Below are 71,679 nucleotides of genomic sequence, written 5' to 3' on the forward strand. Positions count from 1 at the left end.
TTTTTAGTTCAGGTTTTTTTTTTTTTTAATTTTTTAATGTCTATTTATTTTTGAGAGAGACAGAGCGTGAGCAGGAGAGGGGCAGAGAGAGAGGGAGACACAGAATCCGAAGCAGGCTTCAGGCTCTGAGCTGTCAGCACAGAGCCTGACACGTGGCTCAAACTCCAACCATGAGATCATGACCTGGGCTGAAGTTGGACTCTTAACTGACTGAGCCACCCAGGTGCCCCTTTAGTGCAGTTTTTTAGTGGTACAGTAAGTAATTGCCCTCATAGAGTCTTATTTTTAAAGGGTTGCCACACACGCACACACACCTGGCTGAAGAAATTATGGGGAATTACTAATTCAGTCCTTCCTTAGCCACTCTTCTTGTTTTGTTTTAATATAAGCTCTACGCCCAAAATGGGGCTTGAACTCACAGCCCTGAGATCAAGGGTCGCATGCTGTATGTATCAACTAAGTCAGGCAGGTGCCCCAACCACTCTGAATTTTAATAACATGATAGCAATATAAAAACAAGGTTGAAAAGAGCAATTTCAGAAAGTTTCTCTTCTTGCTCTGAGTCTCTGAAGTACTTTCAATAGCAATTTGGGTCATTCCCTCTTGTTCTTTATTGTAAATGCAGGTAGGCCCTAAAGATGCTGAAATTTAGATATTCAGGCGTTGGGGATCGAGATCAGATACAAGTGTCTCTTGGTTTTTGAAAGTTTGCTACTCTGCTTCTACAAAAGACCTACATTAGTACCTGTTTTCACCAACTGAAAGAAATCCGAAGAGGAATTTTGTTTTTATAAGAAAAAAGGCAAAACACAGAAATAGCATTCAGTATTTGTGTTGCAGCAGACTGTTATAGAGGCAGCGTGCACCCCGAGCACAAGTTTCTTCCCCCGGAACTACACTCAGCATCTCAGCATCAAGCTGCCATAGCTTTGAGCTGTGTCTCTGAGCATCTGGCTTTCTCTCCATTTATTTCATGAATTTATCAGCAAGATGTATCCTTAAGGTGTCAGAGAAGCTTAAGAGAGGCTATTTTCTTGGGTCTGGGAATGCTCAACCTTTTTTCCATATAATTACTGGAGATTTCTTCTTATCTTTATTTCATAAAAATGCTCTACTTTTGGGTAGTAGGGGAAACCTGTATTTAGAAACTGATATTGACAGGGGTGCCTGGGTAGCTCAGTCAATTAAGTGTCTGACTTTGGTTCAGGTCACAGGTCGTGAGTTCAAGCCCCGCCTTGGGCTCTGTGCTAACAGCTCAGAACCCGGAGCCTGCTTTGGATTCTGTGTCCCCTTCTCTTTCTGCGCCTCCTCCACTCATGCTCTGTCTCTCACTCTCTCTCAAAAATAAATAAACATAAAAAAAGAAATTGACTTTGAGAAGCAGTCAGATGAGAAAAGGCTGAACAAGGACTAAATAGATCAGGCATCTGGAATCAGCCTGGTCACCTGATCAGTCATCACCTCTATGTCTCATATTTTTTCTTTTTACCTAAAAGTTAGAAGTTTTAGATCAAATGATAGCTGCCATGTATTGACTGCCATCTATATGGTAGTGTTAAAAGATGAACTGATATTAAAAGATATTAAATCGATGAAAGATATTAAAATATTTAAGTTTATAGTCATAAAAAGAGTGAAATCTTGCCATTTACAACAACACGGATGGACCTAGAGAGTATTATGCTAAGTAAAGCAAGTCAGACACAGAAAGGTAAATACTGTATGATGTCACTCATGTGTGGAAACTAAGAAACAAACGGACAAACAAAATAAAACAGAGACAGACTCATGTACAGAGAACAAACTGAAGGTTGCCAGAGGGGAGGAGGGCACTGCATGAAATAGGTGAAGGGGATTAAGAGGTCTAATCTTCCAGTTACAAAATAAATAAGACACGGGGATGTAATGTACAAGGTATGGAAGATAGTCAATAATAGTATAACAACTTTGTTTGGTGACAGATGGTAACTAGAGTTACTGTGGTAACCATTTCATAAATCTATAAATATTGAATAACTGTGTTATACGCTGGAAATGCAATGTTGTATGTCAATTAGTCTTTAATAAGCATAAATAAAATTTTAAAAATTAAGAGCTTATTTGAGCAAAAATTGATTTGAACCAGGAATCCTCCAATCCAGTAGATAGAGAGGAGCTCTGAGGGGTTGTAAAAATGAAAGACTTCTAGGCAGAGGGGAGTGGGAACAAGGAAGTTATTACCAGGCAAAAAAAGCAGACTGGTTATTGCAAAGTTACTTTCCTTTAGGGGATTACGGAGGGTCTGTTAGGCAGATTACCTAACTGGTGCTGATCAGTGATTCTTGATTGACTGGTTTAAGATTCCATTTCTGAGAGAGCCAAACCCGTAATTAAGTTTCCGTTTGGTGATGTAGGGCATAGCTAAGCAATTCCATTTGGGGCCTGTTGTCTTATTTTTTAACAGTAGGCAGATATTAGCTCTAATTCTCCTACCAGCCTGGTAAGACAGGCTTTATTAGTCCCATAATACAGATATAGAAATCAAAGCTCAAAGAAATGAAGTTATGTCAGGTTGCATTAGGTGAACTCCGTGGAGTCATTTTAGCTTTGAAATTCTAGGATTACTGGGGCACCTGGGTGTTGTAGTTGGTTGGGCATCCGGCTCTTGATTTGAGCTCAGGTCTTGCTCTCAGGATCGTGAGTTCAAGCCCCTCATTGAGCTCCATACTGGGCGTGGAGCTACTTAAAAACAAAAAGAAAAGAAAAAGAAATTCTAGGATTACTGAGAAAAATCTATCCCTTGGGTTTCATGTTTCCCTTTTAGAAATTCCGTTGTTTGGGATTCAGTAATGAAATGCTCTACCTTTCTAAGAAAAGGACCTTAGAAATCATTAGTGTCAGGTTTTTTCAAGTGTTAAGAAGGAATCTGAGGTCCAAAGAGGATGAATGACCAGCCATGGTTGTAATTTATTTTCTCTTTCAAGTTTACCTGTAATGCTCATTGTAACCCAATTCTACCTGGGTGGAAATATATATAGAAGGGTGTGTCAGGAAGTGGAGTTTTCATTTTTTAATATGAAATTCAAGATTTTTAAAAACGTTTATTTATTTAATTTGAGAGGAAGAGAGAGCCACGTGAGTGAGGGAGAGGCAGAGAAAGACAGAATCCTAAGCAGGCTCTGTGTTCTCAGCACAGAGCGCGACGTGGGGCTCCATCTCATGAATCATGAGATCATGACCTGAGCCAAAATCAAGAGTCAGATGCCTAACTGACTGAGCCACTCAGGCATCCCAGAAAGTGGAACTTGACCTGGGCTCCAAAAGCTTCTTAAAAAGACCTTGTTATTTGTATAAATATTGTCTGTCCCAAAATAAGCAGAATTTCCAAGACTCGAAGGTCACTCACTGGAGGGCAGTCCTTTTCTTTGGAGAGGTATAAATTGATGTAGTGAAAATTTTGCCTAGAATCACCAACCACTGAAAAGTCAAGAAAGAATCACACATAATTAAAAAGCAATCTAATTTAGCTCTTAATTTGTCATTAAAATAATTCTTAAAAAGTAAGCACAATTATCGGGATATTTTTACATTTTAAAATTATCCAAACACTAGGCGCGCCTGGGTGGCTCAGTCGGTTAAGTGTCCGACTTTGGCTCAGGTCATGATCAAGGTTAATGTGTTCCAGCCCCACATTGGGCTCTGTGTTGACAGCTTGGCTCCTGGAGCCTGCTTCGGATTCTGTGTCTCCCTCTCTCTCTGCCCCTCCCCCAGTCACGTGTGTGTGTGTGTGTGTGTGTGTGTGTGTGTGTGACATAAACATTAAAAAAATTAAAATGATCCAAACGCTGAAAGCAAGATAAATCTCTGTAAATACTAAACTTTCAATAAACATTATAAGTAATTATTATGGCTAATTGAGAGGTAGAATTCTGATGGAAGGAGGAGAGAAGAAAGAAGTGGGAGGCAATACTACATTAAAGGGAAAAAGGGAGAAGAAAAAGAAGGAGAGAAACATGGGAAGAAAAAGTCAGAGGTGGAGAGAAGGGAAAGAGAAAAATGACAAAGGAGGAGGATGAGTCAGGGAGGGAGAGAAACTGGGAGTGGAGGAAAGGAGAAAGCTGGTCTTAGAAAGGAGAGAAAGACTAAGAACAAAGATTCGCAGTGGAGGTCAGGGGAGAGGAGTTAGTAGTGCTTTTTTTTTTATCAACAAATGTTTTTTGCCTACTGTGTACACTCTGATAAATTCATGTCCTGGAAGAAACCTATTATGTATTAGTCTACTGCAAGAAGCAATGATTTCATTGCTTTAGCAACCTTTTCTTCTTCTGAAAATGAAATGCTCATTTAGAAAATTTGGAAAACAGAGAGTAGAATAAAGAGTCTCTAATTCTCTTCCTCTGGGAAAAAGAATCCCTAATTCTAGCCTATTGACATTTTACTGGCTTTGCTTTAACTTCGTTGAGGCGCTCAGTTTAAAGGGCAGCAGCTACCCAGGGCACACTCTTCTCCTGGAGATTGCAAGAGGTTCAAACGTGCAAGCAGAGACACCCTAGGTCCCTTCAGGTCTGGGGTTGGAACTACCACACTCTCATTACCGCCCCAGTCTCGTGGAGCCATTGAAGCAACATGGGGCCGATAACCGTATGGATCTATCTAATTTCATATCATATGAAAAGTATAACTTCCTAAGTATAACGTCAATTTACATGTGTACTTTTACCTCTTCTGGGACAATGCAAGGGCCATAGATCACTTTGAAAGTCATTTTTTAAAAAAATTTAAATGTTTTTATTTATTTCTAGGAGAGAGAGAGAGAGAGAGAGAGAGAGAGACAGTGTGAGCAGGGTAGGGTCAGAGAGAGAGAGGGAGTCACAGACTGAAACAGGCTCCAGGCTCTGAGCTGGCAGTCAGCACAGAGCCCGACGCGGGGCTCGAACCCACGAACCGCGAGATCATGACCTAAGCGAAAGTCGGACACTTAACCGACTAAGCCACCCAGGCGCCCCGAAAGTCACTTTTTAAAACAACTATGTTGTCACACCTCCTCTTCTCTCCTGGAATGACATATATGGTCAATAGGACCTATGTACAAAGCCAATTTTAAAAATCTATCTAATGCCCTTCTCATAGAGGAGAATGAAAGGAAAGTAATTTACAATAGCAGTTACCATAAAATAATACATATTTCAGTATGCTGACTCTCGGGCTTAATACAAGAGAAGACACAATTAAGTAGTCATCTGGTTGCACTTATACATAGAATCACTGGGAATGGGACGGCCACAATACTGTCTGATAAGGTATGTTAAATTAGGAGCTCAGTTACCACGTACGGCATCATAGTCTATGACCTGATTTTCTCCTATAGTAAACACATTTTGGTAAAGTTCAGAAAAACAATAACAGTGAAAGTATGTTTCTCTTGATTTCTCTGGATTTATGCTGTAGAAGAATTTTTAGAAAATCCAGTGTATATAAAACCCATGCAAAACATCTTTGGGTTTATATGTGAAACAGATTTAAGTTCTAAACGCAGATAATTATACATGGATTTTTTTGCCTATGTGAAATATACATGGATTTTTTTTGCCTATGTGAAATATACATGGATTTTTTTTTGCCTATGTGAAATATACATGGATTTTTCTTGCCTTTTAAAATATACATGGATTTTTTTTGCCTATTGGAAATATTTTTGTGGGCTGAATCTTGACAGGCATTGGAGTAGGTCTAGGGTACTTGATTGGCCCTGTTAAATCTGACTATAAACCTCTATTAATATCACTATACAAATACACAACAACGTTTTCAACAACACCCTATAGGGACTGGGAGTGCCCACAGTGGAGTCCGCTTAGATATTCTGTACCATAAAGTTTTTGCTCACTGTTGTAACCTAGCACTTAGCACAGTACTGGGCACATAGTAGGAGTTCAATAAATATCACTTAAGGTGATTGAACACATGGGTGTTCTTTTTACTTACACAGCACTTTTCATCTTCGCTAGGATAATGACTCATATTTAAATTTCCAGCTCTGATCTCTCTTCTGAGCTCCAAATTTGTTTTGGCAAATGCTCACTGTACATCTTCACTTGAATGATTTTCAGGGACTAGCATTGAATATATTTAGCTTACCATTTCCTGTCACCAAACCCCCTCCCAAATAAAGCCTACCATGAAACAAGGCAAGATATTAATTCTGCGCTGGAGTTCTCCTGTTTAGTAAATGCCCCCATAATCCACTTCTTTGCTTCAACAAAAGCCTGGGTATCTCCCTATCGTCCTGTTTTCTAATCAATCAGTTCTACTTCTTCAGTCTCCTTAAATGCATCCACTTCTCTCCATCTCCAGTGCTACCACACTAGTGGATTACTGAATTATAATAGTCTCTTGCCTGCTTCCAAACGCTCCCCATTCAGCAGCCAGAGCCATCTTTGAAAACAGTAATCTAATCCTGTCACTCTCTGTTTTAAATCCCTCAAATAGTTTCTTACTTCTTTTGGATAGATTCTAAAACCCTTAGTGGGGCATATAAGGCCCTGCATGACTTGGCCCCTGCCTATGTATCTTTTATTCATTTGGGGGCACTTACCCATTATTCTTCAATCATACTGGGTTTCTTTTGTTTTGCTTCTTTTTTTAAAGAATTAATTTTTATTTTTTTAAAACTAATTCAGGCATATAATCTAGAAACCAATCATGGCTAAATAATTTATGACAAAAATCTTTTTCCCTCCAGAATCCCTGCTTTTACCACCTTTGGTTTACTCCTTTCTTTTGGTGATCACTTCCCCTCTCTGTTTTTTCTCTCCCTCCACCCCTCATTCCAGAACTCCTATTATCCAGATATTATATTTTCTAGATCCTCTAGTCTTATCTTTTTCTTCTATTGTCAAGCAAGCAAGTTTTCAAAATATCTTCAAGGATGGTTTTCAACCACATAAAGGATTATTCAGAAATTAATCTCCCTAAGCTATTAAAAGAAGAATAATTACGACATTTCAGCTAATACATTTTATTACTTTAAAGTCTAACAAATATTAGCAATTGATTGAATTAGAGGCTTTTGCCACTTAAACTAAATATAAATCTTTTCAAATCTTATACATTTTAAAATATTTTTTTATGTACTTTATCTGACTGACAAGCCTTTTCTTTCTTTCTTTTTTTCTTAAATAGTTTATTGTCAAGTTGGCTTACATTTAACACCCAGTTCTCATCCCAACAAGTGCCGTCCTCCGTGCCCATCACCCCCCTTCCCCTCTCCCCCACCCCCATCAGCCCTTAGTTTGTTCTCAGCATTCAAGAGACTCTCATGGTTTGCCTCCCTCCCTCTCCCCAACTATTTTTCCCCTTCGTCCTCCGTTTACTTCCTCCTAATCCACCTATATGTGCAAACATATGGTATCTGTCCTTCTCTGCCCAACTTATTTCACTCAGCATAACACCTTCTAGTTCTATCCATGTTGCTACAAATGGCCAGATTTCATTCTTTCTCATTGCCATGACAAGCCTTTTCAAGTACTTGTGAGTTTATTGTAAGCCTAACAAACTTATAAATACGAGTTCTCGTATGCCAAATGCTCTTGATATCACACATATAGATTTGGTTTCACTTGGCCTTTATACGCCCAAACTGTTCCACCAAAACCAACGAGGATTTCAGTTATATCATGAGCTAATTTTCTAATCTAATTAGAACTCATCATTGGATTCAGCCAATTTATTTATTGCATCATTCTATTTTGAACTCTTTTCCAAAGAGCCCACAATTCTTACAGAATTAACACAAAGATCTATTAAATTTTAGATCTGTCTCATGACTTTTATCTTTAAGTTTTTATTCTGAAAAAATTTTAAACATAAAGAAAAATTGAGAGTGTGGTATAATCCACACAAGTATAACCACTATTTACGTTAAACAATTGTCAGCATTTCCTCATATTTGTTTTATTCATGTAACTATTTTGCTGACCTATTTGAAAGTGACAGACAACATGACATTTCACCCCCAAATATTTTAAAATGTAACTCCTGGGACGCCTGGGGGGACTCAGTCGGCAGAGTGTCCGACTTCGGCTCAGGTCATGATGTCACCGCTAGTGGGTTCAAGCCCCACATCAGACTCTGTGCTGACAGCTCAGAGCCTGGAGCCTGCTTCGGATGCTGTGTCTCTCCCACTCTCTGCCCCTCCCATGCTCATGCTCTGTCTCTCTGTTTCTCAATAATAAATGTTAACAAAAAACTTGTTTTTAACAAAAATAAAATAAAATAAAACATAACTTAAAAATAAGGGCAATAAAGAAATAAAAATAAGGGCAATCTCTATGCTTGTAATAGCTTTATCATGCCAGGAAAAGTAACAATAACTCCTCAACACCTTTTTTTTTAAAAATAGCAGTCTTTCTTTTTTTAAAAAAGCCAGAATCCAAAGTTCACACAATGCACTTGGTTGTTTTATTTCCTTAGCCTTTTAAAATTTAGAACAATGTTCCCCACCTGCCTACCATTTTAACTCCCTATAATACTATTTTTTTAAAAAGATCACCCGTTATTTTGTAGAATGCTCACATGACTTTTTCTGACTTGTAACAATTTCCAAGATCATTCAATTTCAGAGGATTTCTTTGTCTTTATCTTTTCAATATATGATTTTTACTGAATTTTAATTCATTTTAAAATTTATAATTTTCAATTATTCTTTCTTGCTCTTAGACTATTTCTTCTTTTAGTATCTTGTTCCTGTTTCCTGGATACAATATTTTTCTGATGACACTATAATATCTTGGAAGTATTTTTTAGGCTCCTAGTATTGTCTCTGTTTCTTGTGATTCCTTTTCCTGACTCTTACATATTGGAGGTTTTTTACTTTCTCATGTTGAACGTTTTTCTCTGGTATCTGGTGACTTTTGTCCATCCATAGAGTAAGGGTGAAGTCCTAAAAGCTGATTGGAGGCCCCAAGAGTGTGTTTGAGTCTTGTCAATTAAAGGCTTTTTCTTTGGGAACCCCCAAATGTCAGTATCTGTGGCTCTTTTTTCTGGTGTGGTTCATTTTTTGCATCCTTTATTCTTTGCTAGACATTAGAACTTGGCTATGAAGGTCTGTGAGCAGAAGAAGCAGACTGGGTGTCTCATTTTCAGTTTCAGACTTAATTTCTCTCTTTTCAGGAAGATATCTCCCTCTTACTCTGATCTATGTCTAGTGTTGCCACATCTCAGAACTCTTATATAGTAGCCTGATTATACCAGGTGGAGTGAAGATGTGGGGATCTGTCCACTTATTAAACAAATTTTCCAACAAATCTCCCTTTTCAGCACTACACTCCTCCCATCTCCACTTTTCCGACTTCCTTCTGCACTTTACCTACTTCTAACTCTTGAGTCTTTCCAGGGTTTTTCAGGGTGACCTGCCTTGCTTCTCCTTGGTTTCTTCTTCTCCAATCACTTAGGCTTGACCTTCTTGGTGTCTGCTAAGTCCCTCACTATCCTCAATCCATTTTCTATTTTCATGCATCGCGGTTTGGGGTGACTGCCAGTTCAATAAAAATGAAACCTATTTTTTCCTTTTCCTCTTTGTTATTTTTTTGAGAGACGTGGTACAGGGAAGCTCTCCTCTGTCTTGAATTGAGAAGTCTTTACTCTTTTTATTTTTAGTTCTTCAAGTGCCTTGAATTCTTTTTTTTTTTAATTTTTTTTTTTTAATTTATTATTTCTAGGAGAGAGAGAGAGAGACAGCATGAGCAGGGGAGGGTCAGAGAGAGAGGGAGTCACAGACTGACNAGTTCTGACTAAATTATCATTACAAATTAATAGCATAGTATGTCAAAATAATGAAACAATAATTAAAATTTACCAAATTAGATTTTTAAAATTTTTTTTTAAGGTTTTTATTTATTTCTAGAGAGAGAGAAAGACAGCGTGAGCAGGGGAAGGTCAGAGAGAGAGGGAGTCACAGACTGACACAGGCTCCAGGCTCTGAGCCGGCAGTCAGCACAGAGCCCGACGTGGGGCTCGAACCCACGAACGTGAGATCATGACCTAAGCGAAAGTCGGACGCTTAACCGACTAAGCCACCCAGGCGCCCCTCAAGTGCCTTGAATTCTTGACTGCCTTTGGGGCTTTGCATGTGGTGTTCTGGTTCTCTGACACATTCTTTTCCCCTCCCTCCTCTTCCCTCTTGGCCAGTTCCAAGTCATCTTTTATTTATTTATATTTATTTTTAATGTTTTATTATTTATTTTTGAGAGAGACAGACAGACTGCGAGCAGGGGAGGGGCAGAGAGAGACACACACACACATACAGAATCCAAAGCAGGCTCCAGGCTCTGAGCTGTCAGCACAGAGCCCAATGCAGTGCTTGAACCCACAAGCTGTGAGATCATGACCCAAGCCAAACTTGGAGGCCCAACCAACTGAGCCAACCCAGGAGCCCCCCAAGTCATTTTTTATATCTCAGCTTAAACATCATTCTTAGATGACTCCTGTATGACACCCAGACTGGGTTACGTCCATTCCCTATAGTATATTCTCATAACACCTACCATGATTCTAATTAAGTGTATATGTCTGCCTCCCCTGCTAGATGGTTACCTCTACAAGGGAAGGGACCACTCTGCCTTGCTGACTGCTATATCCCCTGTGTCTAGTGCAATACCAAGCCTTTAGCAGGGGATTAATATACATTTTTCATTGTTGGTCAACATACATTACTCATTGTAAAGATTTGTGACTAGGGGCACCTGGCTGGCTCAGTCGGTAGAGCATGTGACTCTTGATCTTGAGGTTGTGAGTTCAAGCCCCAAGTTGGGTGTGGAGATTACTAAAAAAAAAAAAAAAAGATTTGTAGCTGGATTTACAGTTACTACCACCAGTAAGTAGTTATTAAGAGTTTAATGATGTTAGTTCTTATGATTGTCCAGTTACTGTTATAGAAACACTGTAATATGGACTCTTGTCCATCTCCAAACTTATTTTACAATGAACACTTTTAAAATCATAATGTACTAGGGGTGCCTGAATGGCTTAGTTGGTTGAGCATCTGACTTCAGCTCAGGTCGTGATCTCACAGTTCATAAGTTCAAGCCCCACATCAGGCTCTCTACTGTCAACACAGAGCCTGCTTAGGATCTTCTGTCTCCCTTTCTCTCTGCTCCTTCCTCTCTCTCTCTCTCTCTCTCAAAATGTCAAAATAAATAGACATTAGAAAATTTAAAAAAATTAAATTATAATGTACTGATAGTAATATGTACTCAGATCAGCATAGTGTATGAGTTTCTGCTGTTATAAATGACCAGAGACTGAGTGACCAAAACAACATAAATTTATTATTATCTTATAGTTCTGGAGATCAGAAGTCTAAAATGGGTTGGCAAGGCTGCATTCCTTCTGGAGGTTCTAGGGGAGAATTATTTTTCTTGCCTTTTTTAGCTTTCAGAGTCTTCCTCTATTCCTAGGTTTATGGAATCTTTCTCATGTCATTCTGACCTCTGCCTCCATTGTTATACCTCCTTCTCTGACTCTGACTTTTCTGCTTCCCTCTTATAAGGACCCATATGATTAGGTTTTACCCAGATAAGCCATGATAATTAGATATTTCTCAACAGCTTTAATTTAACCACATCAGCAAAATCCATTTTGCCATACCAGGTGAAATATCTATAGGTTCTGGCGATTATGATGTGAACATCTTTGGGACCGTTATTCAGCCTACCACACGTAGACAGTGAAATGTAAGTCCAGGGGTGGCTGGGGGGAACATCTGACTCTTGATTTCAGCTCAGGTCATGATGTCAGGCATGATCATGATCCCACGATCTCATGGGATAGGGTCTAACTTTGGGCTCTGTGCTGAGCATGGAGCCTGCTTAAGATTCTCTCTCTCACCCTCTGCCCCTCTCTCCCCTGCTCATGCTCTCTCTCTCTCTCTCAAATAAAATAAACCCCATGTAATTCCATACATGAGTTAATTGCTGTAAGAAATGATAAAGACTTCACTCATACCTACTTTTAAAAATTATTTTATTTATTTATTTCAAATTTTTATTAAAAATTTTTAATGTTTATTATTTATTTAATTTTTTTAATGTTTATTTTTTTTCAAAGGAGAGACAGAGCGTGAGTGGGGGAGGGGAAGAGAGAGAGAGCGAGACACAGAATCCAAGTCAGGCTCTAGGCTCTGAGCTGTCAGCACAGAGCCCTATGTGGGGTTCCAACCCACAAACCACGATACACACACACACACACACACACACACACACACACACACACACACACAGCACTGGTCAGCAGCACGTGGTCACTGATCAAGAGAACAGGATCATGACCTGAGCTGAAGTCAGATGCTTAACCGACTGAGCCACCCAGGTGCCCCCAATTTTTTATTTAAATTTTAGTTTCATGTGTACTTTAAACTTAAAATCAGAACAATTTCCAAAGCAGATAAAATAATTTACTAAGTGAAAAATATGACAAATACATATTGAAATAATAAGACAAGCATAAAGCAATGATTTTTGAATAGACAACATACATCAGATCAGTAGCTGCCTCATTTCCATATGCAAATCCATTATCACGCTTTCATGAATCCTGGTGTTTCCAGGTAGGCACGCTATTTCCTAAAGGCAATTATCTAATTATACAAACAACTATATAAAGGAGCATTGTGCTTTTCTCACATACATTTAAAAGTATATTTTAGATGAAAAATATAATTAGCATGGATTGTTTTTCAATAAATACGTCTCAACATCCTGCAGAATTGTTTGGGAAAAAGGATAATGAAAACCTATTTGGGGAAAATCAGTTCCAACATTCTTGGTTGTTTTTTATTTTATTTTGATTGTTGATTTAAAAGGCCACGGTTCGATATTTTATTGTGAGTTATCTAGCGATGTCATGTGAATACACAGTACAAAATGACATCTCTCAGTGGGCTGATGGGTAAGGCGATATATCAGCTGATTCTTTTGAGCTAAGAACCTCACTCTGTATCTTGACTGTCAACCTTGACTAATTACTAATTTAATAATTTTATTCAGAGCTGATTTGGCCGTGATGCATTACCTGGAGAACATGTCGTTTTTCTAAAGTAAAGTTTACGTGAGAAGTCAAGTTAGGATCAGAAGGTTGCCTGATGAATATAGTTAAAATGTCAAGCTGTTAAAAAGTGAAGGGTATGAAGAGGTACAAACTTTCGGTTATAAAAGAAGTAAGTCACAGAGATTGAAAAAATACCATCAAACTGCCCACGATACCAAAAATGCCCAGGCACTCACAACCCTTCAGCCCATAGCTCCCTCTTCTGTAATCTGGCCCAAATTACAAAACTCAAAATCAAGCAGCATTCTCCACTGGAAAATGTAGTACATTTGAAAAATGAGTCAGATTCCTACTTGAGGATTCCACGCCTCTTGGTTTGCATAGCTCTGATAGCTGCCTATTGCTTTACTTTCAGTAATTTCTTTTTATTTATTTATTTTTTAATGTTTATTTATTTCTGAGAGATAGAGAACGAACAGGGGAGAAGCAGAGAGAGAGGGAGACACAAAATCTGAAACAGGCTCCAGGCTCTGAGCTGTCAGCACAGAGCTGGACGCAGGGCTTGAACTCACGAACTGTGAGATCATGACCTGAGTCGGATGCTTAACTGACTGAGCCACTCAAGTACCCCTCTTTTTGGTTCTTGATTCTTTGTCTAAAACGGCAATGCAGCCATTAGCCACATGTAGTTCCTGAACGCCGGAAACACGGCTAGTCTGAATTGAGATGTATTGTAAGCATCAAATATACACTGGATTTTGAGTACATACATTAACAAGAATGTAAGATACTTCATTAATTTTTTATATTGATTACCTGTTGGAGTGATAACATTTGGATTTATTTGGGGGAGATATTTGGTTAATAATATATCATTAAAATTAATTTTACGTGTTTCTTTTTACTTTAGTGTAGCTGCTAGAAATCTTAAAATTACATATGTAGTTCACATCTTTTATTGGATAGCACTGATCTAAGGCTCCTAAAGGCCTCACCTGTTACTTTCTTAAGTTGTTCTTTATTGTCTGGCTTTTCTTAACCATTCCTTCCCTTTCTAGTAACTGCTTAGATTTAGAAGATAAACTAGGGAAACTAGAAAGTGAAACTCTGTGGCCAATCTTTATGTCAAGAGAATTAAGTGTACTGGTAAACAATGAAAGTCTTAGCTCAATTATTCAATGTATTGGATTGGTGCTACAGTATTAGAAAAAATTGGTGTGGGAGAATAGTTTTCATTATTGTCCTTAGAGATGGACGATGTATAGGGGTGCCTGGGTGGCTCAGTCGTTTAAGCCTCTGACTTTGGCTCAGGTCGTGATCCCCTAGTTCGTGGGTTCGAGCCCCGCATCGGGCTCTGTGCTGATAGCTCAGAGCCTGGAGCCTGCTTCAGATCCTGTGTCTCCCTCTCTCTCTCTGCCCCTCCCCCACTTGTACTCTGTCTCTCGAAAATAAATAGAAATTAAAAAAAAAGAAGAAGAGGTGGACTATGTGTATATGGAGAATTAAAGAGAGAATGCAAAATCACACAAATACAAGGTAGTAGGACAAAATGTATTTCATCTCCAATCCTCCCATCTAGGTTTTTAATCTATTTTCTTTTGGCTACACTAATTTGTCTTCCTTTATCTATGCATACTAATTTATGTTCTCTTGGTAGAATGTGGCTATTGAAATGATGAAGAAAAACTGTTTGGAGGTGAGGATGTGGGGTGGTGTTAGCAGATCTAAAGACCAACAGCACAGAAAGATGTTTATCTAAGTTGAAAAAGATAATTAATTACCCTGTTCCATTTTCCACTCAAAACCATAACCCTTTTAGGCATAGAATAAAGGCTGCTTGTAATGTTGGAACATTAATATTCATCCAACATACTGAGTATATACCGATGAGGGAAATTCTCTGAAGATATATTTTTCAACAGAGAAAAACACGATGCCATTGTTTGTGAACCTAAAGAACTTTTGAATCCCTCTCCCAAAGTAACAAATTGTTGCAAATCCCTGTGTTGAAATACAGTTTTCAGGAGTACATGACCTGACTTGTTAGCTCCCAGCCAGTTTCAGCCATGTCAAGGAGCCCAGGTAAGATACCACTTGTACTAAGCTAAGATAAATATTCTACTTAGCATGCATTTTTCTTGGTATTGAGGACATAAAGTTGGACATTAAAGAGATTACTTGAACCTTAGCTGTGATGAATCTTATCCATCAGTGTTCTTAGGTGGTAAAATCTAAAACGGACTTTGCTTCATGGTATTAAATCTCTTAGTCCCTATTAGCTCTGAATTGTTGCTCTGACAACTCATGAGGATGATTGCAAATGAACTAAAACAGATCCAATTTGTCTTGGAATAAAAAAACCGCGTCTTTAACTTGAGCAGACAATGTTAAGTAGGGAACATTTAGTTTAGATTCCTCTTTGATTTTGCCCATATAGGAAAGAACATGAAGGAAAGATAAACTTGAATTTCAGTTTGCAAAAATTGGCGTGATTCCTAGATGTCCCCGGATGTTGGAAAATGAAGGTTTTGTGTTTTGGAGAGCACTGGAGAGTGTTGGGGTTAAATCTATGGGGTTTTAGACTTATAGATTAAGAATATGCTAGACATGGGCGCCTGGGTGGCTTAGTCTGTTAAGTGTTTTACTACATTCGGCTCAGGTCATGATCTCCTTGTTTGTGAGTTCGAGCCCCACGGCCGGCTCTGTGCTGACAGCTCAGAGTCTGGAGCCTGTTTCAGATTCTGTGTCTCCCTCTCTCTGCCCCTCCCCCACTCCGTTTCTGTCTCGGTCTCTCAAAAATAAACATTAAAAAAAATTTTTTTAAAGAATATGCTAGACACCTGAAAGGAATAATTAAAGCTAATCTCAAACTATTCTCCAGTTTTAAAAGAATTATATGCCACTGAGAAGGTGCACATTTTAGGCTGAGAGTCTCTTGCCACCAAATCAGACCCGGTATCTGTTTTCTAGGAAGAACTACACTGACTAAAATATCGAACTTTGATTTGTGCAGGTGTCAACAATAGTTTCTCAAAGCCTGTGAGTCTGTCACCTAGGAATACCTTCAGGAACATATATTTTGTTTTGTAAATTGAGATGTAATCCGTACACCATAACGTCCACCCTTTTAAAGGGCAAAATCCAGTGGCTTTCAGCATATTCCTAAAGGTGTGCAATCGTTATCACCTTTCTAGAACTTACATTTGGTGGTCAACCTTTCCCAGTATGTTTTCACACTCAGCTGTATCGTTCTATCCTCACAGATTCCTCCTCCTCAGGCGCCTTCTGAGGTGCCCTGTGGGCGGTTGCCACGTTTACCCGAAATGCTTTCCTAATTAGTTTCACCTCTAAAGCAGAAGGGGGGTGAATTAACGAACCTACTAGGTTTGATTTCTAGAATAACAGCCAACAACCTAATTTTCGTGCCTAGAACTCTCCCTTTACTGTGAATGTGAAATCTTATTTGTGACAGGTTGTTTAGTATGGCGGGTCACCGGTGTGCGTTCAAGGACCGCCAAAGAGTAAGAGACTAGGGATCAGTCGGCGTGAGGTGGGAGCAGGCACAAGCCGCCTCCTTCCTTTCCACCCTTTCCCCGGCCCAGGAGCCAGCAGCGCGTTTCTCTAACGCTGAAGCGTTTAGGACACCGCTGAAGGAAAGGGGGGTGTGCAGCCTGAAGGGGCCGGTGTAAAAGGGACACGGAGGTGTCAGTGCGGCGTCAAGAACGCCATGCCGTAGGGTAATCGGAGGCACCCGGCAGGGCATCCGGGGCGCCAGTCTCCCGGGCACCGGCTCGCGTCAGCGCCTAGGAGCGAACCAGGCGCGCCTGGGCCCGCGCGGGAGACCGCTTCTGGCCGCCGCGCGCGCGCGCCGTGGGCGTCCCTCATTGGCCACCGCGGGCCCACGTGACCTCTGCCGCCAAAACGGCCGGGCCGGGCGCGCGCCTTCCCGCCGGAGAGTGGGGGCAGGTGCAGCGCCGCCGGTTGTAGGTCCCGCGAAGGTCGCGGGAAGTCGCTCAGGGGATTTGCGGAAGCTGTCTTAAAAAAAAAAGAAGAAAGGAAAGGAAGGAAGGAAGGAATGGAGGGAGGAAGGAAGGAAGGAAACCTTAAGTACTCCCCAGCGTAAAACTCCTACGGGGGAAGCGGATTATTGAAAAGGTCCCATTATCCTCTCAGTGGCGTTTGTGCCAGGCTGCGACGTAGACTGAAAATGGACATCACCAGTCATTATTCAGTGACTCGTTGAAGCCAAAATTCGTCTCTGTTACCTTAGGGAAATAGCCACGTCTGAGCATGTAACTTTTTGGAGAAAGAAAACAATTTTTTTTTGTCGGGGAAACTTAAAGCCGCTTTCTCTTAGAAAAGTTGAGGGGCTGGGTAGGATCTTGGGAAGTCTGGAGCCGTCATCCTGATGGGTCATTCAGGGAAATTAGAAACTTCTGGAAAGACAAAAATTAGTGAAAGCAAAAAGAGGCCTTTCCCACTTCTAAAAATGTAAGAGTTATTGGTAGGAAAGGGCAGAATTAGGTACACGCGTGTGTGTATGTATGTATGTAAGTGTAAGTGGGATATATTGATTGTAGAAGTAAGAGTCCAGATTTTTAGCCTCTTTTTCCCTTTGAAAATGCTTGGATGCTCCTTTTTTGCCCCTCTCCCCTTTTTTTCTTCTAAGGCCCATCAACTCTCCCCCTCTTCCTCTAAAGGGACATTTTTTAAAAATTCATTAAAAATATACTGGGTGGGGGACACCTGGGTGGCTCAGTTGGTTGGGCATCTGGCTTCGGCTCAGGTCATGATCTCACAGTTTGTGAGTTCAAGCCCTGCTCCCGGCTCTGTGCTGACAGCTCGGGGCCTGGAGCCTGCTTCGGATTCTGTGTGTCTCTCCCACTCTGACCCTCCCCTGCTCGCTCACTCTCTCTCTCTCTCTCTCTCTCTCTCTCTCAGAAATAAAACATTTAAAATTTTTAAAAAAAATACTAGGGTCTACTATATTTCAGACACTGTGCTAGATATTGGGGTGACACTGGTGAACAGAAACATCAACAGTCCCTTCCTTCCTGGAGCCTGCAGTCTGTAATGGACACAGATAGTCCATGAAACATACTAATGTTAAATATAATGTGCTAAGGGCTAACAAGAGGTCCCGATGGGTCTTCGCCCCGGCAGGGAGATTCAGAAGGCTTTCCTCAAGATGTACTCCTGGACTGAGACCTGAAGGAGTTAAGGGTGGTTGGAGCTGCAGACAGAGGGAGAAGCTTGGTCAAGAGAGAGCTGGTAGCCTCTCCCCTCCTAATGACTGTCCATCTCATTCATTTCTGCTACACATAAATTAATCTTGCCTTTTAATCATGAGAGACACTTCTTTTTTCTTTCAATTAAGCTCTTAGGGAGTAACATAATCTATGGTTATTGTTATAGACAATGTGTGTACAACAGCTAAGTATACTAATATACACACCTATTATGCTTTATCATCTCTGTTATTTCCTATAATAAAAACACAATGATTGTAGCAAAATGTAATATGATGTATCTCAATAGAACTAAAAGAACTACAGGTATTCAAAGTGGTAAGAGACATATTATTTTGGAAAATTCAAAAAAGACATCTTGAGAAAGTAAATTTTGAGATGTGATTCAAAGTACGTTTTGGTCAAGTGGCGTAAGAAGCCTGGATGGATAATTTGAGAACTTTGAAAACAAGTCCAAAGAGTTTATGGAAACTAAATGGAAATGTTTTATTTAACTTTTGAGGACTTTTTTGAGATTTTTTTTTCCCTTCCAATGTTTACTTTGGAAAATTTTAAATCTACAAAAAAAATTGCACAAATAAGTCTATTGTTACTCACATACCATTTGCATAGATTTATCATTAAAGTTTTTTTTTTAATGTTGATTTATTTTTGAGAGAGACAGAGTGTGAACAGGGGAGGGGCAGAGAGAGAGAGAGAGGGAGACACAGAATCGGAAGCAGGCTCCAGGCTCTGAGCTGTCAGTACAGAGCCGGAGGCGGGGCTTGAACCCACAGACCTGGAAATCATGATCTGAGCTGAAGTCGGTCGCTTAACCGACTGAGCCACCCAGGCAAAAAATTGTATTTTGAGGGGACACATTTGCTTTATATCTCCACATTCATACACACATATGGATGCAAGTGCAGATATTTTTCTTTGCTACAGAGAAAGTTATGAGATAAAGTTGTAGACATACTAATTTCATCTCTAAATAACTTGTCTCCTAAGAACAAAGATTTTTTTTGCATAACCACAATACAATTATGACACTTCTGAGATACTTTTAAAATTAACTTTTGAGTATGTTAATACATTAAAAGTAAAGGAGTTACTAATTTTAAATGACTTCCCACAGTGGCTAATACCCCAAGTGTGATATAATTGCTTAAAAATCCATTTTCATGGTTGGAAAACTAAAGAATATGAAAAGGCATATGGTGATAAGTCTTTCTTGTGTCCTTGTTCTCCATCTGTTCAGAATCCCACTGTTAACACTCCTTATTCTAGTCAACCATTGTTCTTGTTTCTTGGGCATTCTTCTAGAGGTTCTTTTTGCAAATAGGAACAATTGTGAATATAGATTTGTATACCCTCTCTCCTTTTAGAGGAAAGGTGGCATGCAAAGCACACTGTCCTTACTTGCTTTCTCACTTAACAATATGATGGAGATCTTTGTGCATTAATACTTGCAGAGTGTCATTCTTATTTACAGGGGCATTTTATTCCATTGTGTGAATATAACATAATTTATTTAAATGGTTTACTCTTAATATACATATGGGTTGTTTCCAATCATTTACACAAACACGCACACACACACACACACACATTTTAATGTTTATTCATTTTTGAGAGAGAGAGACAGAACATGAGTAGGGACAGGCAGAGAGAGAGGAGACACAGAATCCAAAGCGGATTCCAGGCTCTGAGCTGTCGGCACAGAGCCCGATGTGGGGGCTCACAGCTGTGAGATCATGACCTGAGCCAAAGTCAGATGCTTAACTCAGGCACCCTTCCAATCATTTAATATTAAAGCCCGGGCTATAGCAAATAATCTTGAACATAATTGCATTTGTAAAATTTGATAAATAGGTACATTGCCCCCCACAGAAATTGTACCAATTTACACTCTCACCGCCAACGGTCAGAGTATCTTCAGGCTTTGATAAGGTTCTATATCAAGAGTTAAAAATACGTGAATGTGAATTTTTGTTGATATTTTACAAGTTTAAATGAAAGATCTGTCTTCAAGAGAAACTAAAATGTAGGGCCATCCTTAGATAAAGTTATAGAAGAGCCAACATTTTCCATCTAACTCTTGGCTTATTTTCTGTCCCCTTCTCTCCACCCCCTTATGTAACTGCATCTTTATAATCACAATCAGTTAATATCTGTTGAGTACCTTCTATGTAGAGGGCACTGAGCTAGGTCCCAGAGTTATGAAATAGATAAGTCCTCAGACGTGCACAAAGTATAGTAATTATGTTGAGTTCCAAAATGCAAAACACACCCCTTGCTTTGGGACACTCAATTCTTTGTGACGCCCTATCTCCATGTTCTTCCTTTTCTGCACCTTTGCCTTCCCAACTGAGCTACCCACGTCTTGTCGGCTTCCATATAGCTCCTCATTCCTCCCAACATCCATTACTGAGATACATCCTACTTGTATTCCATCCCCCTCACGCAAATACTAGATTTTGTGTTTCCCGGGTGACAGTTAATTGATCAGTTAAACTAATAGATGCAAGTCATTATGCTTTTGATTGACACAGGCAGGGCTGGCCCTAAACTCATTTCGAAGTAGGTGGCCTCCATTTGCGGGGTCTCCCTCCTCAGTTGCCCTTTCTTCTCTCTGGGCATCTTCTCTCTTGGATGAGCTCTCAGCCCTCACTGCTACCCTCAAATAATCTTTGGTGGGGTGTCAACTAATCCTTAGGGTGTTATTTCAAAATAAGAATCTCGTTAATGTGTATATGTTTCATGATGCTCCTAAAGACAACAGAAACTGAAATGACAGGCAGTATGGTTGCAGCTTTTATCAGAGGGCCATATATGTCATCCACTATGTAAGCGACCTACTTGAGCTGAGTTAATACACGGAGACGGTGGCCCTCTCTGCCTCCTGTCTTCTCCCTCCCACTCTTGACTCTGTTGCAGGGTTCAGGGACTCTGAGACCATTGCCTTTAGAGCTCTTTACTTTTGAACCCAACCAGGCAGCCCATCTGGCAGTAGGAAAAAGGGCCTGTGAAGTGCGGTGGCTACTCTCCAGGGCCCTTTGTCTTTTCCCTGTCAGGTCACAGCCTGGCTGTCCCCTTGTGAAAGACTGTGTTTTTGCAACTGTATCACCCTGCATTAGTGATACACTTTCTACTCAGGCAGGAGTGGTTCTTGCTAGCTGCCCGGTGTATTTAAACATGAGGATTCGGGTAATAATGCTGTGTTTTCATTGCATTAAAAACATTTTTTCCAGGGGCGCCTGGGTGTCTTGGTGGGTTAAGCGTCCGACTTTCGCTTAGGTCATGATCTCGCGGTTTGTGGGTTCGAGCCCCGCATCGGGCTCTGTGCTGACTGCCAGCTCAGAGCCTGGAGCCTGTTTCAGTCTGTGACTCCCTCTCTCTCTGACCCTCCCCTGCTCACCTGTCTCTCTCTCTCTCCTAGAAATAAATAAATAACATTTAAAAAAAAAAAACAAAACATTTTTTCCAAGCACTCATGTCCATGAAAGCAAATCAACCAGTACTAGAGAGTGTATGGTGAAAAAGGGCCTGAAGCAGTGCCTGGCACGCACAAGACCTTCTATTATATTTGTTGAATGAATGAATGAATGAATGAAGGCTAAGTTAACATTGATCTTCCCCTTTCACCTCCACCCCTATCCCACTGACCCATTTCCAGAAGGGAAACTCTTTAACTGGCTGTGTTTTCCAGTTGGGCAGGTTAGTGATTCTCAACCTTGGCTGCTTGTTAGAAAAACACACCTATATGTAGTTTTATTCCCTCCCCCGCCAAATTTTTCAGTCTCCAAGTGGATAGTCACGTGCAACCAGAATTGAGAACCACTGTTTCAAATAATGCATTTATTCCTCTATCTCTTGATTTACCAAATTGATGCCATTCATTGGTTCTTTCTTCCCCCATTGATTCTTTAATATGACAGGTGAGGTTAGCTCAGACTCTAGTTCATTCTCTTCTCATGTTTGATAGTTAAATTATTATTGTAGTACTTCTACTTGTTATCTTTATTAAACTTAAATAATTTAAATTCCTCTTTTTTAAAAAAAATGTAGCTTGGTTATAGTTTAATATAATTGGTTTCCATACAACACCCAGTGCTCATCCCAACAAGTGCCCTCCTCCATGCCCATCACCCCTTTTCCCCTCTCCCTCACCCCCCATCAACCCTCAGGATGTTCTCAGTATTTAAGAGTCTCTCATGGTTTGCCTCCCTCCCTCTCTGTAACTATTTTTTTCCCCTTCCCCTCCCCCATGGTCTTCTGTTAAGTCTCTCCTGTTTCACATATGAGTGAAAACATATGGTGTCTCTCTCTCTCTGTCCTCTTTCTTATTTCATATATTTTCAGCACTATTATTCACTTTTCATCACTATTATTTCACATGACTCCCCCTTTTATAAGATGCAGTTACGAAGTTTCCCGTTCTTTTCTCTCTCAGCCTTCTATACCCTGCTATTTGTCCCTTATACTTTTAAATTTTTACATAGCCAGAGTTGTTAGTGTTTACATTCTGACCTCCAGCCACAAGCAACTCTTCCAGACTTTGTCTATCAGCCGACTCTAAAAGTTAGAAACTGATAGCCTCAGTTTACATTCTTGTACTTATGTAAATATTGCCTAATAGCAAGTACAGTGGCAGTAGCTAAGACATATAAATTAGAGCGTATTGTATATCGGGCACTTTATGAACATCATTTTTTAATATTCATAATAGTCCTAAAGTCCTTTTTAACAAATGAGGAGACTGAGGCACAGAGAAGCTAAGTATCTTGCCTAAGAACAGGAAATTAGCAAGTACTGGGCCAAGCCTTGAAGCCTCCCCAATGTGAGGATAGGATAAAAATTTCTTCTCTCTTTTTTTTTTTTTTTTAAATTTGTTGATGTTTATTTTATCATTGAGAGAGAGCGAGAGAGCAGGGGAGGGGCAGAGAGAGAGAAGGAGACACAGACTCTGAAGCAGGATTCAGGCTCCCAGTTGTCAGCACAGGGCTGTACACAGGGCTCCAACCCATGAACTGCAAGGTCATGACCTGAGCCAGAGTCGATGCTTAACCGACTGAGTCACTCAGGCACCCCCAAAATTTCTTTTCTTTAGATTCAAGTTTAGGACACCACCACCCGGAAAGAGAATGCACATCAAGGTTATATATATATTTTTTTTTCTTTTTTTTTGTGGGGGTGGGGGGTGATTATACTCCTGTTATACAACTCTGGTTAGTTATCTTTTTTCCATTTCTGTTAGTGACTAATTTCAGCCACTTCAGCATCCCCCTCTTTGCCAGCAGATGGCCTAGTTTTCTGCTTCACGTACAAAATTGATGTCGTTGGAGTAAACAACTGAATCTCCTTTTCCCTTAATCGACTTCTTTATGTGAACATCACATCTTACCTCCTTCTATTCTATCTCAAAGGAAGGATATACTACTGGCCCTTGCCTTTGATTCAAAGTTCATCTTTCCAGGGGCATCTGGGTAGCTCAGTCAATTGAGCACCTTTTTTTTTTTAATTTTTAATGTTTTACTTATTTTTGAGAGAGAGAGAGAGAGAACAGGGGAGGGACAGAGAGAGAGGGAGAATCCGAAGCAGGCTCCAGGCTCTAAGCTGTCAGCAGAGAGCCCGATGTGGGGCTCGAACTCACGAACCATGAGATCATGACCTGAGCTGAAATTGAACGCTCAACCGACTGAGCCACCCAGGCGCCCTGAGCACCTAACTCTTGATTTCGGCTTGGGTCATGATCCCAGGGTAATGGGATAGAGCCCCATGTAGGACTCCATGCTAGCATGGAGTGTGCTTAAGATTCTTTCTCTCTTTCTCTCTCCTGCTCCTCTCCGCTGCTTATGTTCTCTCTCTCAAACAAAACAACAAAAAACAACATCGATAACAAAAAAGTTTATTTATTTATTTTTCTGGAGAGAGAGAGTGGGGGAGGAAAATAGAGCAAGGGAGAGAGAGAATTCCAAGCAGGCTCCACACTGCCAGTGCAGGGCCACATGTGGGGCTTGACCTCCACACGGGGCTCTATCCCACCACCCCAGGATCATGACCTGAGCTGAAATCAAGAGCTGGACGCTTACCCGACTGAGCCACCCTGTCCCCAGCAGGTCCTTTTTTAAAAGAGCAGTTTGACCTTGGTAAGATACTTTGAACCTTCCTGAGACTGATGAGTAGTCTCGCTTGCATTGAAGCACACTGTTCTGAAATGAGTAGGTATTGCTAGCAATCGAACATTCAACTACAGCGTGTTCAATTGGTTGTGAAAGATTGTCCTTTGAGAGGAGGCAACCACTGTTGATTTTGCACTTGGCAGATTTAGATGTTCAAAGGGGCTGAACCTAGAGCACTAGCTAATGGCTTAAAGCTCCCCTGAAAGAAGCCACTCTTCCTCCGCTGAAAGAAAAGGTCACACCAAGTTTGAGACGAGGCCTTGTATTCTGGCAAAGTGGTTTGTCTCTGCAAAAGGGCGGGGGGGTGTTTTCCAATCTGGTAGCAGAGGGGCCAAGACTTCAAAACCTTCATCCTCATTTTTGTCTACCTGTTGGGTCAGCATCCAGAGGTAAAAGGTTGTGCAAGAGTCTGGGAGTTAGGGAGGGTAGCTACCAGGAATAAAATCTATATATACTGGAATGATTTTTCCTGAGAATAATCACTTGCCGGTAACGAGACAAGGTACTAAAGCGACAATTGCTTACAATTTGGCCCAGTCCTACAGATGCTACGAAGGTTACCACACAGGGCTATCCTGCTGGAGGGAACTATGGAACAATTCCTTCATTTTCAACCTAAGCCACTTTTGAAGTCGCTTCACAATCAGACCATAAATGTCCTGTATGACCTTTTACTGTTTTCTGCACTTGCTCATGGCCTTTCCTTCTCTTCCGCCGCATGATTTGTAGTTAGGATTGCTCTGAGTTCCCCCCAGTGTTCAGCAAGTCTCTCTTGCCCAGGGAAGTCCCCTTCTCGGGCTGTTTTCTTACTCCAATCTCGGTGCCCCGTAGGCCTATTGTACGTCTGTCATCTTGGGACTTCCCTTTACACGAGTTGAATTCACCTTCTGCTAAATCTTCTTTCTCTTTCTTGGTTTAGTCATACTCTGTGTTGAGTAGGACTCCCTTGGGAGACTTCCTAAGAAATTCTGTATTCTGAGAGAAAAACTTCCCCAGCCCTTGCGTATCTGCAAATGCCTTTATTCACCTCTCACATATAATTGAGACTTCAGCCAGACATAGAATTCTAGGTTGAGAATAATTTTTTAGGGATACAGGGTGGCTCATTCAGTTAAGCGCCTGACTCTTGATCTCCGCTCAGGTCTTGATCTCAGGGTTGTGAGCTCAAGCCCCATGTTGGGCTCCATGCTGGGCATGAAGTCTATTTAAAAAAAGAAACTTTTTTAAATTTTAACTTAAAAATTTTTTTTCATGTGTATATAGTTTTGAGAGAGAGAGAAAGAGAGGGCTTGAGTGGGGAGGGACAGAGAGAGAGGGGGACACAGAATCTGAAGCAGGCTCCACAGGCTCTGAGCTGTCAGCATAGAACCTGACATGGGGCTCGAACTCACAAACTGTAAGATCATGACCTGAGCTGAAGTCAAACGCTTAACCAACTGAGCCACCCAGAGGCACTCCAAAAGAAAATAATTTTTTATAAAATTCATGAGGGCAAAAATTGTCCCTTTGTATACATATAGCTAGTATTTGTTGTTGAGAAGTCAGTTGCCTAATTAATCCATGTTTCTCTTTGGAGGTTTTTAGCATCTCCTCTGCTTAGTGTTTTGAAATTTTAATATGTTCCGGAGGTGAGGCTTTTACTTCCCTATTTGTTCCCCTGAGAACTTGGGGGCAGGGGGTGTGTGCGTGCATGCTCGCATGTGTATGGGACTTTCTAGTCTGAAGTTTGGTGACCTTCAGCTTTGGGAAGCTGTCTTACACTGTTTGTTTTGAAATTTACCCACTCTATCTCTTTCTGGTAGTCCCATAAATCAAATGCTTGTATTTCCATATTGGCCCGCTATATCACCTATCTTTTCTCTCATATTTTTTATTTTCAGTTTTTTGTTTTTATTTTGTTTTTTCCTGAGTGATTACCTTGACTTTACTTTTTTGGACCACCCATTTTATTTTTAATTTTGACAATCATATTTTTAAAATCGGAAAGATTTTGTTTTAGGATTTTTTCCCCATAGCATTCTCTTTTGTTTCTCGAATGTAATATTTTCTTAAATCTCTCAAAATATATACTTTAGAATTTGCAAACTTACTTTTCCATTCCTTGAGTTCTATGTTTTCTTCAAGGTTAGTTTTATTTGTTTTCTGGTATTTATCTTGCATTCTGTGGTCCTTATCAGTTGCTGGTGATCCATTGTTATTTTAAAGAAATAATGGACTGTGTAGCTGGTGTGGGTTTTTCTGCTGTTGTGTAAGTGGGACTCTTTTCTTAGCTGGTAGCAGCAGCTAACATTTATGTAGTGTTTATCCACGTTCTAGGCACTGCTCTGTGGAGCTAAATGTATTGACTCATTTTATCATCTCAACAACCTCTCTATAGAGGTAGTTACTACAGTATTTCCTTAAGTTTAATATTCCATCAACTGTACAGTATACCATCACTTCGTTCACTACTAAGAAAGTAAATGTTGAAATATGACACGCCTAGGATGTAAAATTCATTCTGATTCTGGAGGCAGTAAAAAATCTTAAGGTTGAGGAAATAATACATTACTATTCCTATCTTACAGTTGGAGAAACTGAGGCATAGAGAGATTAAGTAACTTGCCGCAGGTTATGCAGTGTTATCCGTAGTGGATTTAACAATGGAACCCAAGTGATCTGGCTTCAGAATTTTACCCCTATGCCTAACTAGCTCCCTGCTGAGTGGGGACTCATATGGGGGCATAGGAGGGCTCTGACTTGAGGGGGGCCCTTAGGGGCATGAATTAGGGAGCTCATTTTCTGGCCCAGGTACCCCAAATGCTAGAACAACCTTTAATTTGAGGCACCAACATTTATAAAGAAGCTTTAGCTTTCTTCGCAAGTTTTGTTCTCTCCCGTTAGAGAAGAGTGGTCTGGGTTCTTTTTTTTTTTTTTTCCTAAAGTTTGTGCTGGGTTTAGTGGCCTGGGGGTGTTGAGGGTACCAAGCGGTACAGTTGATCCTCAACAGACTTGAGTCAATGCCGCATCTCCCTCTCCCAGCTCTGGGGTTTTAGTGGAGTAAAAGGGCTTCCAGTTCTCAGGAGCTCCCGTGGGGGGGTCTTGGCGCTTTCTCTGCCCGGCTCATTGGTCCACACCTTGTCTCATCTGCGTTCTGCCTTCCAGAAGCACGTACGCATCTCTCATCTGCTGTTGACGCAGTCTCCCATTCTTTTCACTGTTGTGGTTTTATTTTTTTTTAATACATTCATTTTTGATTGTGCCTTGGGAGGGATTAGGGGAAATGGGAGGCCAATGCTCGTGCTCACTCTTGAGCCAGGAGTCCGTACACCTCTATTTTTAGTGAACAAAGTCAAGATTATGAAAGCATGGTCACCATATGAGAAAATAAAATATTCACATTATACCTAGCAGCAGAGAAACACCTATAATATCTCAGAAGCATGTTTGCTTTAAAGTTTTCCAAAATGCAGCTGAAGGAACAGCGGGTCAACGTTGCTGATGTAGGACTTGCAATACACAGCAATACTTTTAAAAGCCCGCTGCATTGAGGCTTATTATTTGCTTTATGAAGGAATTATTCTTGCAAAAGGATTAACGCACACGATTGTCCCAAATTCCCCAGTAGGCCATTTAGACTGTGATTTTATTTTCAGAATTCTGTGTGGATATATATATATCCCCCTCTGAATTAAAAATTCAATACTTGGGGGCTGCCTGGGTTAAATGTCTGACTTTGGCTCAGGTCATGATCTCATGGTTCGTGAGTTCGAATCCTACATCTGGCTCTCTGCTGTCAGCACAGAGCCCTCTTTGGACCCTCTGTCCCTCCCTCTCTTCGTCTCTCCTGCTCATGCACACTCACTCTCTCTCTTAAAAATAAACATTTTTTTTAAAAAAGGATAAAAGTAAACATTCAATACTTGGAAAAGAGTAAAGCTTTGCTTTTTTGTTTAATTCATTTTAATTATCTTGACACAAAACTTCTCACTCTTCCAACATATGACTATTTTTATTTACTTATTTTTTAAATTAACTATTTATTTCTTATTTATTAAAAAAATTTTTTTAAATGTTTATTATTTATTTTTGAGAAAGTGAGCACGAGCAGGGGAGGTGCAGAGAGGGAGGCACAGAAACTGAAGCAGGCTCCAGGCTCTGAGCCGTCAGCACAGAGCCCCATGTGGGGCTCGAGCCCATGAACGGAGAGATCATGACCTGAGCCGAATTCGGACGGTTAACCGACTGAGCCACCCAGGTGCCCCAATTTATTTTTTAATTTACATCCAAGTTAGTTAACATATCGTGTAATAATGAGTTCAGTACATGCCAGTGATTCGTCCCCTACATACAACACCCCAGGCTTATCCCAACAAGTGTCCTCCATAATGCCCCTTGCTCGTTTAGCCCATTCCCCTACCCACAATCCCTCCAGTAACCCTAGTTTGTTCTCTGTATTTAAAAGAACATACGACTATTTTAGAGCTTTAATAATTTCTTTCCTGTAATCTTGTAATATTTCTTATAATATGGTGGTAGAGCTGTTTTGCTGTGTAAATGTCTATAGGACAGGTATACTGACTCTCTTTAGTCAGCAAGTAATTCTGACTAAATAGGTTGAGTACAACAGAGCCCTGAATCCATTTTGCATTCAACAAATGGGGTATTATGGGGTATTTGCATTATGAGGAATGGGTAAAAGACCAGAACCAAAAACAAAAGCCACTAGTATCAGGAACCTGATTTTTAAATTTTCCTTTCAGAGTCTGTCCTGAAGCCGGTTTATAGCCAACACTCTTTCTTACACACTTTATCTACATTCGACAGCTTTGGACAATGATAATTGATATAGATATTTATGATTATTTGTTTGGTTGCAGGGAAGAGAAACCTACTCCGGTCACCTTCAGAAAGCTGTGGCTGCTGGTGAGGATGATTATGAAAGAGAACTGAACTTGGAGGGTTCAAGTTCTGAGGCAGTTCTGGGACCAGTCTTTTTTTCTTTTTTCTTTCTTTATAAGTGTTTGCTCTGCTTAGTTCTTCTCTATCAGCCACCTTCTTCCATCTCTCCTTTAAATGTTTCCCTCCCCTTCATAATTTTCACTTGCAAAGGCTTTGAAATATCCTGGGTCCAACATAGTCTTGTGGCATTACTCGTCCCACTGCCAGCTTTTCCCTTAGTCTCCTGAACTTAGTCTTCTGAACACTGAACAGAGAGAGAGGGACCCTGTTCTCTTTTGGCCAGCCAGTGGATTATATGTTCTTGGGCCAGGTATTCATCTCTGATCGAAATGGCTGTGGTCTGGGGTTGGGGTGGGGACAAGGCAGAAGGAGCTAGATTGCTTAGGCAACATGGCAGATTCTTTGGGAAGGGGGGGTGTGGGCAAGTCAGATAGTGATAGGCATCTTGAGTGAAAGGACTCTAAGGTGTGTTTCAGGATTCTGAATCCTCCTCCTCCTCATCACCATCAACACCCCCCCCCCCCACAGATGCGCACACACACACACACACACACAGTCATATTCTGTATACCATACTTAACCAAGTAACAATGCCCGTTAGTACATTTTAGGAGGAAATTTTCAATAAGCATTGAAAGATGGTTAGAAAATACTGTTACACCGTTTCTCCTGATTTCCCATGTACCTCTCTGACTATCCCTTCTTAGCCATTTTGGTGGCTTTTGTTCCTTTGCTTCTCTTGTGAACCACCAGTCTTATCCAAGCATCAGTCTATCCATCAGCTATGTAAGCTCTGAAAGATCTTATCTGCTCCTGCATTTTTATTGAATAAATAAATGATAACTCTTAAATCTTTTAAGTTCTGACAGCTCTCTCAAAAATAAACATTAAACATTAAAAAAAATTAAACCACAACTCTCTCATCTGTAGCATGGGGTAATGACCTCATGGGGGTCATTGTGAGGGAGTAGTCAGTAGTATAACACATATATGGTCTGGTATGTGGTAAGCATGCGAGTTATTTTTAGGCAACTCCTTATCATCTCTCTGCAGCACCTTGCCATAGCCTTAAACATTTTTTTAATGTTTATTTTTGAGGAGGGGGGGTGAGGGACAGAGAGAGAGGAAGACACAGAATCTGAAGCAGGCTCCAAGCTGTCAGCACAGAGCCCGATGTGGGGATTGAACCCACGGACTGTGAGATCATGATCTGAGCCAAAGTCGGACACTTAACCGACTGAGCCACCCAGGCGCCCCTTCAGTAGCCTTTTAATACATTCTCCGCCTTAAGCCTTGCCCATCTTCACTCTGATCCCAGAGGGTAAGAGCTAGAAGCAAATCTGATCAAGTCATTTCCTGCCTAAAAGCCTTCAGTGGGTCCCCTGTTCTACTGGATGAAGCCCCAGGCTTTTCACCACGCCTTCAAGGTTTTTCTCTGCCTACTCTGTTACCTCCGTCTCCCATCATTCACCGCCTTTCAGTAGTAGCACTGCTTCAGGTTTATGTATAAAACCTCACTGTCTGTTACCCCCATGCCCTTGCTCATGTCACAGACACTTCTGTTGGCAAGGTCTCGTTTGCCACTCCTTCTCAGCTGGCCCCGCCGCCATCTCCCCATCTCTCTCTTCTCCTGGCTAATTCTTTTTTTTTTATTTTTAATTTTTTAAATGTTTTTTATTTATTTCTGAGAGGGAGAGAGAGAGAGAGAGCAGGAGAGGGTCAGAACGAGAGGGAGACACAGAATCTGAAACAGGCTCCAGGCTCCGAGCTGGCTTTCAGCACAGAGGCCGACGCAGGGCTCGAACCCACGAACCGTGAGATCGTGACCTGAGCTGAAGTCAGACGCTTAACTGACTGAGCCACCCAGGCGCCCCTCTCCTGGCTAATTCTTATTCATCCTTCATTCTTCAGGACTGAACTCAGTTATCATGTTCTTTGGGACCTCTGCCCTGACTCCTCTGTGTAGACCTCACTCTTACTATAACATGGTGAATTGTAGTTTGTGTCTCTCTCTTGCTACACTCTTTGAGGACAGGACTTCATCTCTCAGTACTAAGCCTGAAAAATTAAAGTCCTCAAGTTGTACTGAAGTAAGACAGGTTCAATGCAAAATTCCCTGTATCTATGAAGCCATACTTCTATCTGTCTACTTTAGTCCAAATTTATCTTCCTCTCCTCTGTATTCCTGAGGAATGCTAATTGTTTAATCCCTAACCAGTGGGTTGTAAGCAACAGAAGAACTTGTCTTTATAAGTTCCCCCAAAGCACCCAGCACAGTAGTTTACTCATAGTGTTGCTTGAAAACACTTATTGGTTAGGGGAGCCTGGGTGGCTTAGTCAGTTGAACTTCCAACTTCAGCTCAGGTCTGTGAGTTTGAGCCCCTCGCTGGGCTCTGTGCTGACAGCTCAGAGCCTGGAGTCTGCTTCAGATTCTGTGTCTCCCTCTCTCTCTGCCCCTCCCCACCCCTCTCTGTCTCTCAAAAGTAAATAAACATTTAAAAAATTAAAAATAAACACTTATTGGTTGTTAGAAGCAAATAAAGTTTGGAGGAACTCATTCAAGGATCATGGATATAAGAATAAGCTTTAAATGGAAAAATCTATTTTATAAAATTACAAAGATATGGATCTGCACTGTCCAGTATAGTAACTACTAACCGTGTCTGTTACTTGAGTGCTTGAAATGTGGCCAGTTGAGGAACTGAATTTTAAGTTTTATTTATTTTTAATTAATTTAAGTTTAAAAACTGATACTTGGTTTAATTGTTGGAAAACTGGAAAACTATTAGGTATGTTTGGAATGACTTGGAGATATATGTATATATTATATATATAATATATATATTTTTTAACAACTTGGATATATGATTCTACCTTTTAAACTGTAAATTTCATAAAATCCAACTACGAATCAAGGTTTTCTAGTGAAAAGATAAAACCTGAGTTGAGATGTGCTGTAAGTATGAAAAATGCAAAACATATTGTTAATAATTTGGGGGCGCCTGCATGGCTCAGTTGGTTAAGCGTCTGACTCTTGATTTCAGCTCCGGTCATGATATTAGGATTGTGAGATTAAGCCCGCGTTGCGCATGGAGCCTGCCTAAGATCCTCTCTCTTCCTCTCCCTCTGCCCCTCCCCTGCTCTCATTCTCTCTCTCTCAAAAAAAATGGTATTGATTATATGTTTCATGATAATATTTTGGATGTATTGTCTTAAGTAAAATATATTACTAAAATATTTTTGCCTGATGCTTCTAGAAAATTTAAAATTAATGCGTAGTTTTAATTATGTTTCAAACTATGTTGAACAGGGCGAATCTATTCCAACGGAAGGCTTTGCTTTTCTACAATCATCGATGATATCATCCCTCTCATTGTAAGATGGTTTTGGTGACTAGAGGTGAGTGATTTATAGATAGTTAATACTCTCTTTTGAACTCTTTTCTGCCAATGCAGATCACAATCCGCCTTCTCAGCCCAAGGAGAGTAGTGTTGGCCAGAACCATCACCAGGAGGAAATAATCCACAAGTTGGTCATGCAGTTGAGAAACATTGGGGACAGCATCAATCGTGGGATGGTTCGAGAGGTGAGTCTTTGGTTTCCGCAGCAACAGCCAGTTGGGTAGGAGGGAAGAGCAGACACAACTATGACCACCAAGTGGCTGGGAGGCCCAGGAATTAGCAGAACATAAGGATTAATAATATTGATCTCATATTTGCTACTCAAACTGTGGTTGGTTGATAGCAGCATCAGCATCATGAGGTCAAATACTCACAAGCTCATGCCCCAGACACAGTGCCGGAGTCGGAATCTACTTTTTTACACCTCCCCCATCCCCCCCGCCCTGGAGATTTGCGTGCATGTTAAAGTATGAGAGACTTTGCTGCACACCCTCCAACTAGGGTGGATATTAGAATCACCTGTGAAGTTTTAAGAACTACAGATGCCTGGGCCCTACCTTGAGAAATTCTAATTTAATGGTCAAGAGGTGTAGCCTGGGCATCTGGTACTTTGGGGCTCCTGGGTGGCTCAGTTGGTTAAGCGTCTGACTTGGGCTCAGGTCATGATCTCACGGTTCTTGGGTTCAAGCCCCGCATCAGGCTCTGTGCTGACAGCTCAGAGCCTGGAGCCTGCTTTGGATTCTGTGTCTCCCTCTCTCTCTGCCCCTCCCCCGCTCATTCTCTGTTGCTCTCTGTCTCTCAAAAATAAATCAGTGTTAAAAAAAAAAAAGAAATTACATTAAAGGCTCCCCAGGTGAATTGAATACCCATTCAGGGAGGAGAAAACCCTTGACCGTGGTTTTCCTCCTCGAATGGACCGGGAGGTGATGCTCTAAGCCCCACTCCTGCTGATTTCTTTGTTTCTCCTGATTATTATATGAGATAAGAAGGGGAAACAGAAAAGAATAATGGTTACTGTTTATGTCTTAGAAGTGCTCAAGTCCATCGGAATAACCTATAGTTGCCAGTCGAGAGAGAATGATATGTGAGGCTCCATGGGGAGGGGGCTGCCTCTCAGAGCCCAACTTCTTCCCCTCAAAAACCTGTCCTGGGAGGATTCATCACTGCTGCCACCATCTTCCTGGCTTCAGGGAGTGCCATGTCCTCTTTTACGCTCTGCTTCAAATGCATCGAACCCTCAGCCTCTCCCTTAGATAAAACATTCCCTGAGACAAAACATGAATGAAGGGTCCCAACAATGACGCTACTAAAAGTAAGAAGGAAACACAGAGGAAAGAAACACAGGGAGTCAAATGAACTATTTGATGGACCGATCTCATTCAAAATGAACAGTAAAGTGGATGACGAGTCAGGCAGGGATGCGGGCTCGATGCAGGATTGGGAATACCAAGTGATGGAGAGTGACCTGGGATGGGTGATCCGGGAAGGCCTCCCTGGGGAGGCAACCTATTTGAGCAGAGACTGGAAGTGAGGCAGTGAGCCATGGGACTACCTGGGGGACATGTGTTCCAGGCAGGGGGACAGGGAGTGCAAAGCCCTTGTGGTAGGAATAGGCTTAAGGAAACGTGAGGGGGCCAGAGAGGCTGGAGCTGAGTGAGTTGAGGTTCAGGAGTTGGCCTCAGCCTTAGGGGCAATAATAAGGTGTCTGGGTTTTATCCTGTGCATAAGGAAGCTTCTGGGGAGGGAGAGCTTCATGAGCCGATTCATGTTTAGAATAGGGACTGGCTGCGGAGCAGAGAGTAGGCTGTTGTGAACGGATTAAATGAGATAATCTTTGTAAACCACTTAGAACAGAGCTTGACCCACAGAAAATGACCAATAAATGTTAGCTCGGCCAAAAAATTAATTTGTTTTCTGCCTTTGCCCTTTTAATAGTTGGAATTGACCACCTGTGTGCTGTGGATCATTTATGAGCATGCCCGAGATATTTACCATTTCCTTTCTATGCCACTGTTTCCTCTGGAGGAAAGTTTTCACTGATGACTGGACTTTATGAATTCTAGGAAAGCCCTTAGTTCAACTTCCCTGCCTCTTTATCTGCCAATTCTGAATACTCACGGTTCCTTCTGATTTTTTCTCTGAAGAGGAGAGAACAGAAGACAAATCACAACCACCTATTTTCTGTATTCTCAGCCCAATTAAGAGATCACTGCTCTAGGTAGCCTCCTATTCCATTTTTCTCCCTTTCCCTCTTTCTCTTACGTTTGAGGTTGTAATTTACTTGTGTCTGAAATTTATCCGAACAGCTTAATAAGTCGACACCGAACTTCTCCAGCTTTTTAAAAAGAAATGAGGCGCGCCTCACGGTTCGTGAATTCAAGTCCCACCTTGGGCTCTCTGAGCAGAGCTCGTGTTAGATCCTCTGTCCCCCTCTCTCTCTGCCCCTGCCCCACTTACATTCTCTCCTAAAAATAAATAAATAAACTTAATGTTGATTCCGATGATGGTTGTACAGCTCTGTGAATATTCTAAACACCATTAGCAGTACAGTACTCAACAGGTAAATTATACAGTATATATTTTATTTTTTCATAAAGTTATCATTAAAAAATTTTTAATGTTTATTTTTGAGAGCGAGAGAAAGAGAGAGAGAGCGCACAAGCATGAGCCAGGGAGGGGCAGAGAGAGAGGGAGACACAGAATCCGAAGCAGGCTCCAGGCTCTCAGCTGTCAGCACAGAGCCTGCCAACACGGGGCTTGAACTCACAAACCACAAGATCATGACCTGAGCTGAAGTTGGATGCTTAACTGACTGAGCCACCCAGGCGCCCCTCATACTGTGGTTTTGATTTGCACTTTCCTGATGGCTAGTGTGTGTATCTTTTTATGTGCTTACTGCTCATTTGGGTGTCTCTTTGGAGAAACGTCTATTCAGATCCTTTGCCCGTTTTAAAATTGGGCTATTTGTCTTTTTATGATTGAGCTGTAGGAGTTCTTTATACATCCTAGATGTAAGTTCCTTATCGGATATATTATTTGCAAATATTTTCTCCCGTTTTCACTATTTTGATGGGGTTCTTCGAAGCACAGAACTTTTTAATTTTGATGAAGTTCAATTTATCTATTTTTCTTTTTCTACTGCTTTCGGGGTCATATCTAAGAAACCATTGCCTCATCCAAAGCCATGAGGATTTACACCTATATGTTCTTCTAAGAGGCTTATAGTTTTAGCTCTTCAATTTAGGTCTTTGATCCATTAGAGTTATTTTTTGTGGAGTCTGTGAGTTAAAAGTTCACCTTCATTCTTTTGCCTGTGGGTATCCAGTTGTCCCAGCAGCATTTGTGGAAAAGACTATTCTTTCCCTATTAAATTGCTTTGGCATCCTTGTCAAAAATCAATTGACTGTGAGCGTTTATTTCTGGGCTCTCCATTCTAGTCCACTGATCTATATCTATCCTTAGCCTGCCCTAGTGTTTCCTGCAGTATTTCACAAAGCCGGCTTTGCCCTAGACTTTGAAAGGTGTCTTGTCCTGGACCACAAGATTGCATTTTAGATCACCTTTAAGTAGCTCACGGTGCGTTTAAAAAATAATTTAAAAAAATCCCTCTGAAGTGTGGCTATAAAACGCTCAAGGCTTAACTCTGCTGCTTAGAGACTTAAATCAAGCAACTTTAGCGGAATTTCACATCTGGAATGACGTACTTCTTTTGTATATAGTCATCACCTTTTGTACCCTGTTTAATCAAGGGGTTCTCCAGATGTCTTCCTGCTTTGGGCGTATTTAAGGAAACTCGTTCTCGCTCTGGGGGTGCCCTAGCAAGGAGCTTACCAAGTTCTTTTGTCTGTCACGCAGGCAGCTTGGTGCCTTGTTCTTTTCATGTAAGCAAGCAGTGTTCTTTGTTTTCTAGGAGGCCTTGATTCTCAAAATAACACCTTCTATTTTGCTATTTAGGGGTTTTGAGGGACCTGGTCTTTTTTTTTTTTTTTTTTTCTGGGGCATGTAATTTTCCTAGATAGAAACTGTATTTTAAAATAGTCTTCCCATTGCTTTTAGGATCTTAAATGTGTCTTTGGAATTTTGTCTCCATAGGACTCTCCTTCTGGGTTCTAGAAACTGTGCCCCTCCCCCAGCCCCCCAACGCTACAGACAACAACTCAGAGGTTACCCGCCCAGGTATTGCCCCTCCCTGTGTGCCCTCCACTTTTGTAGACAGGCTCTTTATTTAACTGTCCCTGAATTATCCTAATTTGAGTGTGCCTTCTGTCTCCTCTGGGACCGACTGGTGCAGTAATGCATACAGCATTTCTTGGTTTGTTAGAAAGAGGGGAGGGAAGCTAACATTTATTATTAAATAATTTCTTCCAGGTTCTTTTGAGAGACTCTTACATGTTTCATTCAATTCTCTCAATAACTCTATGGATTAGTGGATTAGTACTTCATGAGAAGCAGCTGAGATTCAGAGAGATTAGGTAACCTAAGGTCACTCGGCAGTTAAGTGCCAAAACTGGAATTTAAATATATGAGTATCTGACTAGGTACTCTGTACCTTTTCTCATCAACCTTGCTGGGAGGAAATTCATTCCATTTTCCTAACTGATACCAACTATAAAAGAGGAAAGAAAAAACCCTTTAATGACTCCCAGTTGCTGACAGGACAGCCTGAATTCTTTAGCTTGCTACTATTGGTTTATCATTCATTCATTCATTTATAGAGCTAATATTTATTGAGTACTGTACCTATTATGTGTCAGGATACATTGAAGTACTGGAGATATGACAATGATTAAAAGAGACAAAACTCCTTGATCTCATGGAGTATATATCCTTTTTTTTAAACATTAAAATTAAAAAAATTTTTTAAACATTTATTTATTTTTTGAGAGACAGAGAGAGACAGTGTGATCAGGGGAGGGGCAGAGAGGAGACACACAATCCGAAACAGGCTCCAGGCTCCAAGCTGTCAGCACTAGAGCCTGATGCGGGGCTCGAACCCATGAACCATGAGATCATGACCTGAGCTGAAGTCGGAGGCTTAACCGACTGAGCCACCCAGGCACCCCTAAAATTTTTTTTAATGTTTATTTATTTTTGAGAGAGAGAGAGAGAGAGAGAGAGAGAGTGTGTGTGTGTGTGTGTGTGTGTGTGTGTCTGAGAGTGGGGGAGGGGCGGAGGGAGAGAGGACAGAGGATCTGAAGCAGGACAGCACAGAGCCCGATGCGGGGCTTGAACTCACAAACCTTGAAGTCATGACCTGAGCTGAAGTCAGATACTTAACCAACTGAGCCACCCAGGGGCCCCTCACCAAGTTTATATCCTAAAAGGCAGACAGACTATAAGCAGACAAATAAAGTATGCAGTTTATCAGTCAATGACAAATACTGTGCAGAAAAATAAAACAAGGAAATTAAAAAAAATTAAAAAAGGAAGGAGGAGTGTTGAGGGGTTTACAGTTTTAAGTAGATGGGGGAATGCCTTCCTACTGAGAGGATGACTTCCTAGCGAAACCTTGACAGAGGGGTGGGAGGGAGCCATGCATCTCTGGGGCGGGGTGCAGTGGAGGCAGGTGGAAAGCAGAGACACGGAGGCAGGAGCATGGCTGGCACGTTTGAAGAAGCAAAGGTCTGGCTTCTTTGAAAAGACTGAGAAGGTTCCCTGCAACCCCAGAGGCAGAGGTTACCAGCCCCGGAAAGGGTGCCCCCCACTTGCAGATGGTTCAGATGGGAAAAATACATCCAGAGGAAAGCTTCCCCAGGCGTTTGGAAGAACAGATCCAGATATTCTCCTGCTCATGCAATTCATAGAGCAGCCCAGGAAGCGTGTTTGTGGCATTCATTGGATTAATATTAATATTGAGTTTCTACCTTTGGATTATTCTATTGATTTTTTTTTTTAACTTCTCTCTCGCTCTTCTGTCAAACAGGATCTTCTTCCACAGGAAGTTGGGGAGGCACTGACTCATTTTGTCTTGGTTTTCTTTGGAGGAGTTCACGCACTGCAGCGCTTTCTCCGGAATAACCACTGGATGTAAAAGGAATGTAAAGGCAGACTTCTGCTTTCCTTCTACCCTCTGGGGACACGGGAACGCGCTGGGGCAGATGGAAGAAAACCCGTCTCCGTCCCCCTCGCTTTTTACCCCTCTCTGTTGGTTCACGCCGTGGTTTCTTGGAGGACCGCAGACTCACTGGCCATTTGTCTGTTCGGAGCCACCTGCTACGAGGCGTCTGTGACTGCCTTCCGGTAATGCCACTTAGAAAACGCCAGGGCCGCGGACGGTCCCCGGTGCTCCCTGTGAAGAAACCCTAAGCATTTTCTTTCATGAGTGAAATTGAACCTTGTTCTCCAAGCAGAGGTCATGGAAATGGGTGCTCTCCTGGTCCTTCCCTGGGTGCCCGGCCCTCCAGCAACGTGCTGGCCCCACCCTGGTTGCCTCTGTCCAGACTCGCAGCCCTGTTCTTAGCCCTCCCTGTCTACCTCCCCTCCCCACCCTCCCCTCCGTTTCGGAAGTATTAAGAAAGTTTATGGTTATTAATGATAAGTTCTATCTATACATTTTGAGTTCTTTGTAGGAAGAGTGTTATTTAAAAATGAATAATTAAAAAAATGAAATAAATATGGTTATTTTTTTGAGCATGAAACACCTGTGCGGATTTCTTTTGGGAAGGAGGGGTTCCGCTTATTCCTGTCCTATGGGTTCAAAATTTTGTAGATTTTGATCATCTGTAGCATCGCCTTTGTCTTTCCAAAGGGAAATGTCCTCATTTTATCAGTGTGTCTCGGGCAACGCCTATACAGTTCCATCATTAGTTAGGTTGTGGCTTGCTGGCATGGAATGGGGGTTGAAACATCTTTCTTGGGTTGCCTGGGTGGCTCAGTCGGTTAAGCGTCTGACTCCAGCTCAAGTCATGATCTTGTGGTTTGTGGGTTCAAGCCCTGCATCGGGTTCTATGCTGATGCTTGGAGCCTGGAGCCTGCTTGGGATTCTGTATCTCCCTCTCTCTCTCTGCCCCTCCCCCCCACTCACACTCTGTCTCTCTCAAAAGTAAATAAACATTAAAAAATGTTTAAACATCTTTCTTACTTATTTTAACTCTTTTGATCGGTATTTATTCCTACGGTTAAAAATCAAAACATGTAAGGGGCGCCTGGGTGGCTTAGTCGGTTAAGCGTCCGACTTTCGCTTAGGTCATGATCTCGAGGTTCGTGGGTTTGAGCCCCGCGTCGGGCTCTGTGCTGACTGCCAGCTCGGAGCCTGGAGCCTGTTTCAGTCTGTGACTCCCTCTCACTCTGACCCTCCCCTGCTCACGCTGTCTCTCTCTCTCTCTCTCCTAGAAATAAATAAAACATTAAAAAAAATTTTTTTTTAAATCAAAACATGTAAGAAGGCTTCCAATGAAAACTCTTCCTCTTATTTTCTTTTTTTCTCTTTTAAAAAAATTGTCCAATGTTTATTTTTGAGAGAGAGAGGGAAAGTGCAAGTGGGAGAGGGACAGAGACAGAGGGAGACAGAATCCGAAGCAGGCTCCAGGCTCCGAGCTGTCAGCACAGACCCTGATGTGGGACTCAAACTCACGAACTGATCATGACCTGAGCCGAAGTCGGATGCTTAACCAACTGAGCCACCCAGGGGCCCCTCCTGCTCTTATTTTGTATCCTGAATCCCAGTTATGTCTAGTAGTTTATTACATATCCCTTCAGAGTTTCTTTGTACAAATACATATATTTTGTATGTACACACAAAAGGTAGCGTGTAGTACACATTATTCTGTACCTTGATTTTTTTGCTTAGTGTGATGGTCAGACACACTTCTAACAGGCACACACTAACATTCTTACAAATGTTAACTCATTTACTCCTCATAGCAACCTTACGAGATTATTTATTATAAGCTCTGGTTTCCGGCTAAGTAAACAGAGGCAGTTAACAGAGGCAGTAGAGATGTTAACTAATTTACCTAAGGGCACAGGGCCAGCATGTGACAGCTGGAATTCCAAGCCAGGCGGGCTGTCCTGAGTCTAGGTTCTTAACTGCTAATCTGTACTGCCTCTTGGAGAACTTGCCATCCATCACAGAGAGATGAGTCAGTGTTCTGTTACACGGATCTACCATAATTTATTTCCTCAGCCCCCTGTTAATGGATGCCTGAATTGTTTCTAATCGTTCCTTATCAGAAGCCATGCTGAAATAAACAACATGTACATTTTGGATATGTGCAGGTGGATTTATTGAATACATTTCCGGTAGTGGGATTGCCAGGTGAAGGGTACATGCGTTTGTAACTTTGCAAGATCTTGTCTTACTATCTTACACGGGGTTGCCCAGTGTTCTCTGTTCCCCTCGGCCTCTCCAGAGGATTATGTTAGACTTTTGAATTTTTGCCAAATTAACAGATAAAGAAGGGGTATCTCAGAAAAATTTTAATTTGCCCACCTTAATAACGAGTGAGTCTGAGCATCTTCTATAGTCCGGGGCCATTCAGCGTTTTGTTTCAAGAGGACCTTCTATCCGTATCCTTTGCTCGTTTTCCTATTGGGTTTTTGGTCTTGTTCTTTCTAGTTTCTAGAAGCTCATGATGCATCAGTGCTAAGTAAGCATTTATAACAGCATCTATACCTTGGGAATTTCCGCAGGTCAGGCTTCTCTCCTTTTCCTCGGATGAGTGTGTTGGTTTGCCTGGAATAGCCAGAGGCCTGGGAAAGGGTGCTAGGGGGATTCCATTGAGTACTAGGGTCTAAGTCAGCAGAGGTACCACAGCGCCTCTGATGGTGGGGCTCCGCGGGGTGGGGGTGGGGGACCATCACCAAACGGAAGGCAGGGGAGGGCTCAGGGCCAAGAAGGTCACTCATCCATAAGAGGCGAGGCACCTGGTCCAGATGGACAGCATCAGAGGTCCCGCCCCATCCAAATGCGGAGACGCACGGGGTGACATGAAGGTGGTCTGTGGCTGTCCTGAGCCCAGGACTAGGGGTTCCCTAAGCTCCCCAGATCCCGCAGCATCTCACCTCCGTGCCGCTGGGAGCCAGGGCCAGGCTGGCCGGAGGAGGGTCCGTTCACCTGCGGAAGGACGCGGGCAGGACCGACGCCTCCCGGCCCGCTTCGCTCCCCGCAAGGGCCGGCCCCTGCCCGCCCCAGAGTCCGCCGGGGCGGGAGTGGAACCCGGATCCCGCTCTTTCGTTTTCGTTTCCCGGAAGGATAGAGATTACCGAAGCGCCCTGCTCGCCTACTCGCCCGGGGAACACAAGGGCGCGCTTACCCGGCGCCTCTCCAAAGAGATCTAGGCGACTTTCCAGTTTTGGGGGCCGAGTTAGGGGTTGGGGGTAGGGGACCCAGCAGCCGCAGCCGGGCGAGCGCTCACGACCGACGACCGGTGGCTCCCTCACCTCCACCTGTGATGCAGGTAAGGGCCCAGCGACTGAACCCGGCAGTGCGGTGCCAGTGCGCGCGGAGCCTCCTGCCCCCCAGCCCTTCTCCACTGCCTCAGTTTCCATACCCGTTTTATCAGAACTTTTTCCTGGCTGGAATCTCACTTTCCAACACATTCCCAAACCTCACCCTCCATCCCTCCCTCACCGGCCCTCTCTGCTCCTCACCCACCTCCAGTCCCGCTGTGTTATATACTGCTCCTCCTTACCTCCTCCTCCCCCCTCCATCAATCACTTGTGACATCCGTCTGTGGAAGTTCTTGCACAAACCAGACCCTCACAGCCGGCAAACGCAACCGCAGAAGCCCCCGCCCCTTAGCAGTCTCTCTGCGTTTGCCATATTTCCCCAGCAGCCCCGGAACCGCCCCAGAGCTGGGCCCCCTCCTCCCGCCTCCAAGGCCGTTCTCCACGTCCTCTCTCCAAGATCAAGATTCAGATGCATACCCATATTTTATCAGAACTTTCCCTGGACTTCCTACTGAGGCCCAGAGCCCTAACTCTCAGCAACTCCCTGGCTGGGATTTCCCAGGCAGTAAAAACCCGGGAACTGGCTGGTCCGCATGCTTGGAAGAGGGTGGAGGAGTCCACCAGGGGCTTCCTCTGAGTGTGAGACCCGTGGCAACCTCTGAAGCTGGGTTACCTGGGAAACAGCACCCAAGGGGGCAGCAGCAGACTGGGAGCCAGCCAGAAATGGCCCAGAGAACTAGCCCAAAAGTTGTTAAATCCTCCTCTGCCCAGGCTTCTGGAGTTCGCTTTGCAGCTCCAGATCCCTAGTCTCTCAGGCAGGTTCCCCTCCTCAGACACCGAGAGATGAAGGTCATGCTCTTGAAGATCCTAGAGTGGGCAAAGACTTGCTTGGTCTGGTTTCACTTTTACTTTTAAAGGGGGGGGGGGCTGTGGCTGGGCATAAGTCCCAAGGATCCTCCTGCTTCTACAAAATCCGGTTGCTTTTTTCAACCCCTTATCCTGATGGATGAACCGAATACCTCTGGGGCGAAGCTGGTTGTAAAATGGTAAAGATACAGCCTTCCCTTGGTGGGACCTTGGGATTCAGAAATTTATCCTTCTTTCTTCTCTCTTGAAAATGGCATTTACCTGGTGGCTTATTTATTTCTGACTTCGGTCTTTTTATCCCGGCCCTTCAGGTTCTCTGTGTTCTCTCACCAGGGTCCCAGAGAGTGTTCCTATGCTCTCAGATTTCCAGCTTACAAGCCAAACGTAGGGTTAGGCAAATTTGTGAGACACTTGAATCAGAAAGATAAAACTGATCAAGTGTCCACTGTATATGAGATGGTGAAGGTACCAAGCTGAAGACACTCATGGTTCTTCCCTTTAAGGTAGATACAGAGAAGGATGCTCTTCCCCTTGGAAAAAAAATTCTGAATCTATTTAAGGATGGCTGAGCCTTCACCGAGAAGGCTCTTCTTTGACTGCCCTGGGTTTTCCTCTTTCTAGGAGGGAGAATTGGCCAGTTCTTCTGTGAGCCCGGAGGCAGCCACACCACCCGCAAGCACCCAGGCCAGATGTGAAGCTAGAATGGACTTGCTGGGGGAAGGGGGGATCTGCAAGCTTCCAGGAAGACTCCGTGAGTAGAGCCTTTGTCATAAAGGCTAATGTTTTTATTTAAAAAATTAAAAAAAATTTTTTTAAACATTTATTCGATTTTGAGAGACAGAAAGAATGCAAACCGGGGAGGGGCAGAGAGAGAGAGAGAGAGAGAGAGAGAGAGAGAGAGACGGAATCTGAAACAGGCTCCAGGCCCTGAGCTGTCAGCACAGAGCCTGATGCGGGGCTCAAACCTATGAAAGGTGAGATCCTGACCTGAGCTGAAGTCGGACACTTAACTGATTGAGCCACCCAGGCACCCCAGAGGCTGATGTTTTTAAAGGACATAAATGTGACGCATAGACTTCTTACCCAAGAGACTGCCTTCCCTCCATTTGTTATTTCTTTGCTGGATTTTCTGTAACTTCTCCTTGGTGAGGAAGTCAGAGGAGGTAAATGTGAATTCTCACCTTGGGAAGGAGGCTGCCATGGCCAAGGGTGAGGGCGAGCGGTCTCCTCATTGGTACGATGAGGGTTGGGATCAAATGAGCTATGGGGTCTCTTCCAGCCTAAAGACAAAGGGCTGGGGATATCGCCAACGAGGGAGCCTGATGAGGTGAAACAATGAACAGCAGTCGTATGTATGTAGAACTCTCTTTTCAATAATGATGTTTAATTTTTATTGTTCCTAAAGTAGCATATGCTTATTTCAAAAATTAGGAAATGGCCGAAGAATATGTAAAACAATCAAATGCACCCAAAGAGAGCCATGGGAAGTATATTGACCATGTCCTTTTATTTCATTTTCCCAAAGAAACTCCTAACCATAGAACAGGCTGTAGATGAATGTTCTTTATGCCTATCTTTCCATTGCCAGAGCTTAGGGCTGGAAAAGCCAAGTGACCCGCTCCAGAGCACATGGGCTCTCCATGCTAAGGCCAGCTCTTGGTCCTTGATAATCCTCTAAGAGATTTTTTAAATGTACTTCATAAGCCATGGGAATCATAGGTTAGGCAGCAAGCTGACTGCCAGTGGGAGGTCTTAATCTGGACGGGGATGGTTCTTAGGGCACCTGAGGGCAGGTACATCTCACCAGGGTTGTGAAGCATCCAGGCCACTTCTTGCTTGGCTCAGAAGTGGCTGGAACACTGCTTAACTGATTTCACACCTTCTGATTTCCTGGCCACGACCTCCTCTTTGAGCTGCTGACAGGATTGAGCAGAATGTTGGGTATGACTTCACAGGCCTTGGGGAGAATCTGGTTGCCCCCAAATGCCTCTGCTGGAAGCAGCCCGGTTTAGCGAGGAACGCAGCCTGTGGGATGAAGGGGACTCACGGATACGAGGGAACCACAGAGCATGGGTGCACTCATGCCTCAGAGTAGGGGGGGAGGGAAGCCGCAGTGTGATGTGGGGAGAGGGGCAAGGGGCTCTGTAAGTGTTTCGTTTTGTCCAAATGCCAGCCCTGACAGGGACCTTGGAGCTCAGGGCTGTTCCAAGGAGATATTTGGCAAAAGTTACATAGAGGGTAGGATTTGGGCTCTGTTCACAACCCAAGCCGTGGTGATGAGGAAAAATGGGACTTTGGGGACAGAGCTGAAGACCCTGAATGTTGCTGCTAAGAAGGACCTTTGACGACGTCTCATGGGAGCTGAGGACACTCAGCCTCAGTGGTGGTGGTGGTGAGGACTTGTTTGCAGGTTCCACGATGACCTCTAGATTATCCCCCATTACCTCCCCATATTCAAAGTCCACTCCCCTAACTGGCACACCAAGTCCTAGAATGTCAACACTGTAGACACTTGAGGTGTCCTCAGTCAATTCACTTGTATTCCAAATAAGGAAATTGAGGGCCAGAAAGTTGTGTTCTATCCAAGGTCAAGTAACCTTCAGTTACCTCTGTTTTGTTGGGTGCCTAGCTTAAGGTGGCTGGGTAAGAGGATACAAGAAGAGGGGTGGGGCTTTAGAAAATATAGGCATCACCTTTTTTTTTTTTGAAGCCCCCTGTAGTGGGGCCTCTCTGAAATGGTCACCAGGTCTTCCTGCACATTCCTATAAGAATTTCCTCTTCTCTTCAGCCAGCCTGTTTCCTAGTTACTCAACTCAGGGTGTCAATTTAGAGCTCCTGGGGGTACTAGTCCTATTGCTTTTGGTTAGATTTCTCCAGAAACAGGCCCTGAAATACTTCCCCACAGAGGAGAGAAGGAAATCCAATTTATTTATTTTTATTTTTTTAAAGTTTATTTATTTTTGAGAGAGAGAGAGAGAGAGTGTGTGGGAGTTGGGGAGGGGCAGAGAGAGGTGGACAAAGGATCTGAAGCAAGCTCTGAGCTGTCGGCACAGAGCCCAATGCGGGCCTGAACTTATGAACTGTGAGATGGTGACCTGAGCTGAAGTTGGACGCTTAACAGGCTGAGCCACCCAGGTGCTCCGGAAATCCAATTTAAATTTAAATTGTAGCACTGTGGGCAACTGGGGCTCACTCCCAGTAGGGACTTGTGGGGGACAGTGAGAGCACACCCTGAATTATCCTAGCCCAGGGGTGAGGAAGCTGGGTCTTCATCCACCCACATCCCATCCGTGAGGGGGTGAGGCTGCTTCCACTGAATCCGCTGCAAATTGAAAAGACTTCTCCTTTGAGGAGGAGTGGAGCAAACCTAGCCAGGGCTTGGCTCGGCTCCATCCCCACTTTCCCTTTCCAAGTTGCCCTTTGCACTGGGCTAAGTCAGGTGCAGAGTCAGGTGCTGACATTCAACATTTGGCGGCCATCAGAGAGTAGAGGTGAGAGCCAAGGGCCATGGGCAGGGCACCAGCAGTGCCCTCTGTCCTTCTTATCTTAGATTTCATGACTCATATTTACTTCTGAAAATATTTGGGCAACACAGCCCTGGCCTTTAGTAAATATCCAGCCGTCTTCCAAGACAGGGTGAGCTAAATGACTCATTTTCCTCCAACGACATCCCAGATAAGCAGACTGCTGACCCTCCGTGAGGGGTTAACCTTTCAGATGGCTGCAATGACGTCATCCTTTCTTCTTACATTTCTGGAAATTGGGTGTCTCTCGCTGGGCATCTCTCTGGCATTTGTCCCCAGTTACCCGCCCCATTCCCTCCTCCACCTCGAGAGCTTCTCTTCTTTTTTATTTTTTAATTTTTTTTCTTAAATAGTTTATTGTCAAGTTGGTTTACATTTTTCTTCTAACCAGCAGGGTGATTTGCCTCAGCGGGAAGGTGAAGAAACAAAACAAATCCTGCTTAGCTTTGGGAGTTAGTGCCTAGTGGCGCACACAAGTTCCCTGCAGGGCTCCTTTCCATGTTTATTTGCCTGACAAACAAAGGCGTGCAGTAGAGGAGGGCAGAGGGAGAATTGTCATCTAGCGACAGGAAGTGGGCCCAGACGTGGGCCCAGACGGAGGGCCTGGATCGCCCTAGGCTCTGCATGCACAAAAGGAGATTCACACGGAGGCTTCCCTCTGTGGAAGGGGAGAGTGAAAGAGGAGTCACAGCTCCCCTCCCCCAGGCTGCATGCGTGAGGGTCTCCCCCAAGGTCAGGGTGGGTCAGGAGCTGTGAAGGTAGGACAGGCCCTGGGACCACTTGTGGTCCTAGGGGAGTGAGTCATGGAGGCACCGAGAGATGGTCACCAGCACAACCGTGTTTGCAGACAGAGAAACCGAGTCATCTGTGCAGCTAATGGCCAGATGGGGCCCATGCCTTGGGCAGACTCTTAGTTCTTGGTCCTGAGTCGCTGCATTTTCCTGGATCTGATTCCCTGGGGGAGGGGGGGGGGAGCTCTGTGAATTTCCCACGGTTGGCTGCAGAGAAATTGAGATCTCTGCGTTTGGAAATTGACTTTCAAAGCTCCTAGTTGTGAACAAGCCATGGGAGGAGACCATAAAGCGCCACATCTGACTTTCAGATGTCGTGAGCAGAGGGAGGACACGCTTCTGCAGCACTCTGGCAATGTACATCATGGGAAGAGGCCCTTGGGGTATTCCGACAGATGTTTGTGCCGCTGCTCAAGTTCATATCTTCACCTACCGAGAGTCCCCGAGCACTTACGTTAATATATACGATTTTTTTAGGCTTATTTATTTATTTTGAGAGAGACAGAGAGAGTGCCAGCAGAGGAGGAGCAGATGAAGACGGAGAATCGCAAGCAGGCTCTGCGCAGTGTGCAGACCCAGTTCGTGGCCTGAACCCATGAAGCCATGAGGCCATGACCTGAGCCAAAATCAAGAGTCAGACGCTTAACTGACTGAGCCACCCAAGCGTCCCCACACAATTCTTTGTTTTTCTTTTTAAGTTTATTGAGAGAGAGGAGAGAGAGAGAGAATGAGCACGCAAGTCAGGGAGGGGCAGAGAGAGAGAAAGAGAGAATCCCCAAGCAGTCTCTGCACTGTCAGCATGGAGCCCGATGCAGGGCTCGAACCCACAGCCATGGGGTCATGACCTGAGCCGAGATCAAGAGTGAGATGATCAACTGACAGAGCCACCCGGGCACCCCAACATACAATTCTAACAGAGTGGCTTCCTGCCACTCTAGATCAGGGCATCTCAAATTTTTGTGTGCATGTGAGTCTCCTGGGAGTGCTGTTGGAATGCAGCTTCTGGTCCAGTAGGTTTAGGATGAGCCTCTAGTAAGCTGTGTCCCTAGTAAACTCTTGGGTGACCCGGCTGCTGCTGGGAATGCATTCGACAGCCTCATTTTATACAATTATGTCCTAACAGCGCTTTTCAAAGGGTCTGGTCAGGGCAGACAGCCTCTCCTCTGCTGTCCTACCTGCCTCTTTGTTGCGGTACATTCAGCAATCTTCTGTCTTAAAACAAAAAAACCCAAAGCATTGGGTCAGGCCTCACTAAGGAGTGAAATCAATTTAGTGGGTCAAAATAAGTATTTTTAAAAAATGAAATAGAACAGGGCACCTGGGTGGCTCAGTTGGTTGAGTGTCCGACTTTGGAAAGTAGATTCTTATTATCCCCACCTGACAGATGTGAACACTGGTCTTGGAATGGGGAGGACTCTCTTCTCCACAGTCACCCACCAGTGGAATGGTGGTGGGGCTGGGGTTCAAGCCCAGGTACCTCCGACCCTGCGGCTGTCACTTACTCTGAGCAAAAGCCTCCAGTGTGGGATGAGGACAGCTCCCATTTTTAGGGGACTGGCCAAGCACTTTACAGTCTCCCCCATTCCTCCTGGAAACCCGCCGGGGAGGAGGAAGCTGGCTGTTCTGATTTGACTGGTAACGGTAGGCCCAGCTCTGTTGTTCTGGAAGTCACTCTAGCTAGCAAACTGCAGGGGTGTGGTGAGGAGTAGCTGGGAAATAGCTTTGGTTAGGTGGGGAGGGGCAGCTTGAAGCGGCTCTTGAAACCAGGTCAGAGGAGTTTTGACTTGCTCGGGCCAAGAGTTGGGAACCACGCCAGTTTCTTCTTTCTTTCTTTCTTTCTTTCTTTCTTTCTTTCTTTCTTTCTTTCTTTCTTTCTTTCTTTCTTTCTTTCTCTTCCTTCTTTCCTTTGTTCCTTCCTTCCTTATTTCCTTCCTTCCTTATTTCCTTCCTTCTTTCCTTCTTAAGTTAATTTATTTATTTTAACAGAGAGAGAGAGAGCACAAACTGGGGAGGAACAGAGAGAGAGGAATAGAGAGTGAGAATCCCAAGCACTGTTAGTGCAGAACCGAATGCAGGGCTCGAACTCACAAACTGTGAGATCATGACCTGAGCCAAAATCCAGAGTCAGTCGCTTAACTGACTGAACAAGCCACCCAGGCTCCCTGCCATGTTACTTTCTTGAGCAGAAGAGTGAAAGGGGTGCTGTGGGAAGAGAGACCTGGTTGGGTCAGGGCTGGGGGGGGCCAGAGAAGGGTGTGTCAAGATGCTTGGAAGTCTTTAAACTCACTCATTTAGACCATTTATATTTATTGAGCATCTACTATGCTCCGGGCATTGCTGTAGGTGCTGGAGAGACAGCAGTGACTGAGACTGGCCTAGTCTGTGGTCAAGGAGCTGACATTCTAGCGGGGGTTGCAGTGACTGCATAAGGAAGCTGGAAGCCCAATGATATGGGCAGCGGAAGGAGATGCAGCCCAGGAGGGGGAGGGGGGCCTTCGAATCCCACCCTGCTCTCGGTGTGGGTGGGAGACACTGCTAACTCTTCAGGAAGACACTCAGACCCCCAAGTGGTGTCTTAGATACACAGCTCCTCCAGCTTCCCCTGCCAGGGTCTCTGCCTGGATCTGCCCCAGAAGCTTGGAACCAGCCACGCCGGGAATCTCCAGGGAGCAAGTGGCCGGGGCAGGGAGAGTAAAGTGACATCAGGCTGGAGTCTTGAGAGGCAAAGATGGTTGGTGTGAGGAACTGAAAATATGGTGGATGACAGCCAAGAGAGGGAGAAGTGTGGGTTTCTCTGCAGGTCAAGCCTATGGGTGTGGTTAGACCAGTAGGGGAGGCTCAGTTGGGTTCATCCTGCTAACTAGGGCAGGAAGACGTCTGGGGGCGGGGGGGGGGGTGGACACCTTACATGACATTCACCAGTGGTTGCTGAGCTCTGCGTGTGCTGGGCCCTGTGCCAAGCACTCTACTCATGTCCCCCCAAGAGCTCCGCTCATCTTGGAAAGTGTGTACCTCATGCCAAACACTGGCCTTCAAATGGATTATCTCGTAGAATCCTTCTGACAGCCCCGGGTCGCCCGCTAGTACTGTGTGTGTCACCACCCTTGATTTCGGATGAAGAAATGGAAACACAGCCATTTAGCCAGTTTCCAGCTGGCCTGGCACCAGCATCGATACTTATTGTTGCATGTTTTTCCTTTTCCTTTTTTTTTTTAAGCTATAATTTACATAGGGCCGTGTGTACAAATCCTAAGTTACAAATGTTTATGCACGTGTACGCTTGGGTGGCCACCGCTGATATCAGGAACTAGACCAGCTCCAGTGCCCCAGGAAGGTGCCCTGCACCTCTTCGCAGTCCATTCCCCTGCAAAGGGCGACCACTATTTTGTTTTCTGTTCCCAGATCAGCTTCTATTCTTGATAGTGTTTTTACACCTGGCTTCTTTCCTTCTTCATTGTATCTGTGAGCTTTAATCCATGTGCCATTGTACACGAACATCACAATTTGATCATCTGCTCACTGCCTGATGTTTCCAGTTCTTTTCTACTATGAACAGAGCTACTGGACATTCTCATACATGTCTTCTGGTGGTGTCGCTTAGGTCTGTACTTAGGGGTGAGATACTGGATTGTACAGTAGGTAGCTTGGGCTCCTAACCTGTACACCACCCTGCCCCTCAAACAGCGCGGTAGCCCAGTGAGGCAGTGTTTTATCACATTTCACAGAGGGGGAAGTTGAGGCTAACAGCGTGTGAGCAGCTTATAGGTGACTTGGCCAGCGAGGGGCTGAGGTGGGACCAGACCCTGGGGTTGGAGATTTGGCCCAGAGTTGGGTGGCTGATCTACCGCTTGGAACTTGGTCCTTCCCTGGGGGCTCGAGTCCTGTTGGAAGCCTTTTGACCTCAGTATTCTTTGAAGACATAAGTTACAGGAAGGTCCCTTTTCTGTATTTATTGGACCTGAGGGTCTGGCAGGAAAGGATAGGTAGTGAGCAAGAGGTAATGAAAGAAAAACCAAATCCCGCTCCGGGGCGATGACAGGCTTCGTTTTCAGGTGCTACTGTGGGTCCTCAGAGTCCCTCAGAGACAACATCGGAAGTCCCCTGCTCATGTCTCTGGACCTGGTAGCAGGATCACATCTGTGGTTGATACTGTCGGCCAAGTTCACGATTTTCCACCTCTTCGTGCAGTTTTAGTGTTTCCATGGAATCCATCCCCACCCTCTGGCCACACACAGGGCAATGTGCCCCTCTGACACAGGAATCATAGGTGTGAATTTTCAGGCCAACAGCCTCAACGATCACGGGATAGGCAACCCCTTCCCAAAAATGCAATGGCCAGTCGGCCTGCCCCCGGCACTCCTGAATCTCACTGTGGCCTCCAGCTTCACACCACACAGCTTTTGTGTCTCGGCCACTTCTGTAGCCACTGGACTGACCTCCCATGGAGGCTCCGCATTTCCGTTTCCACCAGCGAGGCATCCTTTTCCCTCATTCCTGCCTGCGGTAGGTGCTCTCATTAAAATTATATCTCATTCTTTTCTGATGGTGCCTGTCCCTGACCAGCGAGGTGTCACATCCTGCCACATGTTTATTAGTGGATTTGTTCTACTGCGGAAGTTCTCAGCTGGCAGCGGTTTTGCCTCTCTCCCTGGGGAACATGTGGCAGTGTCTGCAGACACTTTGGGTCGTCACTCTCCTTGGGCTGTGTGTGTGTGTGTGTGTGTGTGCGCGCGCGCGCGTGTGGGGGGGTGTGTGTGTTTGCTGCTGACATCTAGTGGGCAGGGGGCCAGGGATGCGGCCAAGCATTCCACAAAGCTCAGGACAGCCGCCACGGCGAGGAATTCTCGGGCACAAGGCGTCAGTAGTGCTGAGGCTGAGAAATCCTGCTCCAGTGTGAATTGCTAGTAAGATTCTTTTGTCTTAAAAAAAAATCAGTGTAGAGATGCTCTTCCCCTGTGATGGACATTAGCCCTTTTTAAAAGGATTCTTTCTTTATTTATTTTAATGTTTACTTATTTTTGAGAGAGAGAGAGAGAGACAGAGCGTGAGCAGGGGAGGGGCAGAGAGAGAGGGAGCCACAGAATCCTGTGTCAGCACACAACACAGAGCTGGAAGCGGGGCTCAAACTCATGAACTGCAAGATCATTGATGAAGTTGGATGCTTAACTGACTGAGCCACCCAGGTGTCTCAGCCCTTTTTTGTTTTAAATGTTTATTTCTGAGAGAGAGAGAACGTGAGCAGGGGAGGGTTAGAGAGAGATGGAGACACAGAATCTGAAGCAGGCTCCAGGCTCTGAGCTGTCGGCACAGAGCCCAAAACGGGAGTCAAACTCATGAGCCATGGGATCATGACCTGAGCTGAAGTCAGACGCTTAACTGACTGAGCCACCCAGGCGCCCTGACATTAAGCCCTTTATCTGCTATCTGTGTTGTAAATACTTCCCTTTATTCTGTCCTCTTTTAGTTTTGTTTATGGTATCTTTTACCACATGCACAACTTATGTAATCAAGTACATCTTTCATTTACATTACAGCCTCTGAATTTCCTGTCATGGCTGAGGGCTCACCTACCCACGTTTAATGCATATGGGTTTCCTATTTCCACTTAAAAAAAAAAAAAAAGACTTTAGGGGCGCCTGGGTGGCTCATTTGGTTAAGCATCTGACTTTGGCTCAGGTCATGATCTCACAGTTTGTTGGTTTGTGGGTTCAAGCCCCGCATCGGGCTCTGTGCTGACAGCTCAGAGCCTGGAGCCTGCTTCAGCTTCTGTGTCTCCCTCTCTCTCTGCCCCTCTTCCGCTCACACTCTGCCTCTCAAAAATGAATAAACATTAAAAAAAAAAATAAGTGAACACATACATACGGCGTAGATAATGATAAACATAAACATGTATATCGAGTGTAATGACAAGGAGGGTAAGGTGCCAGGACGGAAAAGAACAGCACATGCTGACAAAGTGGGAGGGGGGGCAGGACAGAAGAGCATCCGCCCAGGTGGAGCGTTCAGGGTGGGCTTCTCCGAGGAGGTGACGTCCCTGAAGTGCAAGGATGAGAGACTGCTGGGGGGGGCCTTGCCCCCCCCCGCCCTTTCCCAGCCCCTGTGCTCACGGTGGTTGCAGGCATCCAGCCGGCACTCTGGAGCAGGGAGGACGTTCTGCACTGGCTGCGCTGGGCCGAGCAGGAGTACTCTCTGCAGCGCACGGGGGAGCACGGCTTCGAGATGAACGGCCGAGCCCTCTGCATCCTCACCAAGGATGACTTCCGGCTTCGTGCGCCTGGTTCAGGTTAGGGAAACTGGCTGGCGTCCCTCTAAAACGTGCTGACAGAAGGCCAGGGGGACCCAAGGAGGGAGGTGGAGGCACTGGTTGGAAGAGTTTGCTCCCCTCCCAGCATGACCACGGTCCCCTTTGCCCCGGTGGCCCCTCGCTAGAGCAGGCCTGCGGGGATGTCTGGTGGTTGTTTGCAGAGCTCTGGGCGTCCTGCCCTGCTCTCCCCTCCCCTGCCCTTCCCCGTGGCTCTCATCTCCCCTGCCATTGCCACGCTGCCACCTCCTACCTCATCTGCATGAAGCTGCGGCTGACCCCAGCCCTCCCCTGAGAGGCAGGTGGCTGACCTGCCCCTGCCCCCACCCCCAGGTGACGTCCTGTATGAGCTGCTTCAGTACATCAAGACCCAGCGGCAAGCCCTGGCATGTGGGCCCTTGTTTGGAGGAGCCTTCAGGCAGAAGATGCCCACTCGGTACTGCCCCTGCCTCCCGGAAGGTGAGGAGGCTCCTCTCAGAGCTCTGGGACCCCCCCCCCCCCCCNTCCCGGAAGGTGAGGAGGCTCCTCTCAGAGCTCTGGGGCCCCCCCCCCCCCCCCGCAGTGGGGCTCACCGGGAGGGGAGGGTTCCTCCAGGCAACCTACTGGAGGAGGCAGCTGTGCGGGCTGAGCCCCCAGCTCCCCTCTGCCCTGCCCCCTCCACCCTCACCGCCGGCCCCTGTGACCCTCCAGGCTGCCGCCTCCCATCTCCTCATTTCTCTGCTCCCCTCTCTGGCAAAGCGTTGTCTGCTGTCCCTGTTTCCTCTCCTCCTGATCCCCCTCCCCCACTGCTACAATATAATCTCCATGAGGGCAGGGGCTTGTTTTGATTGTGTTACTTGCCCGGGAGCTGGGGTTAGCGCCTGGGCTGTCTGGCCCTCACCGGTGCCCTCCTTTGCCTCCCTGACCTTCCAACTGGGAACCGGATGGAGGAAAAGCATCAGGGGTGCTGCCCACGGGGACCCAGGTGTGCCCTGGGGGGCAGGGGGAGGCTCGGGGCCCGCACAATCAGCGGCGCTCATCTGCCTGCAGAGGGGACTGAGCCACCTCACCTGGCCCCCCGAACAGGTCGCCTGCAGCAGCCACCGCATCTGGGGTTTGCCAGCTCCTTGAGCCACCTGGCCAGGTGGCCCCTTGGTGGAGAGGAGTCCCTCAGTGTATCTCACCATTCGGAGCTCGGCTGCAGGGCTGAGGGAGACTGCTCCTCCCCCACGATGCCGGAGTCTCCCATCGATGGCAGGATCGCTGGTGAGTAGGACTTTTGTGTACCTGTGGACAGGAGGGAGGTGTGCTGAGGCCAAGTCCCAGAGGGTTCTGGGTGACAGGGAGGAGGGTTGCTCCGAGCTGGGTGATGAGAGGGTCCGTGCTGCGCTATCGGGGTGTGGGGTGACCGGCCTGTGTACTGGCCACAATCTGGCCACAGCAGTCTGTGCTGCCCAGGATCGCCAAGCCCAGCCTGTCTCCAGTTTACCCGGTCATAGTTGGACAGTGAGGTTGGCATGGTGAGTATTCCTCTCTTGTTTTGTTTTGTTTTTTCCCCTTTTTAAGGTCTGTTTTTTATTTTCTATTTATTTTATTTTATTTTTTGGTTAGGTAGTGAAATTTTTTTTCTTAATTTAAATCCAAGTTAGGTAACATATAGTGTAATATTGGTTTCAGGAGTAGAACTGAGTGGTTCATCACTTACATAGAACACCCAGGGCTCATCCTGAGTGCCCTCCCTAATGCCCATCACCCACCCAACATCCCTCCAGCAACCCTCAGTTTGTCCTCTGCATTTAAGAGTCTCTTATGGTTTGCCTCCCTCTCTGTTTTTATCTTATTTTTGCTCCCCTTCCCCTTTGCTCATCTATTGAGTTCCTTAAATTCCACATATGAGTGAAATCATATATTTACCTTTCTCTGACTGGCTTTTTTCGCTTAGCATAATACAGTCTAGTTCCATGCACTTTGTTGCAAATGGCAAGATTTCATTCTTTTTGATTACTGAGTAATACTCCATTGTGTGTGTGTGTGTGTGTGTGTGTGTGTACCACATCTTCTTTATCCATTTGTCAGTCAATGGACATTTGGGTTCTTTCCGTACTTTGGCTATTGTCAATAGTGCTGCTATAAACATTGGGTGCATGTGCCCCTTTGAATCAGTATTTTTGTATCCTTTGGATAAATTCCTAGTAGTGCTATTGCTGGGTCATAGGGTAGTTCTATTTTTAATTTTTTGAGGAATCTTCACACTGTTTTCCAGAGCGGCTGCACCAGTTTGCATTCCCACGAGCAGTGCAAAAGGGGGGAGTGTTCCTCTCCTTTAAATTTTTATTTACTTCTTGATTTTTAATGTTTACTTATTTTTGAGAGAGCACAAGCAGGGAAGGGGCAGAGAGAGGGAGGACAGAGGATCCGAAGCGGGCTCTGCACCGACAGCAGAGAGCCCGGCATGGGGTTTAAACTCATGAACCTCAAGATGATGACCGCGCCGAAGTGGAATGCTCAACTGACTAAGCCACCCACGTGTCCCCTTTTTTTTTTTTTTTAATATTTTTATTTCTACGAGAGAGAGAGAGAGACAGCGTGAGCAGGGGAGGGTCAGAGAGAGAGGGAGTCACAGACTGAAACAGGCTCCAGGCTCTGAGCTGGCAGTCAGCACAGAGCCCGACGCGGGGCTCGAACCCACGAACCGCGAGATCATGACCTAAGCGAAAGTCGGACGCTTAACCGACTAAGCCACCCAGGCGCCCCCCACGTGTCCCCTTTTATTTGTTGGGTGCTTACTCTGTGCCAGGTGAGCTTCTGAGACCTGTACGTATCCCACACTGACGTTTTGAGGTTGGTGTTCTCATTAGCCCCATTTTACAGATAAGGAAAATGAGACACAGAGAGGCTACATGACTCCCCCATGATCGATCACACACAGTGAGTGGCAGGGCTGGGACGTGAACCTAGGTTGCGTGGCCTGAGCTCTAACCAGGCAATGCACTTCCACTCTACGTTCAATGTTAAATGGTTGAAGAACAGGCTGCCGGACAGACTGATAGATAAACTGGCTGCCTTTTTGAAGGCTGCTGTTTGGCCACTGCTCTTCCATGGCTTTATTCTAAGACACCGCGGAGGGGGCAGAAGCCTGGCTTCCGGATCAGGAACAACCGGGCGTCACTAAAAGACAAGTATTTGATACTTCCAATGGTAACGCTTAATATTCTTTGAGCCCTTACCCTGTACCAGGCACCGGGCTAAGGATTTTTGGATCTGTTATGTTACTTGATTGTCAGATCATCCCCTACAAGGATGAGGGGCTCGGAAGAGGTTAGGTAACCTGCCTGAAATGACCCAGCCGGGTGGCCCAGGTAGGGGGACTTTAGCTCTCCTTCCCAGGCTCCCTCTGCTGCCTGCTCTCTCCATGATGGTACGTTTGATTTTCCCAAACCTCTTATCAGGGGGCTTGATAGGAAGGATTTAACAATCCTGATTTAACAGAGATCCAGGGGACCTGGAGGCAGGTGCAGGCCACTGGCCACCATCCAGCAGCCCCATCGCCTGCCCTTGCCACCTGCCTCCAAGTGAAGGGCTTTGGTGTCCGTGGGGCTGGGTTAGACTCCTTGGTCTGCCCGCCACAGGGAGCTTGGTGCCTGAGACAAGTCCATGTCTCTCTGAACTCATTTCTTCATGTCTTCCTGGGGAGACGGGGAGCCACTTCCTAGCGTTAAGGTGAATCAGAGAGACAACAGAGACAACAAGCCACCACAGGTGGCTGTTCCTGTCATCTTGACCATCCTGCTGCATGTCTGGGCCCAGGGACTTTTGAGCCCCAGAGCACCTTTCTAATGCCTGCACTCACAGCTCCAGAAGAGCGCCCTGTCCACACCCCCTGTGCTCGATTGCAGATTGCCGGCTGCTGTGGGATTATGTGTACCAGCTGCTCTCTGACACCAGGTACGAGCCCTACATCAGGTGGGAAGACAAGAACGCCCAGATCTTCAGAGTTGTGGATCCAAACGGGCTTGCCAGACTCTGGGGAAACCACAAGGTAAAGCTCTCCAGCCACCAGGCAGGGTGGCCTCCACACATCCAGAAGAGGACAGAGTAGGGGGGCAGAGTGGACCCATCAGCACTATGGGGCAGTCCTCAACAGACGGGGACTTCACCAGCAGCTCCAGAAGTGTCGGGATTGTTTTATTTTAGGAGATCCTGAGGGACAGGAAGTTACTTCTTGAGGATGGGGACTGTCCTGGAAGTTCAGAGATCTTGCCTTCTACTTGCTTAGCACTTGAGACCTTTTTAAAAAATTTTTGTTTAGTGTTTATTTACTTTTGAGAGAGAGAGACAGAGACAGAGTGTGAGCTGGGGAGGGGCAGAGAGAGAGGGAGATACAGAATCCGAAGCAGGCTCCAGGTTCTGAGCTGTCAGCACAGAGCCCGACGCGGGGCTCAAACTCATGAATCGCGAGATTACGACCTGAGCTGAAGTCGGACGCTTAACCGACTGAGCCCCCCCCGGGTGCCCCATGAGACTTTTAAAGCTTGTTTCCATGAGTTGTGCCGCATATCCTGCAGGGTGGTTGGGCCAGAAGAGGAAAGTGGTTTCCTGAGGGGGAAGCTGGGGTAGAAACCCAGGTCTCAGGCCCCGTGGCGGCATCGGGTGTCAGGGCTGGAAAGGCTTGGGAACCACTGAGGCCAGCATGCCCAATGTGAGGGGTGCCTACACCCAAAAAGGGCATCTGCCAGAAGACGTTAGGTGGTTTACTCCAAATTCTAATAATTATTTATTTTAGTATGAATTAAGATGAAAAGTTTTAACTACAGTGTCAATTTCTTGATTTACCCTGGTGATATAAAGCAAGTGTCCTTCTCTGTAAATAAAGTCATTTAACTAAAAAAGAAGGAGTCTTAAAAAAAAAAACAAAACTATCAGCAATAATGGTGATCTCCGGTAGACGGCATTTCTGAAAATGGTATAGCATTTGATGGCCGGGCCCTACTCTGAGGGCTAGCCCCATATTAACTCGTTTAGTCCTCAGGAGACCTCGTGAGGGAGGCATCGGAGGGGAAATGGAGGCACAGAGCAGTTTGCCCAAGAGTGTGCAGGCAGTAGATGACAGACCAGGGGCTGAACACAGAACGTGTGGGTCGATGCTTCACTCTTGTTGCCTCTCAGTGGTGCTGGGCACCGGGAGGATGCAACTGACTAAAGGTTGGGCGTGTTTACCTGGTCCAATCCCCAATAGTACACGGAGGGAAACTGAGGCCCAGAGAACAGCAGTTCCACTTAGTGAACATGTACTACCTGCCCAGCACTGTGCTCTATGGCTTAGCTAACTTAATCCTTGAACAAACCTGAGGGATCAATGTTCTTATCCTCATTTTATAGCCAAGGAAACAGAAGCAGAGAGGTAAAGAAACTTACCCGAGGTCACACAGCTGCTTTAAGGTGACACTGAATCCCAGCCTCTTTGCCCTTTCTCTCTACTGCCCACCCCTCAGAGAGAGAAAAAGAAAACAACTCGACTAAAGCCAGGCAGCTCGTGGGGAGCTACTCCTGCCATAGTGCCCCCTAATGGTGCTATGTCTCTGCATTTCCAACTAAATACATATTATTTGTTACTACTTGTGACCTTTGCTATTTAAAAGCACCATGTGAGTCACTCCTGCCCCGTAGGTAGCAGTCATTATTTCTCCTCCGACTTTCCCTCGCCTTTCTCCTTCCAAACTCAAGAGAACTCTCCAGAACTCTGGGCCAAGAGGCTTAAGAAACGACCCAGGTCAACCTGCTCCTTTGCACGTGTGGAAGCCAAGGCCTGGAAGGAGCGGGGTAGGGAGGGGACGGTGATGTGGGGCTGCTTTGCCTTCCAGAACCGGGTGAACATGACCTACGAGAAGATGTCACGTGCCCTGCGCCACTACTATAAGCTGAACATCATTAAGAAAGAACCTGGGCAGAAGCTGCTGTTCAGGTGAGTAGCCTGGGGGCCGAGGTGAAAAGGGGAAGCAGGGCGGGGGGGGGGGGAGGGCTGGAAACTCTCTGAGCCTAAGGCAGGGGCTGATTTGCTGCGGGGGCCTGAATTCCAGATTTCTGAAGACGCCCAGGAAGGTCGTCAAGGGCAAGGAGCAACGAGAGAGCCCGGAGCAGGGCAGGATGGATTTCCAGGAGGAGATGCTGGAAGTCTCTCCATGAGGGGCAGGTGGATTCTGGGCACCAACGGAGTCTCCCGGGAAGGCAGCTAGCTGCATGGTGGCCTCCTCCTCCCTCCCAGGGCACCAGGGGCCCCCAGCTGGCTTTGCACTCCACAGATCACAGCTGTTGTCTCTGACCTCCAAGCTGCCAGGGTATGTGGGGAGGCTGGGGACAGGGAGTCCTCACATTCAGGACATTGTGGGGGGCATCGCTCTTAGGTAGGGCAGCCCTGGGGCTCAGTGGGGTGCAGGGAGTGATCCCCCTCTCTTCCCTGCCCCTTGCTGCCTGCCCAGCTTGGGAATGAGAGCATCCAGCCCAATTCCTTCAACTTACAGAAGAAGGAAGCAGGGGTCCCTTACTGGACCTTAGCTTTTCTCATTTGTGAAAGGGACGAGCTCAGGAGAACCCACCCTCGGGGGGCTGATGCCGCGTGGGAAAAAGGAGTACTGTTTCGCCAGTCTTAATAATAATAATAATAATGGTACCTGACATTTAAGTGTTTACTATGTGCCAGGCCTGGTGCTAAGGGTCTTTCCTATAATTTATCTCGTTCAATTCACACTCCAAACCCTTGAAGTTTAAAAATGGGGGAATGGAGGCAGGGGCTTGCAGCCCTAGGATGTCTCTCCCAAACCCAGTGCCAAAACTGGCTGGTTTGTTTTAGTGACTCTGAATGTATCGGGCACTTCTCAAGCAGAGGCCGTGGCCCTACCCTTCTGCCCTCAGCGTCTCTGTTGAAGGGTCCATTTCACCCGGCCCTGCCCCCGTTTCCTGAGTTTTCAGTGCCTTGGTGCTTCTGTGGCAATGACCCAGGGAAGATGGCCCCTCCCTCCCCACCTGTGGTTTCCTATGCTCCTGTTCCCGCACCTGCCTTGTGACCTTGGGCAAGTTGTTTCACTTCTCTGGAGCCTCAGGCCTCTCACCCACAAGATGCAGAAGCTGGTTCTACCCCAAGAAATCTTCCCAAGGCAGAGTTTGCCACATGCTTAGTGGGCGCCTGCTCTGGAAGGAGCACATAATCCGTGTTAGCCAAGAGGACTCTGCGTACCCAAAGCTGCTCTAAAGCAGGAAAATGCCTCTGTGCTGTCGGTTCAGCTTCTCTGTGCTCTGAACACCCCCTCACCGCCCCAGGACTGGGTGGGGTCTCCCGAGGTGGTCAGAGCCTCTGCCCTGCGACCCCTCTAGTAAGGTCTGGGGGAGAAGGGGAAGAGGGTGTTTTCACTTCATTGAAAACAGAACCTCTCGTAGTCACATCTTCTTTCTTGGAAGGAGGAGACCGCTTCCGCCTCCTGCCCCCAGCAGGTCAGGAAATCCCCCTCTGGCTGAGCCTGAACTGGCTTTGAATCACCGTGCAGAAGCTGATAAGGATTCTCAGACTTTGGTCCTCAAAGCCGTGACCGCTCGTGAGCGGGGCTCATGTCCGGGCTTAGTCCCGCCCCAGGGCCCTCGACCAATCCACAGCAGAGGCCAGCGGGCGGGTGGCCTTGGCCAAAAGGTTCGATAGGAAAATCCTTGGCCACTGTCACCTTCCTTCAGACTGTTCCATTTCCTCGACTTTGCTCCAGGATGAACCCGTGCCCCGTAGCTTTCCTCATCCTCTTTAACCCAGAACTACACAACCGGGCTGGGAAACCCTGTTACGATCAGCGTGTCCAGACCGTTCTTTGTTTGTTTGTTTGCTTGTTTGTTTTTAATTATTATTTTTTAACATTTAGTTATTATTGAGACACAGAGAGAGACAGAGTATGAGCAGGGGAGGGGCAGAGAGAGAGGGAGACAGAATCAGAAGCAGGCTCCAGGCTCTGAGCTGTCAGCACAGAGCCCAATGCGGGGCTCGAACTCACTGACCGTGAGATCGTGACACCCAGGTCTCAGACTCTCCCTTTATTCATGAGGCAACTGAGGCCAGAGAGGGGGAGTGACTTGCTCAAGGACACACAGCCCAGCCCAGCCTGCTGACTCCTAACGTATTCTCATAGATTACTTCAGCAATTGCCTGCTGTGTTTGCTAATGGCTGTTACCAGCTGCACATCCCAGTGATTATGTCTTTACCCAGGGTGATGAGTCTCGCCCAGGACTGAGATCACTGGCCACTGGGGCCTGGGCTCGGGCAGAGTCTACTACCCCCCCCCCCCCAAGCCCTGGGCGGGGGAGCTCCACCCTTCCCCCATCTCCCCAGGCACATCAGGCCTGGTCTGAGATACACACCTCGGTGCCAGGACTTGAGGATTCATTCAGCCCTTCCCTCCACCAGCATTAATTGATCACTTGCTGTGTCCCTGGCATCAGGGGAGACTCTGGGTTTACATCCATTTTTTACATAGAATCTTGAAAAGTGGCGGGTCACTGGAAACGTGTCAACATGGACTTCCTCATAAATCATTTTACAAAGCAGGAAATATATCCTCGTGATTTGAAAAAGTAGCCAGTCATGTCTGTCTTTTCTTTTTTTTTTTTGCCAGATAGTATTAAAACCAACAGTAAATAAATAATTTATTTAAAAAGTGAGTATGTTAAGACGTTCATTATTGAAATAAATGACACAAGTCACTGGCTCCATCCAGTCAAGCCACTTACAGCACCAACACAGGAGCACGGGCTCATTATTCTCCATCTTCTCTGCCACGTGGATTCTTGGCAATAAGTCTTTTTCCCTCGCAAGGAAATTCGACACCCCCTGGCTTTACTGAGGTGAGATTGACGTGTAACACTTAAGGTGACGACATCTAGCATTTCCTTCAATCCTGGTGACCCTGCCGCGTCTTGGGCATCTTGATGCTGGTGACCCATTGTCTGTCTCGTGGAGGAGCCTGGCAGTGATGACCCTTCTTGGCTTCTTCCTCTGGTCCCTCCCCATGAGGTTAACCCACATTTTCTACCCAAGTGTTCCCTCTGAAGTTTTATGGAGATGAACAGAAAACATACACATTTGCAGCGTAAGGTCTTGATACCCCAAACTGTCCAGCATCTGGGGGTAAACGTGAAGGTGCTCCTGGCTCCAGGTCCCCTCCTCTGTGCTGGCGCGGCCACTCAGGGGGACTTCTGAACTAAGCTGCTGCTGGGATAGCTCCAAGATTTGGGTGGAGATCCTCTGTCCCCCTCTCTCCTCTCCTCTCCTGCTTGCGCTCTCCCCCAAATAAATAAATAAATATATATATAAGTATGTTGTTCTGGGGACGCCTGGGTGGCTCGGTTGGTTAAGAATCTGACTTTGGCTCAGGTCACGATCTCACAGTCCGTGAGTTCGAGCCCCATGTCGGGCTCTGTGCTGACAGCTCAGAGCCTGGAGCCTGTTTCAGATTCTATGTCTCCCCTTCTCTCTGCCCTTCCCCCACTCACACTCTGTCTCCCTCTCTCTCTCAAAAATAAACATAAAAATTATAGGGGCTCAGTCGGTTAAGTGTCAGACTTCGGCTCAGGTCATGATCTCAGGGTTCATGGGTTCGAGCCCCACGTTGGGCTCTGTGATGACAGCTCAGAGCCTGAAGCCTGCTTCAGATTCTGTATGTCCCTCTCTCTCTGACCCTCCCCTGCTCATGCAGTCTCTCTCTCTGTCTCAGAAATAAATAAAACATTAAAAAATTATTTAAAAAATTAAAAAGTATGTCATTCTGAATCAGAATGTGCATATTTTAAAAGTGTTTTAATCATGAACCGAATTTTTTAAAATTCTGAAATCCTTGTGAGTTCATTGCTGATATGGGAAGGGATGCTGGTGGCATACAGAGAGTGTGGCCCTGCCCCCGGGAAGGTCACACAGAAGACTTTGTTCCCGGGGAGGGGTTCAGTGAGAAGCATGCCCACCGGAGACAGTGGGGGACAAAGTGGCACTGGTGAATTCTTCTTGGGGGGGGCAGATCCGGGGCACCTGGGTGGCTAAGTCAGCTGAGTGTCCCACTCTTGATCTTGGTGCAGGTCTGATCTCACGGTTCAGGATTGAGACCCGAGTTGGGCTTTGTGTTGACAGCATGGAGCCTGCTTGGGGTTCTCTCTCTGCCCTTCCCCTGCTCAGGCGTGCTCTCTCTCTTAAAATGAATAAACTTAAAAAATTTTTTTTTAAAAATATTTGTTTACTTATTTTTGAGAGAGAGAGAGAGAGAGAGAGTGTGTGTGCACAAGTAGGGGAGGGGCAGAGAGAGAGACACACAGAAGCCAAAGCAGACTCCAGGCTCGGAGCTGTCAGCACTGAGCCCTATATGAGGGGCTCAACCCCATGAACGGTGAGATCGCGCCCTGAACTGAAGTCTGACGCTTAACCGACTGAGTCACCCAGGCGCCCCATCTAAATAAATAAACTTAAAAAAAAAAAAGGATCCTATGGGCGTCTGCCCTGTTTGCCCCATTTCTGGAGGGCCTGGCTGTGCGGTGGGGCTGTGGGCTTTCTGATCACGATGAGCCGAGGGGGGGTCGGGGGGATCGGGGGCAAGGCTGACTGCAGAGGCCTGTGCCTGGGGGAGGGCAAAGGGGTCCCTGAGTTATGTGCTTGGCTCAACCTTGCTTGCTAAGGCAGGAAAGCAGACCAGGATTGGGGGTGACGCCCTCATGAGGGTGAGGAGACGGCCTTTGGGGACAGGGAGGGGCTGTCCCGTGAGGGACCCATGAGGACCTCTGGGTTCCCAACAGCGCCAACTGCACATCAGTTACAGGACAACTGAGGCTGTGAGGAAAAATCATTGTTTAGAGCCTTCAAGTGTTCACCCACCAGATGACCGAGCAGCGTGTCACCCTGGTCCTGGGCCCCCTGCCCCACCTCCCGGAAGCCGGGCCGGCCTCTGACGCCCAGGACCAGGCTTGGGATGAATGGTTCGTTAAAACCATGCCTTTTTCCCAGAACTGAAGTGAAACCAAAAGGAGAAGTAGTGAGAGGGGCTGCCAGCCCCTGGGGCAGGGCTCAGTGGGGGGCAGGGCGCCCGCCCCTCTCGCCCCCCCCCCATCACCACCCAGAGCAGAGGGAAGCCTGGGCTGGGAGCCGGAGCCCCTTTCAGTGTTCTAGGGGGCTGAGCAGACTCTAGCCTCCCCTCAGATGGGACGGCCCTGGCCCACTGAGCTTGCAAATGTCTGCGCTTTTGCTCAATTAAAACTAACACCATGTAGTAATGGTGACGGTGACGGTGACGGTGACGGTGAGGCTCCCGCTGGCCATTGTAAAGGCCCCTTTGATGATAGTAATGATGCAAAAGGATAATAAACATGATGAAAATATGCACTGTGGCACACAGAATCTTTCAGAATATGATCTCCATGGGGCAAAAAGCTTTTAAAAGTTTTTTTTAAATTTTTTAAATGTTTTTTTTTGAGAGAGAGAGAGAGAGAGAGAGAGACAGAAGGTGAGTGGGGGAGAGGCAGAGAGAGAGACACACACAGAATCCGAAGGAGGCTCCAGGTTCTGAGCTGTCAGCCCAGAGCTCCATGCAGGGCTCGAACCCACGAACCGTGAGATCATGACCTGAGCTGAGGCGCCCCTAAAAGAATTTTTTAAAAATTGTTGTTACTTTTTTTTTTTTTTTTTTTGTGGTGAGTGGTTTCACAGAGTTTCATGCAGAACTGAACTGGGGAGTTTTACTTCCTGGCAAAGACAATTCAAGGTCACTCCCAAATCCTTGGAACCGACTGAACCACCCAAGCGTCCCCATCGCTCCCAAATCCAAAGACAAGCGGAATGAAGAAATGAGCCTCCTCCTGCCAGGTGGCTTCTCAATTTCTCTTCCCAGGAGTCTGGAATAAAGTTTAGGGGGGATGTGTCCCCTCCAAACCCGGGGACATGCCTGAGCAGGTCCTGAGTCCTGTGACCCAGTGGCCTCTCTGAAGCCTGCTGGTGCCTGAAGCCATGTTGAGTTCTTACAAACGGATGCAGGTCCTTGTGAAACTGGTAAAGCCTCTATTCTGTCTTCACAACGCAGGATTCTGGGGGCACTCAGGCTGCGGGCTTCTCTCCCGGAAAAGGCCTGAAGTTTGAAGTCATGTCCACCAGGTGGCGCAAGGACTCTTTTTGGTGCCGGTTTGGAGCCCACTGCCTGTATCTGTTCTGTGTCGCTGTGAGCCTGCCATCTCCGCCGCCGCCGATGTGAATACCAATCTCCAACCCAGGCCTACTCCATAAGTGGACATCCAGCCCTTGCTTAAACACCTCCGCAGATGGGGAACTCACCACCTCTGGGAGCAGAGTAAAGAGTAGGGGTAAGGGGGGACTGGGGGTGGAACTGAGGGGACCAAAAAGCTACCTGTTCAGTGATAATGTCACCTTTCCTTTCCCAACCCTCAGACCACTGGTTTCTATAATCCCTAGTCCCAGGCTTTTTGTTGGGAATAACTTATTATCTCCTCTTATCACCTTACCCCTGAGTAGTTTATAAATTTTGAGCAGAGGCCAGATGAGATCTTTCATAAATCTGGGACACAGGCCAGGGGCAGGTCAAAAGCCTTTCTACCTCTCTCCTCCCTGCCCATGCACTGCCCAGGGTGGGGGTTTGGGGGTGATTGATTAGGAATCAAAAGGACCGGGGCTACCTGAGTTCTCTGGTGGCTTTTGTGAAGTCAGCCTCCTAGGCCTCAGTTTCCATATCTGTAAAGTGCTTAACAATATCCTTTACCTTACTTGCCACATTCAGTTGTTGAGAAACTGCAAATGCCATGATGTATTCATTTATGTAACAAATATTTACTGAGCACCTACTGTAAGGTAGGCACTGTTCTAGAAACTAGGGAAGACAGATAAGTAAACAATAAATACTGCATCTGATGTCAGGGGGTGTGGTAAGTACCAGGAAGGAAAATACAATACAGTCAAGTGCAATTTTAATACAATAGAGTCAAGTGGGGGGGGGTGCAATTTTAAATTGAGCCATCAGGGATGTGACAAATGTGGAAGTATGAGCAAGTTTTCACCTACAGCAATTTCCTGCTATAGTCTGTCCATCTCTCCCCCTTTTCCTTGGCCAGTGGTTCCCACTGTGAAAGTGGGACAGACTTTCTGAGTGGTTTTTTTTTCAGATAGACACCGTTGTTAGTTTCTGTTATGTGCAATCAATCAGATGCAATCCTAATGGATATGAATAATGTAGACAGGCCGGGAGGAGATGAGCAGATTGACCCAGAGCTACTCGTCTCTATTTCCCTCTTTTGCCGAGGGTGTGTGGGGGGGAACCACAAGCAAAGGCCAATGAAGTCATAAATTCTCCTGAACAGGCCTTGACTCTCCAGGTCAGGCCCATCTGAACATCTCAACTCAAGAAAGTACTGAGTCTTGCGGAAAGTGCTCTGGCTGGAAAGCCCCAGAGCTCTAAACATGGCTCTTGAAATCCCAGCAGTTCTTATCAGGAAGGGATTTCCCTTTAGTCACATGCTCTCACTAGTGACAAGCTCCGTTCTCTACCTGTGGCCTGGGATGGAGGGTAGATCTCAGATTATCAGGGAGCAGGTGGCTGGAGGTGGCTAGAGATGGTGTGTAAATATCCAGATTCTGAAGGATTTTACAAAGCACTTTTCTCCCTACCATCCATTATGGGGATTATGATTTGATCCTGCTTTAGGGATGGGACCACTGAAGATCAGAGATGTCAAGGGAGCCCGAGGGCCTGGGGTCCTGGCTTTCATCCAGGGCCCTTTCCAACCTTTGGAGCAGATGGGCCCAAGTCCAGCCTTGCGCAAACTCTAAAATGATTTGCAATAAAGAATGTTATGTTTTCCTGGCTGAAGAGTGAATAATTCGCTGGCTTGGATCTTGATCAGCCCCCAAAAGAGAAAGGGACATTTGACATTTGACAAAAGAACATCTGAGCCAGAGCCAACGGCAGGTCCCCAAAGAAATAGCAGAAACACAGGCTCGGTGGCTCAACCACATCTTTATTTTCAGCCAGACAAAGGGCTTTTCTGATAATACAAATTTATTCATTTCACTTTATGGTGAATTGGACACTCCCAGATCAAAATCCAGCTCCTTTCTAAGAAGTCAGTCCCAATTAATCTGCTTTCTACTCTATTAGTTAAGGTGACACTAACTGTAGCCCATAAACTGGAATCTCAGTGGTTTAACATGGTAGACGTTTGTTTCTGAGTCATGCAAAGTTTGGTTGGTGGGATGGGGAGGGCATCTTCTCCACAAAGTCATATGGGGACTCAGGCTAATGGAGGCACCACTATTATCTTCTTCATGTGGTTTCTGTGGGGACTTGACCTCCAGCCAGCAGGTAGGGGAGAGCATAGAAGATTGGGAGGGTGTTTCTGTGGGCTAGAGCAAAGAGGGAGGCATCCATCATTTCTGCCCACATTCCATTGTCAGAACTCAGGCAAGTAGCATACAGGTACGTTCCTTGCTCTTACTGAATGGCTTTCTGCCCTTACTCACGCCACTTCCAGCTTTCTTTGTCCTGCTCCGTGGCCAGGAGACTGGCCTGCATGGATGGCACCAGTGGGCTCCTTTGTCTCCTACTGGAGTTGGGTTTGGTCAAGGAAGTCACTGGCAGGAAAAGTGGAGAGTGTGGCCAAGGTATGTATTTCTTCCAGTCCCTCTTCAACTGGGGGCTTTCCCCCAGTCCCAACCAGCTCCATAAGCTGGCTATGTTCTTCTACTAAAGGCCACTTTTCTGTCACTGCCCTCTCCATAGGTCCCTCCCTCTGAGTTGTGTTCCTCCACTCGCCCTTTTAGACTGAAGGGTGGTAACCACTGCCCACTGTTGGCAGCCCCAGGAAACTCACCCTCAATTTGCTGCTTTCCCTGCTGCATGCATCCTTGTAAATGGTCTCATCATGAAATTTTTCATAATTGTCTGGTAGGAGTGTGCCTTCTGTTTTCTGCTGTGGTCCTGACCGCTATAACTGGACACATAGATGCAGAGGGGCTGGGGATGGAGTCCCAGACTGGGTGCCTTTCCTCACAATATAGAAAGGACTCTCTGGTGGACAGTTGTCTCTGCCACATGCACTGTGACCCCCATGCTTTTTGGCTGTTCTGCATGGGCGATTAGTGTGTGTGACCTTGGGTTAGACCTCTTCCCTGCACCACAGCTTCATCATCTATAATATGAGTTGGGCTGGGCAGAAAATCTGTTCAACTGACATTTGGTAGCCTCTCCAACTGCAAATGGTATCTTGGTTGTCCTAAGCTACCTGACTTCTCTCCTGGGAACTCAAAGGCATGTTTCTCTTTCTGGCTCCAAAATAAAAGTAATCTCATAAAGTATCACTTGCTACATATCTTCTAACTTCCTTCTGTGGATAAAATTTTGTCTCTCCCCATGCCCCGCCAAATTCATCTCTTGAAGTGCTAAATTCCAATTCCTCAGGATGTGACTGTATTTGGAAATAGGGCCTTTAAAGAGGGAACAAAGGACAATGAGGCCATTAAGGTGGGCCCTAATCCAATCTGACTGGTATCTTCACAAGAAGAGGAGATTAGGACACAGAGACACCAGGGAAATGTGCACACAGAGAAAAGACCCTGTGAAGACACAGAGAGAAGGGAGCTGTCTGCAAGCCAAGGAGAGATTCTGCAGAGGAAACCAAGCCCTGCCAGCACCTTGATCTTGGACTTCTGGCCTCCAGAACTGTAAGAAAGCAAATCTGTGTTGTTTAAGCCCCCCTAGTCTGTGGTACTTAGTTATGGCAGCCCTAGAAAACTAATACATGTGCCAACTTGGGTCCTAGCCCTGTAAGCTGCTCTGTGTTATGGCTCATTTCATTGATAAAGTCACCTGATGATGCTTCAGTGGAGATAAGGGATTCCCTCAAATTTCCTTCAATATCACATCTCTACTTGAAGAATGAATCTTCATAAGGTGATGCCCAAAAGAGATTCGTAAGGGATGATGTGGGTGTCAGCCCAGTACCCCTCTTGTCATCCTCCTGGTAATAATTGATTTTGCCCCTGGGAGTCACTTCTCTCCTGCTCCATCACAGCTTCCTGCCCCTGGCAGTGGGGAAAGGCCCTGCAGCTCAAGCGGGGCCATTGAGAGAAGCTCATTCCCTTGACCACAGTGATTGTTCCAGAGAAGGCATGTGACCCAGAACTGGCTAATCAGAGTCTTTCCCTGGCATTTTTCTGACTAGTGTTGGCACCTGCAAGCTGGTGGTGGTCATGGCCTCTGCCATGAGGGGGTGACCGAGAAGCAAAGAGATGAGGGGAACTTGTGACAGGGCCTGCTTTCCATTTCCAATCCTTGGGAGCTCTGAGCTGTCCCGATCCCTGAAGAGCTTCCTTCGATTCTTTGACAACCCCAATAGCTTTCTAACAAATCTCCTTTCACTTAAGTTGGTTTGAGTTGGGGTGTCTATCTTACACAATGAAGAACGCTCTGACCCTTGTCAAAGAATTGTTTGGCACACTTCAAGTTTGCTCCCAGGCCTGCCACTTCTTTCTCTCCGAGATGGTGAGTTTCTTATCACTAGAGGTTTTCAAACAGAAAGCGGGGGGGCAGGGGGGGCCCCTTGTCTGGGACAAATCAGGGAATTGTTGCTTTGGTGCTCAGGGGATTTAACTGTGTGACATCAAATATTCTCGGTAATAGTCACTGATTCCATTGTGTACAGTCTCCTCTTGTCAGAGATTAGAGGTCTACTATTGGAATACAGCTCTACCTTTCTCTCAAATCCATACACCCATACACCAAGAGCTTTTGAGCATAAATGTAATATACCATATCAATACAGTGAAAGACAAAACCCGCATCATCATCTCAACAGACACAGAAGAATCACCTGTCAAGATTCAACATTCTTTCATGATAAACATACTCATATCTGGGAATAGAATTGAACTTCAATCTGGTAAAGGTCATCCATGAAAACTTTGCTGCTAAATCACACTTAACGGTGAAAGATTAGATACTTTCCCCCTCACGTCAGAGATTCTAGGCAGGGAAATTGGCAAGAAAAAGGAATAAAAGGCATTCACGTTGGAAAAGGAGAAGTAAAATGATGTCTGTTCATGGATGATATGATATTGTATATGAAAAGGCCAGAGGAAAAAATCTATTAGAACAGTTAAGTGAGTTGAACAAGGCTGCAGGATATGAGATCAATCTATAAAAGTCAACTGTATTTCTATATACTAACAACAAATAGTCTGAAGGTGAAATTTTAGAAAAATTCTATTTACAATAGTATCAAAAAGGATAAAATGCTTACAAATAAACTCAAATAAAGAATAAGAAATATACTCTCAAAACTATAAATCATTGCTAAAAGAAATTAAAGACCTAAAGACAGGGGCAGACATCCCATGTTCATGGATTGGAAGACTTAATATTGTTAGGATGGCAGTACTCTCAAATTGACCTACAGATCCAGTACAATCCCTATCAAAATTCCAACTTTTTTTTTACACAAATGGAGAAGCTGATACTAATATTTATATGGAACTGCAAGTGACCCTGAATAGCCAAAACAATAGCCAAAACAATCTTGAAAAGAAAACCAAAGTTGGAGGACCCACATCTCCCAGTCTCAAAACTTACTGCAAAGCTACAGTAACCAAAACAGTGTGGTACTGGCATAAGGATAGACATGCAGATCAATGAAATAGGATTGAGAATCCTGAAATAAACCCATATGTCAATGGCAATTGATTTTTGATAAGGTCAAGACTATTCAGTGGGGGCAAGAATAGTCTCTTCAACAAATGGTGTTGAGACAAGTGGGTATCCATACGCAAAAGAGTGAAACTGTGGCCTTGGATGAAAGGTGGAAAGAAGAGGCCCAGCGGAAATAAAGAGACTTTGTCGATTTGGGGTTGTAACTTGGGCTAGAGGGATATGGAGGGCCCTCTCCAGGAATGGGGGACACGGGGGTGATTAGAGAGGGAAAGAGTACAGATACTCAGCCTCTTGGTACTATTGCCAAGTGGTTAGAACAAGGAGACAGAGTATTTTG

General features: G+C 45.3%; 2 protein-coding genes across 2 annotated transcripts; both read left to right on the forward strand.

The window, feature by feature from the left end:
• The first annotated feature begins 12,874 nt into the window (after positions 1-12,874).
• PXT1 (peroxisomal testis enriched protein 1) lies at positions 12,875-39,334 on the forward strand. Its single transcript, XM_039235290.1, is given in 5 exon segments — positions 12,875-12,924; positions 14,946-15,025; positions 15,028-15,105; positions 32,833-32,963; positions 38,702-39,334. Coding segments are annotated over 5 exon segments (447 nt in total). The 3' UTR covers positions 38,810-39,334.
• Positions 39,335-42,170: 2,836 nt separating this feature from the next.
• ETV7 (ETS variant transcription factor 7) lies at positions 42,171-59,869 on the forward strand. The gene is given in 11 exon segments (XM_039235291.1): positions 42,171-42,639; positions 42,853-42,935; positions 42,938-42,980; positions 42,983-43,017; positions 43,657-43,786; positions 53,469-53,633; positions 53,985-54,110; positions 54,681-54,896; positions 57,527-57,669; positions 59,492-59,592; positions 59,708-59,869. Coding segments are annotated over 11 exon segments (1,617 nt in total). The 3' UTR covers positions 59,814-59,869.
• The last annotated feature ends 11,810 nt before the right edge of the window (positions 59,870-71,679 follow it).

Source organism: Hyaena hyaena, unplaced genomic scaffold (genome assembly GCF_003009895.1).
Source record: "Hyaena hyaena isolate Hyena2069 unplaced genomic scaffold, ASM300989v1 scaffold_96, whole genome shotgun sequence".
Lineage (NCBI taxonomy): Eukaryota > Metazoa > Chordata > Mammalia > Carnivora > Hyaenidae > Hyaena > Hyaena hyaena.